The sequence below is a fragment of the Triticum urartu genome, chromosome 6A, assembly GCF_056163025.1.
Source record: "Triticum urartu cultivar PI428250 chromosome 6A, HENAU_Tu73, whole genome shotgun sequence".
Classification (NCBI taxonomy): Eukaryota; Viridiplantae; Streptophyta; class Magnoliopsida; order Poales; family Poaceae; genus Triticum; species Triticum urartu.
In genome coordinates this window covers 82,519,318-82,590,462 of record NC_141878.1, presented here as the reverse complement: position 1 = coordinate 82,590,462, position 71,145 = coordinate 82,519,318, and the positions used below count along the sequence as shown (strand labels likewise).

Here is a 71,145-nt window from a genome sequence, read left to right as displayed (position 1 = left end):
CCTGGAAACAGACGGGCCTGTCGTGGGGCAACGAGGAAGAAGTGACTGGGTTGCAAACGTGCATCCAGTCCCTGGTGAACAAGCCAATCCGGCTGATCAATGTGATCCAGGTCATGCTCGTCCGCCGGATCCTCCCGTGCCAACAACGGGATTTTTACTTTGTGGGAATTCGACCCGGCGCAGCACCAAACCCTCAGTAGGCTCTTCGACATGACGTATGAAGACGTCTGGAAGGTGCTGACCCAAGGCGCCGAGTCCCCCACATCCGCTTCTGAGGACCGCGGATACAGCTCGCAGCGTCACGCCAACGAGGTAAGCTATCTATACCTTTGACAGGTTCGTTGAGCTCTTCTTCATAGATTAACTCTATGCGGGATCTAAACTCCCTTTACCTTTGACAGGCTTGGCGGGCTATATCCGGACCAGTTAACTGTCCGGCTCCCCTGCCCGAAGACCCGGCCCCAGCTCTCCTAGCGAAGCTGTTGACTCCGGCACCTTATGTGGTGCCGGAGAAGAAGGCCAAGAAGAAGAAAACCACCGGGACTCGAAAGAGTTCCCGAAATATGGTGGTGTCGGACTCGTCATCTGACGAATCCGCAACGCTCTCCTCTCGTGAAAACGAGGAGGAGGAACAAGAAAGTTCTCCCCCCCAGCAGGGGGAGAAAAGAAGAAGAAGGCTACCCCAACGGGGGAGGCCGAGGGTCGAGGAAAAGGAAGACCCCTCCGCCGGACTACTCCCACGACGCCGAAGAGGGCGAAGAGGAGTGGCTGGACAGAGCCAAGCGTCCGGCGAAATCATAAGTACTTATATACCAGAGTGACTCATGATATTCTTTATTGCACTGCTTTTCCTAATGTCGAATATAATTATGCAGCCCGCCCCGGGACGAACTCGATAACTCGTCGAGTGGCTCCCTGGATTCGTCGGACGTGAACTCAGTTCCGCCCGCTGTTTCCCCTGCAGGGCAGACGACGCTGAAGTGGCGTCGCAGCAAGCTCCGGGGCAAGAGGATGTGGTCCTGGAGGAGCCGCAAGGCAATCCTCCGGACCCCAGGAGTGAAGGGGATAAGACCCCCCAGGGCTCCAAGTCCGGCCTTGAGCCGGACGGCGCGCCGGACTCAACAGTCCCGGTTCGCGGCGGGCGAACTCCTTCCAAGAGGAGCAAGCCCTCTGAGCCGGCGGCCTCCGTCCAACCAGAGGCGCCAGACAATCTGCTGGAGCTGCTTGACGGCGCCTCCATAGACGAGGAACACCGTACTGTTATCAGTGCGGTGATCCAAAGGGTTCAGTCCGCCAAGAGCGGACTGACTGAAGCTTGCGCTAGCCTTCTAACCGGCTTCGAGGTTAGTAAAAATATGTCAAAATATTACCGCATAGACAGTAGCCCCTGATGCTCTGTTCGGTGTTCGGAAAGAAAAGCCGAATAGAGGATCTAGTAATTTTCGCAGGAGTCTAACAACCAAAAGTCAAATATGCGTATGCAGGCTTCGCTGCTATCCACCGCCGCACTGACTGCGTAGGTGGATGTCCTTAAAAAGGACCTCGGGCGGACCGAGCAAGAGCTCGGCCTTGCCAAACGGTAGCTCGAGGAAAAAGAAGGTAAGAAATACCCTAAAAAAAGAAAAAAAGGTGCCTATAGAGAGGCTTGATTGCGGAAAGAATTAACAGGATTGTACTGCTTATTGTAGGGGCCACAACCGAGGTGGCAACCCTGAAGCAGGCGCTAGCTGAGGCCGGAAAGAAAACGGCCGAGGAGCGCACCGAGCGAGAAAGGCTTGGGGTTCAGGTCGGCGAGGTGCAGCAAGAGCTGCAAGCTCTCATGAAAAAGCATGAGAGTTTGGAGCTTCAGTCAAAAGCGCAAGCATCCGAGCTCGCGTCGGCCCTTGAGACCGCCAAGAGTGCCAAGGCCGAAACCCAAAAGGCCCTCCTAGAGTTGGAGGAGGTGAAAAAGGTAGCAGCGGGTAAGGCATTCTTAATGCAAAGTAGGAATATAAAAGTAAACTACCTGTTACTTACCCAAATCTGGAGTTCTCCAGGAGCGTTCGCCGATCTTCCCCGCAGCGTATCCGACGCCGCCGCGTTCCACCGAGCTAAAGAGGGCAGCTCGACGGAGAGTGTGTTCTGGTCTCAGTATTCTGAGGCCGGACACCCTGTGCCTTTGAGCGATCAGCTGAAACAGCTGGTCGAGCTCCACAAGGCGGCCGAACAGGCCATGAAGGGCTTACTAGTTCGGCTGTGGCCTGGAGAGGCCCTGCCTGGGAGCTATTTCAGGCTAGTGCGGCCGCTGGTGGAGGCCTGTCCACGAATTGAGGTCATCATGCGCTCCGCCTGCATTGAAGGTGCCCGGAGGGCCCTTGCCCGTGTAAGGGTACACTGGGGTAAGCTGGACGGAGAGAAGCTGGTGAAGGACGGGCCGCCGCCGGGGAAGGAGCATCGCAAGCCCGAGAACTACTACAAGGAAGTTCTTGCCGGAGCCCGCCTTGTCGCGGATGAATGTACTAAAGATGTAGTATTTGAATGAACTCGCTCGTTTGTATCTTGTGCGCTGAAAACTTGTTCATATGCGCTAAGCAATGCTTATTGAATTTAAAATATATTTTTCTGTGCGGCCGTTTATCAAAAATTGAGAGATGGCCAGTCGTCGGCTTCTGCCCCCATGCCACTAGTGCTGGGGTGTTCGGGATAAACCTAAGCGCTCTTTTTCCCATAGTTGGGTCCTTCGAGGGAGGCGCTCAGCACAACGAACCAGGCAATCGGACTATAATTCTTGAACACTCTCACTTAGCCATAGAACGTTATAATTTTAAATTTCGAAAAGCCCCTAGTTCGGAAGGCCGAATTCGGGGCGCTATCCACGCCTTTGGCCGGACATAGCCAGCTCCTTGCTCGAAGCGGCATAAGTCTTTAAGGACTCGAAAAACCTCTCGAACAGCGACCGGTCTCGCGCCTTATCATGACAGTCTGTTTTAGCTTTCTCCACTGAGGTGCTTAACCCGGCCGAACCGGGGCACAATCGCAGTGGTTCTCCTAGTGCTACCTTAGCCAATATAGCATAACGTAAGGCACCAAAACATAGGAGCCGAGCAAACCCAACATGTGACCAAAATCATGATTCGGAGCCGATGCATATAGTGCTATAAGTTCGGGGTGCCGCACTTGTGAAAGTGTACGAACTTCTCACACCAGATAGAATGGTAATGAAGCCCCTGGCGTGTTTTGCCATACCATGGTGTACGGGTGCGATCATGTTATTTAATAAACATATATATTAAAAGAGGACAACGCAAAAAATAGGCGAAAAGCTATGCATTGTTTATAAAGAGTCTATTTATCAAAGCAGAACGATACAAGTAATGCGATAAGCAAAAAGATATTAGACTATTTAACATGTCCTGACCAGGGGCAGGCCGCGGAATTTAGAAACAGATATACCGCTCGAAATAGAGACCACCTGTGAGTTCCATAATGCGGCGTAGCTTTGTCTGCTTCCCTGGGTCTTGCATCGTCTGTGCGGCAGCAAAGCCGAACAGGTTATCCAGAGTGTGGAGTCCTGAAAGTAATAAGAAGAATCCGGCAGCCCCTAGTACGTTTGACGCCGTATTGTAAGCATGTGATTAATGTGCCCCTCCCCCTGTGCCCATGGAATTTCAAGGGCATAATTGTGTACTCGAGGTACTAGTTCCGCTATGTTGCGATGGCTGGGGTTGGGGCCGTATTGCTACGCTTGCTCCGAACGTGCCAGGCGGTCTTGTTGCAGGTTACTCCGGGCGCACTTTGCATTGTCCGGCTTTTTAACGGCCGGACTGGAGAGTTGCCTTGAAAGGCTGCTTTGTACTTCTGCTGCGAGGGCCGCCGTGTGCTCCTCCGTACGGAGGGAGCGTTCAGTGTTTCCGTTGACCGTAATTACTCCTCGAGGACCTGGCATCTTGAGCTTGAGATATGCGTAATGCGGCACCACATTGAATTTAGCGAATGCGGTTCATCCGAGCAGGGCGTGATAGCCACTGCGGAACGGGACTATATCGAAGATTAACTCTTCGCTTCGGAAGTTATCCGGAGATCCGAAGACCACATCAAGTGTTACAGAGCCTGTGCAATTGGCCTCTACACCTGGTATGACGCCTTTAAAGGTCGTCCTTGTGGGCTTGATCCTTGATGGATCTATGCCCATTTTCCACACTCTATCCTGATAAAGCGGGTTCAGGCTACTGCCGCCGTCCATGAGGACTCTTGTGAGATGAAATCCGTCAATGATTGGGTCAAGAACCAATGTGGCAAAACCGCCGTGACGGATGCTAGTGGGGTGGTCCCTTCGATCAAAAGTGATCGGGCAGGAGGACCATGGGTTGAACTTTGGGGCGACTGGCTCCATCGCGTATACGTCCCGTAGCGCACGCTTCCGCTCCTTCTTGGGAATGTGGGTCGCGTATATCATGTTCACCGTCCGCACTTGCAGGGGAAACCCCTTCTGTCCATTGTCGTTCGGCGGCCTGGGCTCCTCCTCGTCGTCGCTATGCAGCCCCTTGTCTTTGTGTTCGGCTCTTAACTTGCCTGCCTGCTTGAACACCCAACAATCCCTGTTGGTGTGATTGGCTGGCCTTTCGGGGGTGCCATGAATCTAGCACGAGCGGTCGAGTATCCGGTCCAAACTGGACGGGCCCTGGGTATTCTATTTAAATGGCTTTTTCCGCTGACCGGATTTCTAGCCTCTGAATCCGGCATTTACTGCCGTATCCTCATTGTTGTCGCTGCTAACACGGCGCTTTTGCTTAGTTCGACGTGTCCTGCCACTTTTGTCCTTGGTATCCGAATTACCAGGGTTCTTTGATAAGTTGTTGCTGCGAGCTAGCCAGCTATCTTCGCCCGCGCAAAAGCGGGTCATGAGTGTCATGAGGGCTGCCATAGATTTCGGCTTTTCCTGTCCCAGGTGCCGGGCAAGCCACTCGTTGCGGATGTTATGTTTGAAGGCTGCTAGGGCCTCTGCGTCCGGACAATCGACTATCTGATTTTTCTTTGTTAGGAACCGTGTCTATAATTGCCTGGCCGATTCTTCTGGCTGCTGAATTATGTGGCTTAGGTCGTCGGCGTCCGGTGGCCGCACATAGGTCCCCTGGAAGTTGTCGAGGAATGCGGCTTCCAGGTCTTCCCAAGAACCGATTGAGTCCGCTGGTAGGCTGTTAAGCCAGTGCCAGGCTGGCCCTTTGAGCTTGAGGGGGAGATATTTGATGGCGTGTAGATCATCGCCACGTGCCATGTGGATATGAAGGAGACAATCTTCAATCCATACTGCCGGATCTGTCGTACCATCGTACGACTTGATGTTTACGGGTTTGAAACCCTCTGGGATTTTATGATCCATTACTTCATCCGTGAAGCATAGTGGGTGTGCGGCGCCCCTGTACTGGGCTATGTCACGACGCAACTCGGAAGAGCTATGCCTGTTGTGTTCGGCCCGGCCGGATTTATTGTGTCCAGAGTGAAGATCATCATCACGTGTCGTTGGGCGTCTGTGCGATCCATAGATCGATCTTGTTTGCCTTGCTTTATCCTCCAGTACATCTCGCAGGTCTGGCGCATTTTCCCGTGCCTTAGTTGAGTGGCGCCGGGGCATGGCTTGTTTAGAGGTTCGACAGGCCTCTCTGTCGCGGCCGCGAGGTGGCCGGTCTGCCATGTCATGCGTTGGTAATGTAGGTGCTTCCTCCTCTGATTGGGGTAGCGGCCTGCGGTTAGGATAATTTTTGGAGGGGCGCTCGAGTTCAAACTCTTCGGCCGCAAGGACTTCAGTCCATCTGTCAGCTAGCAAATCTTGATCATCTCTAAGCTGTTGCTGCTTTTTCTTTAGGCTATTCGCCGTGGCTAGAAGCCTGCGTTTGAAACGCTCTTGTTCGGCGGGGTCTGATGGTATGACGAATTCGTCGTCGTCGAGGCTTGCCTCGTCTTCGGAGGGAGGCATGTAGTTATCATCCTCAACCTCGCGCTCTGCCGCTCTCTCATGAGGGCTGGCTTCTCCATCTTCCTGCGCCGAATCTTGCTGGATTTGGTGTTCTTCGGCGCTATCTGGGGTAGTATTATCTCCCGTGCCGGAATCACCGTTTCTGCTATGGCGGGATTTAGAGCGGCGCCGTTGACGCCGGCGCTTTGGCTGTTTTTTCAAGGTGTCATCCTCCGCTGTTCCATCGCTATCTCCATCCTTTGGAGTGTCCACCATATATATGTCATATGACGAGGTGGCTGTCCAGCGCCCTACGGGTGCTGGTTCTTGTTCGTCTCCTCCTTCGTCGTCCATACCATCGAAGTCTTCGGAGCAGAAGTCAAGTATGTCGGTTAAATCATCGACAGTGGCTATTAAGCTGGTGGTGGGTGGGCTTTGAATTTCTTCGTCGTCCGAATCCCAACCTCGCAGACCATAGTCCGGCCTGGGCTCTCCTGACAAAGAGAGAGACTTGAGAGAATTCAGGATATCACCGAAAGGTGAGTGCTGAAAGATGTCCGTGGCGGTGAACTCCATTATAGGCGCCCAATCGGATTCAATCGGTAGGGGCACGGGAGGCTCGGAGTTCGGAGAAGAATCCGGCTCCTCGGAGTCATGGGCCATGCGGAGTGTGGGGCTGGCGTTCGGCTCGGTCGCCTTCAAGATCGCAGCCCCCGAGGTGACGTCCAGCCGTTCATCCTCAAAGAACGCAGCGGGCTCCGAGTCGAGGATCGGGGCCGGTGCGTGTGCAGCCTCCAGGGCACTGTTCGGAGGCAGAGCTATATCATGCCCCTCGAGGTAGTGCGGCGCGCTTGGCTGTGGCTCGAACCCGTCGAAGATCAGGTCTCCGCGGATATCTGCCGTGTAGTTTAAGCTTCCAAACCTGACTTGATGGCCAGGGGCGTAGCTTTCGATCTGCTCCAGACGACCAAGCGAATTGGCCCACAGAGCGAAGCTGCCGAAGACGAAGATTTGTCCGGGGAGGAAAGTCTCACCCTGGACCTCATCGTTGTTGATGATCAAAGGAGCCATCGGGCCTAAAAGCGACGACACAAAGGAACTCTCAATGAAAGCACCAATGTCGGTGTCAAAACCGGCGGATCTCGGGTAGGGGGTCCCGAACTGTGCGTCAAGGTCGGATGGTAACAGGAGACAAGGGACACTTTATTTTACCCAGGTTCGGGCCTTCTCGATGGAGGTAAAACCCTACTCCTGCTAGATTAATATTGATGATATGGTAGTACAAGAGTAGATCTACCACGAGATCAAGGAGGCTAAACCCTAGAAGCTAGCCTATGGTATGATTGTGTATGATGATGGTTGTCCTACGGACTACAACCCTCCGGTTTATATAGACACCGGATAGGGTTAGGGTTATACAGAGTCGGTTACAATGGTAGGAGATCTTGAATATCCGCACGCCTAGCTTGCCTTCCACGCCAAGGAAAGATCCTTCCGGACACGGGACGAAGTCTTCAATCTTGTATCTTCATAGTCCTGGAGTCCGGCTGAAGGTATAGTCCGGCTATCCGAACACCCCCTAATCCAGGACTCCGTCAGGGGTCCTGTTGATCGGGAGGGGTGTGGCGTACCGCAAAACGGAGGAAACGGACTTGTGTTGGAGCACTACGGTCGAAACAGGGGTCCTGTTGATCGGGAGGGGTGTGGCGTACCGCAAAACGGAGGAAACGGACTTGTGTTGGAGCGCTACGGCCGAAACGGGGGTCTTGTTCATCGGGAGGGATGTGGCGTACCGCAAAACAGGACTCCACGGGATACTGTTCATCTCCACCGTCGACCCCCTCCAGCCTCCACGAGCTACTGTTCATCCACCATCGACCTCCTCCAGCCTCCACGGGCTCCTGTTCATCCAGCCTCCACCGTGCGCTACTCCACCGGCTACTATTCAACCACCCCTCCACCGTCTACTGTTCATCCAGCCCTCCACACCACGGGGTCCTGTTCAACCACCCCTCCACGGGCAGCCCTCCACCATCTACTGTTCATCCTGCCCTCCACACCACGGGGTCCTGTTCATCCACCCCTCCACGAGCACCCCTCCACTGTCTACTGTTCATCCAGCCCTCCACCACACCACGGGGTCCTGTTCATCCAGAGGCAACGCCACCGCTCACTGTTCATCCACCCCCCCCCCCCCCCGCAACGCTCACTGTTCATCCAGAGGCAGCATCGATCGGCTTCAGTTAGCAGCAGTAGCCAAGGAATCGCTCGATCGGGTTCAGTTAACAGCCATCGATCGATCGCTTGGGTTCAGTAATGCGTAGCCTGCAGTGCAATCGCTCGGGTTCAGTTAGAGCCTAACGCCTCGCTCGGGTTCAGTTAGAGCCAACGCCTCGCACACACACGCGTACGTGTATGAGAGAAACGCGCATCGCTCGGCCCCCGACCTCCCACCATAACCGGGAACTCCCCGAAATTTTCCTCCCCCTTGCTTCTACCACGGTTTTTTCCGTCATGGACGACCCAAAGAATTTCATGCAGCTGCGTCTCCGGCCCGCCCAGAACGAAAAGCCCATTTTCTGTCATGATTTTTTGTCATAGAAGTAGGAGCCCACCACATCTAGGATGATACCGGGTTTTGTCACAATTATCATCATAGAAGTGTCATATGTATGACAGAAAAAAATTCGTTCGGCCCAAAATGTCACGGATGTGTCTTTTTTTTGTAGTGTTTGAGGAAGGTATATGGTGGATGTATGATACCGATGAAAGGTGCACGGTATTAGAGAGGCTAGCAATGGTGGAAGGAAGAAAAGTGCGTATAATACATGGACTCAACATTAGTCATAAAGAACTCATATACTTATTTCAAAAATCTACAAGTTATCAAAGCAAAGTATTACGCGCATGCTCCTAGGGGGATAGATTGGTAGGAAAAGACCATCGCTCGTCCCCGACCGCCACTCATAAGGAAGACAATCAATAAATAAATCATGCTCCGACTTCATCACATAACGGTTCACCATACGTGCATGCTATGGGAATCACAAACTTTAACACAAGTATTTCTCAAATTCACAACTACTCACCTAGCATGACTCTAATGTCACCATCTTCATATCTCAAAACAATTATCAAGCATCAAAATTTTCTTAGTATTCAATGCACTCAAAAGAAAGTTTTACAAATCTTGAATACCAAGCATATTAAAATTTATCAAGCAAATTACCATGCTATTTAATACTCTCAAAATAATATAAGTGAAGCATGAGAGATTAATAGTTTCTATAAAACAAATCCACCACCGTGCTCTAAAAGATATAAGTGAAGCACTAGAGCAAAACTATATAGCTCAAAAGATATAAGTGAAGCACATAGAGTATTCTATCAAATTCCAATTCATGTATGTGTCGGCGTTCTGGGAACGGTGGTCCCCAGACTTGCCTGCCTGTGGCATTGCTTAAAGGGGGGCCCAGCACGGCCCGTCTTCATCAACACAGACCCAAGACCCTCGCGAGGGGCCAAGCCTCGCGGGGCGGACGACACAGAGCTTCCTCAGGCACGGCCTCGTCAGGCTGGCTCGCGAGGAGGCGGAGAGATCAAGGCGGAGTACCTCACGAGGTGCCCATGACGCAAGCCATGACGACCAAGGGCGCCAGGCAGGCGCCAGCCCGCGCAGTGTCCTCCTTTCCTCTTTGGTGCAAAGGGAGCAAGCGTAGGCGAGAGCATCAAGCAAAGGCACCCGTTTCGGTGCAACGAGACCAAGACCAGCCCAATGGCAGGGAGGAAGTCATTGTGGAGCCCAAGACAGCGTCACCACCAGAGCCTTTGGCAGGCGAGGACCAACTTTAGTCAGGATAAGTGTACAAGATGTTCCCCTTCAAAATGGCCAATTGTTGGCGCCCTTCCCGCTCAATATTTGGGAAGAGGCCCAGGGCCTTTGCCTATAAATAGGACTAGCCACCCCCAGGGTAGAGGCAATCCAAATGAGGATAGAAGCAATTAGGATCAGAATCGGATCAAGTAGCATCACACAGAGAGAGATAGAGGCGACTGAACTCCCCCTAGCAGTTCATGGCCCCTGCCAAGAACAGACCCTCGCGAGGCTGTTCTTCCTTGTATTGCTCACTATCATCAGCCCAAGAGGCAATCCACCACACCACAAACTGGAGTAGGGTATTACACCACAACGGTGGCCCGAACCAGTATAAACCATGTGTCTCTTGTGCTGTTCTTTTCATAGCTTAGATCTTAGTGTGGCGGTGGGGTGCAGGTAGGTAGAGGGCGAAATCTCCGCGCGCACCCCAGTGTTCGAACCTCAAGGGTCTATCGGAACCCGAAATCCGACATTTGGCGCGCCAGGTAGGGGTGCGCCGGAATTCGTCTTCCACCGCCCCGTTCTCCTCCGACCATCGCGTCCATGTCCGACGCTCGTCAGGCCCGCGCCGAGCGCCGAGCCGCTCTCGCTTCCCGCGTTGCCCAGACGGCTCCTGTCGGCGGGCGTCCTCGCCATTCCCCGTCACCTGCCATCAACGCCGCCAACGGCCCGGCGGGAAACGAGCAGCAAGCGTCGTCTCAACATCCGTCCGTGCGGCAAGACGGCCGCACCGCTACTCCCTCGCTCACCCCAGCTGGTTCTTCGTCCCGCGCGCTCCACGCACCCATGGAGGCTCGAGCTGCGCTCATCGCGGCAAACGAGCTCCTGTGCTACCGTCCCGTCGATGACGTCTACGAGGAATGGCTCGACCGCGTCGCTGAGCTCGTCCGCGCCGCAGGGGGCTCTCCTACGCCGTCCTTTCCGCTGCACCGCACCCCGCCCTGCGCAGGCTACAAAGCTCTGGGGGCGCCCCAGCCGCCTCCTCCTCAAGAAGGCGCCCTGGCCCCAAGGCGCGTGGCCCTTGGGCGGAACCCGCTCTGTCAGGTGCCAGCGCGGCAAAAGCAGAGCTGCCAAGAAGTCCCTCGCCCGCGAGAAGCTGCCCGGGCGCTCCCTGCTCTAGCACGTCGCGACCATGCTCCTGCTCCCGCACGTCAAAACCCCGCGCTGCTCCCAGCTGCAGCGCGTGGGGACCTGCAAGACCAAGCTCTCCATCACCCAAGGCCTCCCGTGGCCACAGCAGGCTGCCGTGCCTTCACCACCGAGCTACGCAGCGTCACGTGGCCTGGCAAGTTCAAGCCAGACCTGCCTCCTCGTTACGATGGCATGGCCGACCCTGCGGAGTTCCTCCAGCTCTATGAGCTGGGCACCGAAGCTGCCAACGGAGACGAGAAGGTCATGGCGAACTGGTTTCCCATGGCGCTCAAGGACGGGGCCCGCACCTGGCTCCTGAACCTGGCTCCAGGCACGATCTCCTTCTGGGACGAGATGCGCACCCGCTTCATCGCCAACTTCCAAGGTACTCGCGACCGGCCACCCGCCGTGAGCGACATGCGCCGCATCAAGCAACAACCCGGAGAGACCCTGCAGAAGTACATCCAGCGCTTCAACAACGCACGCCTCAAGATTCCCAAGGTGACCGAGGAGGCCATCATCTCAGCCTTCTCCGACGGCGTGCGCGACGTCAAGATGAAGGAGGAGTTGGCGATGCACGAGGACCTGTGCACTTCCTTGGAGCTGTTCAACTTGGCGAACAAGTGCGCCAGGGCGGAGGATGGGCGTCTCTCCCTCCTCGAGCTGCCTGCCACGGACCCAGAAGAGAAGAAGGTCAAGGCCAAGGATGTGAAGCGCAAGGGGGCTGCCGTGCTCGTGGCGGAACCAGACACCAAGCGGGGCAGAGATCAGCCCGAGTCTTCCAAGGGCAGTCCGTACTGTGTGTACCACGACCTCCACACCCACAACACCAACGAATGTCAAGAGCTCCGAGCCATGCGAGAAGGAAGGATCAGCCGCCGTCCCGACTGCGGTGACCGGGGCTACGGTTGAGGAGGAGGAAGGAATGCAGGACGTTGGGAAGACCACGGCCCGCGCCAACGGTGGCGTGATCGACCTCGCGAGGACCGCTGGCAAGACCCGCCTCGCGAGGGAGACTAGAGGGATCAGCCTCGCGAGGATCACCCAGGCAACGCAGGCCTCCCTCCGCTGCCGCCGCAGCCAAGGAGAAACGAGGACCGCCATCAGGACGAGGGGGCTGGGGGCTTCTAGGAGCCGCGCGCGATCGCCTGCATCCTGGGCGGGGCTCAAGCCCCAGCCTCTCAGCGCATCTTCAAGCAGTTCGCCCGCGAAGTAAATGCAGTCCTCCCCAAGCTCGAAGCCACGCGCCCTCTCAGGTGGTCGGCGTGCGCCATCATGTTCAGCTCAGCGGATCAGCTCAAGTGTGCGGCCATAGCCGGAGTCCTCCCGATGCTTTGTTCCCCAATCATCAGCAACGTGCTGGTCACCAGGACCCTCATCGATGGTGGGGCAGGGCTCAACGTCCTATCCGTGGAAACATTCAACAATCTCCAAGTGCCCTACAACCAGCTTCAGCCAACCAAGCCTTTCTCCGGAGTCACCGACGGCTCCACGGTCCCGATTGGGCAGGTCCACCTCCCTGTCACCTTCGGGGCACGCGACAACTACCGCACCGAGCTCATCGACTTCGACGTCGCTCACATTCGCCTACCGTACAATGCCATCCTTGCGTACCCAGCACTGGCCAAGTTCATGGTCGTAACTCACCACGGCTACAACGTCCTCAAGATGCCAGGAAGTGGCGGAGTCATCACGGTGCCCTGTGAAGAGAAGGACGCGGTGTGTTCCCTGGAACGAGCCTTTCAGGCCGCATCACTGGAAGACCCGGATCGCGGAAGCAGGAGGCTTCCCGAGACCATCCCCAAGAAGAAGAAGACATTGTCCGACCAGGCCCCTCAGGAGGCAGGCCCCTCAGGGGCCACGCCTGCCCAGGGGGAACCTCCTTCCATCGCATAGGAAAGCGCGCCCGGCGCCCTCCTCAGGCAGGGCTCGGGGGCTCTCCCCTGGAGGGCCACCAACCTGGCTAAGGTCACGAGGGAGGCGCTTGGGCACCACATGGAGGCGTGTTTCGAAGCAGGTTTCCCTCAAGAAGGAGTAAGGCAAGGAGGGCCAGACCCTCAGGAGTTCGTTAGCAAGGCCATTCAGGAGCTACAAGAGTCAAGAGTCATGAGAGGCGGCCGCCGCCTACCAGCTGTGACTCCCCATCCAGGCGAGGATGGTGGGCTGCGTGTCTGCATCGACATACCAGGGCTCAATCAAGTCGCCTCTCTGGAGCACCTCTGGCCCTCGCGAGTGGGGCGCTGCGAAGGTCCACCCCACAGCTGCATTTGCATGCCTTACGGCTTGCCGAACGCGGCTGCCACGTACCAGCGCCTCATGAGGGGCATCACGGAGGCTCAAGAGGCCAGGCGTTCCGCAGCCTTGGCGGAGATGGAGATGGTCCGCGAGGAGCCACCAGCGCCTCCGGAGCCTCCCGAGGGCCCTGGGCCTGGGGGCTCGTGAGGATCGGCTTCCGCAGCCCACCGAGTCTGCTGCACCAACACTCATTCATCCTCAACATCATCAGGTGACATCTTTCAAGTTTCATTTCCAGCTGGGAGCGCCCCCCAGGGCTGCATTATTCCCAGGCCGCGTGGGTCCGTCCCTGCGGCATGTACCCCTTTTATTTCATGTTGTTAGCTTACTTTGTTGGGGGCGCCCCTCGGGCTGCATCATCCCCAAGTCGCTCGGGCCTGACCCAGTGATGTCCGCCTTCCCAGCATCCATTTGAATGAATCCACTCCTTTGCGGCTAATGTGTTTGACCCAGTTGCCCGCTCAACTGACGCCAACTGACGGAGCTGCTCCCAAAACGGCACGACGCTTGCGCATGGGTCCGTCCCTGCAACGCTGACAAACTTGAATGGCTGAGCTCTGGTCGCGGCAGCCCCGCATGGCGCCACCTCATCAAGCCTTCAGTGCCTCATCACCCCTCGGAAGCAACCAACGGCTGACTGTCAATTGTCATGGCAACCCCTCATTCTTTCTATGATAGGTCTACAGGATGTCCTAAAGGAGCTGCGTCAGGCGAGGCCCTTGCGGTGCCTCCTCCACTCTCGTCCGCCTGAACCGCTTGCACGTTAAAGGGGGGGTGCCTGAGCATCGCGACTCAGGGCTCCTACTGGCTCTCCAGCACTCACCCTCTGGCCTTGTCCACGGCATCGCGACCTGGCATACCAGCGACGGCTGAGACTCGCTCGAGGGCCGGGACCCGAGGACGTAGAGCAGAAAGGGGAGCAAAGGCGAGAGGAGAGGGACACGCGAGGACATCGCCGAGCAACCTCACGCCTGCCGATGCACGGACCCGACGACACACCAGGGAGCGGTCCCTGATTCTCGAGATAAGTCACCACCCGGAAGCACCACCTACCATGGCACCGTCCCCGCACCTAATGCAATCCCGTGTTAGCGACGCCGCTCTCCTTTCTCACCGAACGACGGCTGCTTGGGCGCTAAAGGGGACCTCCTGAGCATCGCGAATCAGGGGCTCTTACCGGACCCCGGGTCGCTCACCTCCTGGCCTTGACCACGGCATCGCGACCTGGCATACCAGCGACGGCTAAGGCCGCCTTGGGACTGGGACTTGTCAGCGCAGAGCGCCAAGCCCTCGTGAGGTTTGAAAGGGAGAACTGAGCTAAGACGGAATGAGCAACTCGCACAATTCTACAACAAGGGTTATATTAACAAACAGGATCACAGGAACCTTACAAGCCCCCACAGGGCGCGTCTTTGATTCCTCGCAGGGAACAGATCCTAAAAGGACGCTAACTACACGCGCCCCTGCAAAAGACGCCATCATCAACAGTGGGCCGTCAAGCACCGGCGCCAACCCCATCCAGATCAGAGTCGGCGACGGCCTGACGAGCCCGCCCTGCTCCAAGAGCGGCGCCGGCTCGGGGCTCGTAGCTGTCGTTGCTCATCTCCGGAGTCACGAAGAGCTCGCCGGAGTCGCTGGATCCTCCGCCGCCTCCGCTGCCTGAGGAGCCGCCAAGGGAGCGGTCGGCGGGCCCAGTCCTCGCCGTAGCAGGGTCGCGACCACCTCTCCCGGGGCAGCACTCCAGCCGGCGCCCGTTCGCATCGAAGACCTTGAAGAACATCACCGAAGCACCGTCGTACTCCAAGTGGATCGCGAAAGCGCCTCTTGTCCTGCAAACCCGGGCGATTTTTCCCCAGCCTCGAGTCATGAAGACCTCGCTCGGGGCGACGACCGCGACCTCTGCCTCGGTCGCGAGTTTGCGGCAGCCGGCGTGCTGCAGCCAAAGCTCCAGGGGTTCTCCCTGCAGGATGATGGAGGCGAAGAAGGGAGGAAGGCGAATCCAAGACTGAGGAGGCATGGTGGCGTGGAGCACGAACTCTCGGGAGGAACCCTCGGTGTGGACCCCAGGGGGGACGACCCACACCTTCGTGACCCGTCGGCGCCGACGGCGGCGCCGCCCGTGGCGATCGGCATCGACTCCTTGAGAGCCCTCGATGTGGGCGTACAAGGGAAGCGAGAACCCCGGCGGTGGCCGCTCGCACCAGGGCCCCGACACCACCTGATGGGCCCCTCGTCCCGGTGGCGGAGGGTGAGCCGTTTCTTCGGCAGGAGCGGGTCTGGTTCCTCTCGGGGAGCCTTTCCCTTCTCTGCCGCCGAGAATCGGCAGAACGAAGCCATCGCAGCAAGACGGAGCAAGGACCGGGAAAGAGGAGAAGCAAGAAGAGATGGACTGGAGGGGCGCGTGCCGTTCCGTACTTACGGCCGGCGAAGGCCAACCGCCGACCTCCACGATCGCAGGTAATCATGGCCCGCTTTGCATGCAGGGACTTGTCCAATCCGTGCAGTTACCGAGGCGTCGTGGGGAAGTGGAGACGCTCACGTCCAATCAACCGCCACGCGACGCCCAAGGCCGCAGGCTGTTAGGGCCCGCGGCGCTTCGCCCTTGCCCTTTCGCCTCCCTGCACGGCCAAGTCTGGGCGCGCCTTGGGCCCGGGGGCTACTGTCGGTGTTCTAGGAACGGGGGTCCCCAGACTTGCCTGCCTGCGGCCTGCGGCGTGGCTCAAAGGGAGGCCCAGCACGGCCCATCTTCATCAACGCAGACCCAAGACCCTCGCGAGGGGCCAAGCCTCGCGGGGCGGACGACACGGAGCTTCCTCAGGCACGGCCTCGTCAGGCTGGCTCGCAAGGAGGCGGAGAGATCAAGGCGGAGTACCTCACGAGGTGCCCATGACGCAAGTCATGACGACCAAGGGCGCCAGGCGGGCGCCAGCCCGCGCAGTGTCCTCCTTTCCTCTTTGGTGCAAAGGGAGCAAGCGTAGGCGAGAGCATCAAGCAAAGGCACCCGTTTCGGTGCAACGAGACCAAGACCAGCCCAACGGCAGGGAGGAAGTCATTGTGGAGCCCAAGCCAGCGTCACCACCAGAGCCTTTGGCAGGCGAGGACCAACTTTTGTCAGGATAAGTGTACCAGATGTTCCCCTTCAAAATGGCCAATTGTTGGCACCCTTCCCGCTCAATATTTGGGAAGAGGCCCAGGGCCTTTGCCTATAAATAGGACTAGCCACCCCCAGGGTAGAGGCAATCCGAATGAGGATAGAAGCAATTAGGATCAGAATCAGAATAAGTAGCATCACACAGAGAGAGAGGCAACTGAACTCCCCCTAGCAGTTCATCGCCCTGCCAAGAACAGACCCTCGCGAGGCTGTTCTTCCTTGTATTGCTCACTATCATCAGCCCAAGAGGCAATCCACCACACCACAAACTGGAGTAGGGTATTACACCACAACGGTGGCCCAAACCATTATAAACCCTGTGTCTCTTGTGTTGTTCTTTTCATAGCTTAGATCTTAGCGTGGCGGTGGGGTGCAGGTAGGTAGAAGGCGAAATCTCCGCACGCACCCCAGTGTTCGAACCTCAAGGGTCTGCCGGAACCCGAAATCTGACAGTATGGCTCTCACAAAATGTGTGTACAGCAAGGATGATTGTGGTAACCTAAGAAACAAAGACTCAAATAATACAAGACGCTCCAAGCAAAACACATATCATGTGGTGAATAAAAATATAGCTCCAAGTAAAGTTACCGATGGAAGTAGACGAAAGAGGGGATGCCTTCCGGGGCATACCCAAGCTTTGACTTTTTGGTGTCCTTAGATTATCTTGGGGGTGCCATGGGCATCCCGAAGCTTAGTCTCTTGCCACTCCTTGTTCCATAATCTGTCAAAAGATTTCACCCAAAACTTGAAAACTTAACAACACAAAACTCAGTAGAAATCTCGTGAGCTCCGTTAGCGAAAGAAAAAAAAGACCACTTCAAGGTACTATAATGAGCTAATTCTTTATTTATATTGGTGTTAAACCTACTGTATTCCAACTTCTCTATGGTTTATAAACTATTTTACTAGCCATAGATTCATCAAAATAAGCAAACAACACACGAAAAACAGAATCTGTCAAAAACAGAACAGTCTGTAGTAATCTGTAACTAACGCAAACTTCTGGAACTCCAAAACATATACCAAAATAGGAAGGCCTAGATAATTTGTTTATTGATCAGCAGCAATTGGAATCAGTATTTTATCACGTTCTGGTGATTTTTAACAATTGTTTTCGTGAACAGAAAGTTTCTGGAAATTACAGCAAGATCAAATAACTATCATCCAAGAGGATCCTATAGGTCTAACTTGGCACAAACACTAATTAAAACATAAAAACACATCTAACCAGAGGCTAGAACAAAGATTTATTCCTAAATAGAAGCAAAAGCAAAAAAACTAAAAAATAAAATTGGGTTGCCTCCCAACAAGCGCTATCGTTTAACGCCCCTAGCTAGGCATAAAAGCAAGGATAGATCTAGGTATTGCCATCTTTGGTAGGCAATTCCTCAATGATGCATCTACCTTCCTTAGAGATTTCTTTATTTTTAGTAATTATCAAACTTTTAGGCACAAAATCGAAAAATTCATTTGTAGCAAATGGTTCCTTAATGATAGCAAAAAGATTGGGATGAATACTTATAGATTTAAGATCCGCAGTTTCCTTACTAGAGGATTCACCCTTATTCTCAGGAACATACATAAGCTTAGCAACTTTATTAGAAGGACTTGGAGTAATCTTAACAAAAGTAAAAGCGGTTCCCAAGTTGGTAATGATACCCTCAAGTTTATCGATTCTAGTGGAATCTTGATTTATTCTCTCATTAACGATGGGTTCCTTCTCCTTAATATTTTTCAAAGTTACTCCCACCTTAGATCCATATTGGGTAATTTTATTGTGGATCTTTTTATCTAGATTTTCAATTAATTTGATGGTAGCAACTTTATTTTCAATAATTTCAGGTCTTTGCATTACATGCTCCAAAGTTAACATAGTTCCATTAACCAAAAGAGGTGGTGAGCCAAATAAATCTATCATAGCATTGTAAGAATCAAAAGTGTGGCTACCCAAGAAATTCCCTCCGGTAATGGTATCAAGGATATATCTATACCAAGGATTAGCACCTACATAAAAATTGCGAAGAAGAACTGAAGTAGATTGCTTCCTGGTAGATCTATTTTGAGCATTGCAAATTCTATACCAAGCGTCTTTTAAATTTTCTCCTTCCCTTTGCTTAAATTTTAGAACTTCGTTCTCGGGAGACAATGGAGAAGATATAAGACTAGCCATAAGCAAGCGAGAAAAAGGCAAACGGAAAAGAGAGGGCGAATAAAACGGCAGGGGTGAAGTGGGGGAGAGGAAAATGAGAGGCAAATGGCAAATAATGTAATGCGGGAGATAAGGGATTGTGATGGGTACTTGGTATGTTGACTTTTGCGTAGACTCCCCGGCAACGGTGCCAGAAATTCTTCTTGCTACCTCTCGAGCACTGCGTTGGATTTCCCCGAAGAGGAAAGGATGATGCAGCAAAGTAGCCTAAGTATTTCCCTTAGTTTTTGAGAACCAAGGTATCAATCCAGTAGGAGGCTACGCGTGAGTCCCTCGTACCTACACAAAGCAAATAACTCCTCGCAACCAACGCGAATAGGGGTTGTCAATCCCTTCACGGTCACTTACGAGAGTGAGATCTGATAGAGATGATAGATAATATTTTTGGTATTTTTGGTATAGAGATGCAAAGTAAAATAAAGGGCAAAGTAAAAAAGCAAAGCAATAATAAAGTGATGGAAGGTTAATATGATAAAGATAGACCCGGGGGCCACAGATTTCACTAGTGGCTTCTCTCAAGAGCATAAGTATTCTACGGTGGGTGAACAAATTATTGTTGAGCAATTGACAGAATTGCGCATAGTTATGAGAATATCTAGGTATGATCATGTATATAGGCATCATGTCCGAGACAAGTAGACCGACTCCTGCCTGCATCTACTACTATTACTCCACTCATCAACCGCTATCTTGCATGCATCTAGAGTATTAAGTTAAAAACAGAGTAACGCCTTAAGCAAGATGACATGATGTAGAGGGATAGTTTCATGCAATATGATAAAAACCCCATCTTGTTATCCTCGATGGCAACAATACAATATGTGTCTTGCTGCCCCTACTGTCACTGGGAAAGGACATCGCAAGATTGAACCCAAAGCTAAGCACTTCTCCCATTGCAAGAAAAACCAATCTAGTAGGCCAAACCAAACTGATAATTCGAAGAGACTTGCAAAGATAACCAATCATATATAAAAGAATTCAGAGAAGATTCAAATATTGTTCATAGATAGACTTGATCATAAACCCACTTCATCGGTCTCAACAAACACACCGCAAAAAGAAGATTACATCAAATAGATCTCCACGAGAGAGGGGGAGAACATTGTATTGAGATCCAAAAAGAGAGAAGAAGCCATCTAGCTACTAACTATGGACCCGAAGGTCTGAGGTATACTCACACTTTATCGGAGGGGCTAGGATGATGTAGATGCCCTCCGTGGCGGATGCCCTCTCCGGCGGAGCTCCGGAATAGGCCCCAAGATGGGATCTCGTGGGTATAGAAGGTTGCGGCGGTGGAATTAGGTTTTTGGCTCCGTATCTGATCTTTTGGGGTACGTAGGTATATAAAGGAGGAAGCAGTACGTCGGTGGAGCAACGGGGGGCCCACGAGGCAGGGGGCGCGCCCTAGGGGCGCCCCCACCCTTGTGGCCACCTCCCTTCTTTCTTGACATGGGGTCCAAGTCTCCTGGATCATGTTCGATGAGAAAATCATGTTCCCGAAGGTTTCATTCTGTTTGGACTCCGTTTGATATTCCGTTTCTTCGAAACACTGAAATAGGCAAAAAAACAGCAATTCTAGGCTGGGCCTCCGGCTAATAGGTTAGTCCCAAAATAAAAGTGGAAAATAAAGCCCAATATAGTCCAAAACAGTAGATAATATAGCATGGAGCAATAGAAAATTATAGATACGTTGGAGACGTATCATCATGTTTTGAGTCTTACTCAACTTTACACCTTGCAATATAGGCAAGAACTCCTTCTTTGACTGTTCCATTTTGAACTACTTCAAAATTCTTGTCATGGTATGTATTCATTGAAAAATCTTATCAAGCGTCTTGATCTATCTTTATAGATCTTGATGCCTGTCGGTGTCAAAACTGGCAGATCTCGGGTAGGGGGTCCCGAACTATACGTCTAAGGTCGATGGTAACAGGAGACAGGGGACACGATATTTACCCAGGTTCGGGCCCTCTCTATGGAGGTAATACCCTACTTCCTGCTTGATTGATCTTGATGAATATGAGTATTACAAGAGTTGATCTACCACGAGATCGAGATGGCTAAACCCTAAAAGCCTAGCCTGTATGACTATGGTAATGAGTATGTCCCCCTCTAGACTTAGTCCTCTAGTTTATATAGACACTGGGAGGATCTAAGGTTACACAAGGTCGGTTACAAAGAAAGGAATCTACATATTCAGTCCCCAAGCTTGCCTTCCACGCCAAGGAGAGTCCCATCCGGACACGGGTGCAGTCTTCGGTCTTCGTATCTTCACAGCCCATCAGTCCGACCCATGGCTAACAGGCCGGACGCCCTAGGACCCCTTAATCTAGGACTCCCTCAGTAGCCCAATATGTAAGCAGCTTCACCGAGGTCTTTGTTTGAAAACTCCTTTCAAACACTCCTTTATGCTTTCCAGAAAATTCTACATCATTTCTGATCAACAATATGTCATTCACATACACTTATCAGAAAGGCTGTAGTGCTCCCACTCACTTTCTTGTAAATACAGGCTTCACCGCAAGTCTGTATAAAACTATATGCTTTGATCAACTTATCAAAGCGTATATTCCAACTCCGAGATGCTTGCACCAGTCCATAGATGGATCGCTGGAGCTTGCACATTTTGTTAGCACCTTTAGGATTGACAAAACCTTCTGGTTGTATCATATACAACCCTTCTTTAATAAATCCATTAAGGAATGCATTTTTGATATCCCTTTATCAGATTTCATAAAATGTGGCAATTGCTAACATGATTCGGACATACTTTAAGCATCGATACGAGTGAGAAAATCTCATCGTAGTCAACATCTTGAACTTGTCAAAAACCCTTTTCGACAAGTCGAGCTTTGTAGATAGTAACACTACTATCAGCGTCCTTCTTCCTCTCGAAGATCCATTTATTCTCAATGGCTTGCCAATCATCGGGCAAGTCCACCAAAGTCCACACTTTGTTCTCATACATGGATTCTATCTCAGATTTCATGGCCTCAAGCCATCTGTCGAAATCTGGGCTCATCATCGCTTCCTCATAATTCGTAGGTTCATCATGGTCTAGTAACATGACTTCCAGAACAGTATTACCGTACCACTCTAGTGCGCATCGTACTCTGGTTGACGAGGTTCGGTAGTAACTTGATCTAAAGTTTCATGATCATCATCATTAACTTCCTCACTAATTGGTGTAGGCATCACTGGAACTGATTTCAGTGATGAGCTACTTTCCAATTCGAGAGAAGGTACAATTACCTCATCAAGTTCTACTTTCCTCCCACTCACTTCTTTCGAGAGAAACTCCTTCTCTAGAAAGGATCCACTCTTAGCAACAAAGATCTTGCCTTAGGATCTATGATAGAAGGTGTACCCAACAGTTTCTTTTGGGTATCCTATGAAGACGCACTTCTCCGATTTGGGTTTGAGCTTATCAGGCTGAAACTTTTTCACATAAGCATTGCAACCCGAAACTTTAAGAAACGACGGCTTAGGTTTCCTGCTAAACCAGAGTTCATACGGTGTCGTCTCAACGGATTTTTAGACGGTGCCCTATTTAACGTGAATGCAGCTATCTGTAATGCATAACCCCAAAACGATAGTGGTAAATCAGTAAGAGACATCATAGATCGTTGCACCATATCTAATAAAGTATGGTTACGATGTTCGGACACACCATTACTCGGTGGTGTTCCAGGTGGCGTGACTTGCAAAACTATTCCACATTTTTTCAAATGAAGGCCAAACTCGTAACTCAAATATTCGCCTCCGCGATCAGATAGCACACAAGGTGTTCCTCCTCCATGATCGATGCCCCCTCCGTCGGAGCTCCGAAACAGTCCCCAAGATGGGATCTCACGGGTACAGAAGGTTGCGGCGGTGGAATTAGGTTTTTGGCTCTGTATCTGGTAGTTTGGGGGTACGTAGGTATATATAGGAGGAAGGAGTACGTCGGTGGAGCAACATGGGGCCCACGAGGGTGGAGGGCGCGCCTGGGGGGGGGGGGGGGTAGGCGCGCCCCCCTACCTCGTGCCCTCCTGGTTGATGTCTTGACGTAGGGTCCAAGTCCTCTGGATCACGTTCGTTCCGAAAATCACGTTCCCGAAGGTTTCATTCTGTTTGGACTCCATTTGATATTCTTTTTCTGCGAAACTCTGAAATAGGCAAAAAAACAACAATTCTGGGTTGGGCCTCCGGTTAATAGGTTAGTCCCAAAAAATAATATAAAAGTGTATAATAAAGTGCAATAATGTCCAAAACAGAATATAATATAGCATGGAACAATAAAAAATTATAGATACGTTGGAGACGTATCACCACCTTCTGTGCCTCCTCTAGAAACACCAATAATTTCTCGTTGAGTGCCTTATCGAGTCATTCATACAAAAACATTGCATTGCCTCCATTCAAGTAAAAAAAGCAAGTTTGGGCACTTGGATTGCTTAATTTTGGAGCCAACACAACTTCCCCTTAATCCCCCGAATGCCAATTTTGGACTTATAGTAGATCAAGGCGGAGCGACCTCCTACCAATTGGGATGGTCTCAGGAGTGTGAGCGCATAGCAAGTCAAATTTACCTCTAGATACCAATTTGTGATGTCTTGAGAAGATATCATGGACGAAAAGAAGACATAAACAAATCACAAAACACAAGACATATGGCCAAAGAGACGAGTCTCTCGAGAGTTTACCCATTTCCTTTTTTTTGAAAATTTGACTGGATGACTACAGAGAGTTTTAACAACACTTACACATAGGCCTAGCCAATAACTCACGCATGCCACACATGGTCACACATTCCAACCATGGTGCCTCCCTGTCAACACCTCCTTGTCTATATGTGGGGTGTGACGGATATATCTAACACTAAATATACTTCTTGGCCATATTTCGCAAGGAGACTACAATTTCTTCTTGCCACTACTAGTCTTGTTAAAGCCTCATCTCCTTTGGAAGTTGATATACTTGATAGAAAAGCCAAACAAGAGGGCGAAAGCCACAGTGCATCCCATAGTCACTGTGGCAATCACTCCCAAGAATTCATGCCTGAAACCATAGTAGCTCCTCAGGAACTCTGCTACAGTCTCACCAGTCTCAAGTTTCTCCTCGACATCCCCAAATTGTGAAGCGACTAGACCATACAATGTCCATGCAACCGGGCATATCCAGTAATACCAACTCCACCAGATAGGAATTCTCTGCATCAAACCAAAAATGTATTGTGAATCAAGATATATTCATATAGTTAGCTGGAGGACTAGAACCAATTGAGCATAACTATGTTGTGTGGGTGGAGAAACTCACATAAACTGGGATGAGAAACCCAGAGAACAAGTTCCATAGGCCATAGGATGCAGATGATATAATTGCTGCAATACCACCACTGGGTGAAAGTCCCGCAGCCATCATCCCAAAGAATGTGAAGTACAAGAATGTGAAGTACATGAAGAACAAGTACCAAAAGAATTTGGTTGCAGTCCACTCAAATCCTATCATTGCATATACCAAAACTCCATAAATAAGAGTTTGAACGAATATGTATGGGAGCTCAATTACAACCTGCGATCATAATGACAATTTCATCAAGTCATTCGAGATATAAAATATAAGTACCACGCAGTATGCACGAGTGAGGTGAATTAGTCACCTGTGCAAATGTATACGGTAGGGATGAGTACATTCGAGATGCTCTTTCCTTGTAGAACACTATTCTTTCCATTGCAATCACCGGTTGGACACCCGATGCATTCGAAATACCGATCATTAGAATGGCAGCGTACATGGACCCCATGGAATTGAACAAATCTTGTCGTCTCGCTCTGTAAGGTGTAGAGAAACATTTTACAATGTGGAGACCACAATACAAGAATAAATAACAATCAGGTGATAATTGAAAAACCCACCTTTTCATTCCAAGGTCCCAGAATACCGTGCCAAAAAGCAATGCTATGATTATGGTGATACAATATCTACTCCCGGTGTAATGAATATTCCTCCAATATGATAAGTTTTGCTTCCATAAGCATATTAAGCATTGCTTCACTAAAGATTGTGAATACTTATTAGAAAAATGGAGATCGGTTGAGCTAGGAGGAGGCATACTTAGTTCCTTTATCAAGGCCTTGTTCTTCCTGAAATTATAAATAGTAGTGTTGGAACATGTCATGTGCATCCCGAAAAATAGAGCACAATAAAATTAATTTGATTTCTAGAAATATCGCTCAAGTAGAGGAAACATGTGTAGTGACAAAGGGCAATGGAGTCAAACCATACGATATGACGTTATGAGTTACTAGACCTAGAAAAAATATATGAATATGATGCAAAACTAAACTAAGCAGATATATGAACTAAAGGTGTAAAAAACACTTAGGTTCATGATCCATCTTAAGCCAAACAACAACTAACAAACCCACAAACAATAATTAACTATTGATTGGTCGTTGTTTTTCTCTATAATTTCCAGTTACATAAGACATGGCAAAGCTAATTAATGACTACAATATTCCCATATTGTAAAAAGAATTTTCTTTCTCACAAAAATAAGTAGTAGACATTTTCCATTATGATTCTAGAATGTAGCTAAAAGACGCTTCAAAGTAGTTCATGTATCTAAATCATAAAATAAAACTGTGAACTGAAGCTACCATAATATGCACACCAAACTGAGTCTAACTTGTTATATCTATGATCTTGTGTTTTCTTGAATAAGAACTTGTGCACCCAACCAAATTCGAATTCCATACACATTAGATGCCTTTAGAAAAAATATTTTGTTGAAAATTAAATCATTTTGATTACACCTCAAATTTATAGTCACATGAAACTACCACTAATAATAGGACATCTGTATACTAGAATATGTACATGCTTCAACCCCAAACTATTAGGAAGTTACCATACAAACTATTTGGATGAGAAAACAAAACTTGAAAGCAACCAACAATTTCAGTAATAACTGGTAGCAGGCCAACTAGCAGCATATGCCCCAAGACCCTAGAACAAAGTAGTTGGTATCGATCCTCACACAAGCGAAATCTTCAGACACCTTATGTAGAAAGAATTACCTCCTTTGGGTCTTACATACATGAATTCTAGGCAACACAGTCAAGCTAGTTCACAACATAATTCTGCATTGACTGGCCATAAGATTCTATTCACTAAACAATTCTTAGGACAAGTTGGCATAAGGCGGTAGATCATTCTTCTATAGCTACTAGATTTAAGAGATCCAATGTGTTTTGGTACCTTGGATAGCTTGGGTAGGTAAATGTTTCTAGATTATAATTCTACTCCAAAGATAGTAATAAGTTACATTCTGTAACTGGGACTTTCTTAGTTCCTAAAATTAACGGATTATTAAGATGCATTGCACTTACTGATATAGCTCTGATTGTTTGAATATTACAGAAAGATTAATCCCCAACATTTGCTCTTGTACTGTTGAGGTCACCTCCAACATCCAAGTTGCGGGGTTATACCCCTCTTGTATCCTATTGATGCCTATTCCCTGAATAAACCAAATGCAACAATAATTTCACTCCTGGCAAGTTCCATGAATCTATAGAGTAGTAAAAAGGTAATTTTCATGCTTCTATTTGACTAACCTCAAAGTATGTGATCATATTCAAAGATTTCTCGCCTAGTGGACCAACATAGATCTCCTCCCCTCCTTGATTCAGTAGAAAAAGCTACAATTCATCAAGAATAATGAAACAAACTTACAATTCAAGACACTACAGGTTGCAACTAGAAGCAATAACTTCATTACCTCGTCGAAAGTTTCAAATATGTCTATGCTTGGCTGGTGAATGGTGCAGGCAACAGTTTTACCAGTGTCCACTAGGTTCCTGACAGTCCTCATTACAATTGCTGCAGCCCTAGCATCAAGCCCTGATGTTGGCTCATCCATGAAAATAATAGAAGGATTAGCTACAAGCTCTACTGCAATGGTCAGCCTCTTCCGTTGCTCACTTGAGAGACCATATCCTCCAGGATGTCCAACTTGTGCACCTCCCAATGATGTGAGATCCAAGAGCTCCAGCATGTCCTCAACAAATATCTGCATCCAGAAGTTGACAAAGAAATTAACAAAAATATTAAATAAAAACTCGAAAGCAAATAAATAATCTTTGTTGTTATTTTTTTCATCAAACTGACCCTTCTTGTTAATGAGTCAATTTCTGATGGTAATCGAAGCCACGCGGAGAATAGAAGTGACTCAAGAACAGTCAAGTGTGGAGACTGGATATCTGACTGCTCACAGTATCCAAATATACGACAAAAGGTTTCTTGCTTCTTTTGGTAGCCCGAGATAGTTATAGTCCCCTCTCTGTAGCCTCCGGTTATCCTTCCTGCTAACACATCCATCAACGTTGTTTTTCCGGCACCACTAATGCCCATTAATGCAGTCAGCACACCTGGTCTAAAGCAACCACTCACACCCTTTAGTATTTCCAAACGATCTTTTGTCTCACCCCGTGCTTTATTTTCCTGAAAAATGAACGCCGAAGTAAATAAGAATGGGGGAAGTATGTTTCGCATGCTAGTTCTTAAAATAATCTTGAGATAATAGGAGACATGTTGTTTTACCTTTGGTATGTCTACTGAATACCTTATGTTGTCAAAGGTAAGTGAAAGTGGCACAAATGGAAGCGATACCCTTCCGTTGTTTCTAGGACTCTCCAATTCATTCATTACTCTTTTCTGGTGAGATCTTTTTGAGGGAGCATCCCTACTCAGTTTTGCAAATTTTTTCTCTAGTGCCTTGTTTGTCAATGATGAAAAGCCTCTACCATGTGCTACAAACAAGAACAAACCATCTTCCTTTAGAATTTGTGTATCTGGAAACAAGTCGATGCAATAGTCATGCAATTAAACGTACTTTTGAAGTATGTAAAAGCTGCGGTGTAGAGGCCATTAAATATAAGTGTGTATCCAATCAGTACACCTAAGCCAATCCAGTACCATTTTGCCTCCACAAATATCCCTCGAGATTTCAAGACACTTGTCCCTAATGGATCTGTTGACCCAGGAAGTGCCTGAAAAGCCAAATGTTAAGTTTGTTAGACTGTCAGCCATATTTTTTTCTATAAGTTTCAAAGTTCTGGTCTTGAGGTGTACTTTACTCCAGCGGTGAGATGTAAATTCATTTGTCGAAATTGCAGTTTGTGCATACATCAATGGTGAGATCCAGTAGCCAAGCATCCAAAACTTGTTGAAGTTTTCTGAACGGGAAAGGGGGCAAATAAGAACCACAAATTTAAGAAAAACACAAATTATGGAATGACTACTAGTGGCGAACTTACCGCTAGAAAGTAAAAATCCACCTAAGAGCAAAAGCAAAAGCATTGTAAATGTTCCAAAGATGTTTGCTGCAAACATGTTTCTCGTTACTCCGGCAATCAACCGGAACAAGGAAGATGACATCTGACTTAGTGCTAGAAGCAAAAAATATTGCTTGAAGAACCTGAAATGTGCAAGTCATTTTTGTTTGCCCATTTATTATTTATTGTGGGTTAACATAAAACAAATAATTTCATTGAATGGGAAATGCAACAAATACATCTAGAGTGTGCACCTGACAGACTTAACATGTAATGAAAGCGTAAATCACCTCTACAAATAAACTCATGAACCACCATAATAATAAACAATAACACTTTTTATTTTTGTTTAATCAACTTGTTGTATTCACTTTCTTCATAGTTGCTTCCATTTTATTTTTCTTCCTTGAATAAAAATGGGGTTTCCGAGTCTTGAAATCCCAACAACATACATAGCCAAAGTGCATCAATGTTCAAACAAGAATACACAAGCAATACTACAATTTATAATTATATATTCTATTGCCAAAAATACTTAATCTACTGAGTGCAACACTTTTTTTAGCTAGTTTGCAATGTTTATAAAATTTAAAATACTAAAATTTTGCATATGAGAAGTACGCAAAAATGGAAAAAACAACTGAGTAGATTATGCAATAAACTGAGTAGAAATCAAGCAAAGTGAAGCAAACTAGATTGATAGATCAAGATGAGTTTACTTGGACCATGAAAAACTGCACATAATAGAATTTTTTTGCCATTCATTTGTGATGCTCACCTCCCAATATTTGGGTCAAACCCAACTGCATAATATGTCATGGAAACCAATATTGTGATTTCAACAAGGGTGATGGGAATCTTAAGAATCCATTGAGGCAAAGTGTACGCCCATGCCGGATAGAAAACATCCCTTTCCTTAAAGAAAAGTGGCAGTTTCATGATAGTTCCGCCAAGGTCACCTAAATTGCTGAACATGGTTTCACCCACAAGGAAAAACAACACCCCAAGATATAACCCTCCATCAGTCAATGAATCACGATGCATGTTGCTTTTCCAGAAGATTGTTAACGCGATGAATGCTATCATAGCCATCTGTCACAAGAGTATTCATTATAATCGGTAGTTGTTTGCATATAGTTTAACTATGAAAACTGTGCGCTATTATTCTACAACAATTATTGATTCTAGAGCAAAGATCAGGCATGATCCCATATCTTTGAGACACTATTAATAACTTGTAGTATTCCTTGAATTTTGTAGAACTTCACATTGTCGAGATATTTTATACTAGATACTACTCCCTCCATTCCATACTATTTGAAAATCTAGGATTGTCCTAACTTTTTAAAGTTTAACCAAGCCTTATTTTTGCTAAGCTATACAATATCAATTATATAACATGAAAAATATATTTAATAATGAATCTAATGAAGCAAATTTGGTGTTGTAGATGTTAAAGTATCTTTATATAGACTTGGTAAAACTTAATGAAATTTGACTTAGGAGAAATCTAGAGCTTCAATTATTTTGGAACAATTGGAGTACACCTTTTATCAGTACATGTAAGCCCATGTAGCATCTGTCCGGTGACTCTCTTCCATCGCCTAATTTGACCTCATGTATTCAGTACCTGGGGTTAAATTTCCATCTCACATAATACCAGACGCGTTGAATGGCCTTTTAAAGTACATCTTGACATGCTAGGACTACTAGATTAGAACTCATATGGCATGTTTATGTTATGTTCATGGCTAGCTTGGTCTATTCATGTGTCAATCATGTTAAATAACTAGTGTGATGTTCAACTTAGTTGAATTGTGTCATGTTAGAACCATAGAAAGCCATGTCCGTATTTTTGGTGTGACTAGGAGCAAATTGGTTGGTGAAAAGCGTAATGTATTACTATAAACATATTTAAAAGGCATGTGAGAACTAATATATTCTTGTCAAAAACCATGGGCAAAGTCTTGAACAAATGAATGTGAAAAGTGAAAGAATGATTTATATTGGGTGAAGTGGGGGGAGGGGGTATGAACTCACATGTGCAAAATTAACCATGTATAGGGACGAGTTCCTTCTCATAAGTAGGATTTCTCTAGCAGATATGGCATTGACCAACCGTCGTTTGCTCACACCATATTTTGAATTGGTTAGAGCTGGTGATAGACTCTGGTTCTTCTCAAATGGGATCTCAAGGGCCTTTAGAATTATCTGACCAACATGAAATGCATGAAAAGCTTCTGCAAATTTCTCCACAGTGATGTACTGATAAGTTTCACCATCCCTTGTCCAGTAATGCTTTTGATCTTTAATTGAAGTCACCTTTCAATCAAATAAATAAATAATGTGAGCAATATGCTATGATTTAATATATTTTTTTTGACATTTGCGAAGCTAAGACGTGTGTACTTCTAACAAGAAGTCGGCAATAGCTTTTCTCTGGGGACATCTGAAGCCTAGGGACTCAAAAAACTCAATCACGTTCTCTTTGGGCCCTTGATAGACAACATGCCCCTCTGATAGGAGCATGACATCATCAAAAAGATCATATGTTTCAGGTGATGGTTGAAGTAAAGAGATGACAGCCGTTCCCCCAAGTATGTGGACCAATTGCCCTAGGAAATTCACTATCTGAAATGCAGTTGAGCTGTCAAGCCCATTCGAGATCTCATCCATGAATAGGGATCTTGCCGGACCAATGAGCATTTCTCCTGCAACCAATCAGATATGTCAAGCAAGCATAAGTGTTTTGATCCATTACTACGAAATATCACAACTACCAATTTGGCATGTCAATTCTCTTGTAGATGACCTTCTTTTGAGGAACTGGATAAAAATCCTCTAATTTAAAAGCCAAAGTCATACAAGTAGTTCAAAAAATTAACATTCTTTGTTACGGAAATTTCAATATGTAACATGGGAGCTTCTTGTACAACATACCTATCGTGACACGTTTCCTTTGTCCGCCGGATATACCTCTTGCCATGTCATTTCCAACCAATGTATCCGAACAGGTATGAAGTCCTAAGATCTGAAGTGAAAGTAAAGTGCTATCGAATGAAGTAACTCTAATACTAATATGTGAACTGAAAGTGTACTCATAAAAGTTGAAGAGCCATAGAGAACCAAAATCCCATAAATCAAACCTGCATTATATAGTTTGTAACTATGTTGCTCTTGCCTCCGATTGCAGATTCCTACAAGAATGAAACTATGCATCAAGAAACATTGAAACAGTGGAAGTTTTGTAAGATAGTACTCAATGAGTCAGAAACTATGTTGATGTGAGCATGTGACTCTAAGGAAGAAATTAGGGTTGCTTTACAACTTGATATAAATGATATATTGTTAGATCAAATTGTTGGAGCAAAATACTACACTGTTGTTTATGTGACTAAGCGAGAGAAGGTGAAATCAAAACATGCATGTGGGCCAACACATCCTAAAGCTTGCTTTGGTGCACCCTCGGGCAAAGTTTAGAACTTTGGATGCAGATGCATGGTTGAGATTAAAACATACCTCTTCAACCATAAAGGTAGTATTGTCTATTTAACTAACTCATGTTGTTGAGAAATTAACTCGTCAAATTGATCTCCATATCGATCTGTCTCTGGCCATCAGTGTTCGCACGAGTTGGATCTAATTCAGTTATAGATGGATTCATTGTTCAAACTGCAATGGATGTCTTTAACTGCATCCCCTAAATCCAGTTTAGTTCTCTTCGGCTACGTCTTTGATCTAAGGGCGTGGCCGGTGGGTGGGCGGGCGGGAGCGGACACCTCAATCAGGATCAGAAAGCTTTGACAAGGTCATTGATTCCTCAGACAATACTTGCGCACGAGATCGACCAAGGAAGAGGAAGATAGATGGAGATACGAAAAACGGGCGTTCCTATGGATTTGGATCTAATTACCATCCACTCCTTCGGTTCTGTTACTCTTAGATTTGTCTAGGTACGGACGTGTTTAGACATGTTTCAGTGTTAGATACATTTATAGCTAGGCAAATTTAAGACAACTAATTTGAGTACGAAAATACCCTTTAAGTTATTTTTAGGAGGCATGTATTGAAGCGCTCCTCCTAAAAAGATTGTTTCAATTTTAAAAAGAATTGCATCGACAAAAAATACATTGACTTTAGTTTTTCACCTTCATGAACACGTCGATGTCATGCTCCGGTGTCAGGCCCGCTTCCCCCTCCCTTCTCGCCAGCTCGGCTAACAAATCTGAATAGAGCACGCACGTTTAAGACACGATAGAAAAAGCTAAGAACACACAAAATTTACCTTGCATATAGTACACACTCCTTCTGAACATGTGCATAGAGCGTACACTTGTTTCTAAATCATCGATTTGGCTAATTAAATATATGTTATATATACCAACAAAAGTGTATCATCGGATTCATATATGGATGAAGTTTCTAAATATATAATTTTTGTTCACATATACTCTCTTGGTCTGAAATTACTGGGACAGGTAATTGGGGATGGAGGAAGTTGTACATATTTGGCTAGTCAGATCAAATTGTTGACCTAGAAGCACGTGCACATCCTATGCACCTGTCGGGACGGAGTGCTATTTTTTTTTCATCTGAATTTTTGTAAAGTGGTGACTGTTAAAACAACCGCTGGTCCATGGTTGGTTATTCTTTATTTTTCAGTTACCCTGACGGTCACCGGTGCCTTGACACTCGGCGGAGAAGGCGAGCGTCTCCCTAACGGTCATCTCCCCGGTGTGGAGATCCTCCTGGCTAACGTATGCTGCTGCCTTCTCGGCGACAAATTCCTCCATGCCGTGTCCGTTGTAGGTCACCCTCCCTGACACCTGCATCGCTTTATTTAATTATTAACATAAATTACTTACAAACAAGTTTTGTGTGATTAGAAAATGAGCACCGACTTTTTCAACAAATAATATATTTTATTGACTTAAAATGGAGCATCAAGATGATACAAACATAATAAGCTGACGCTCGGTCCTTATATAATTAGGATGCACACAACCAACACAACACACACACATAGAAAACACGCTAGCAAATAGTAAAGTTATACTGTACAAGACAAGTTATGGATAGGCGAGGAAAAAAGATATGATAGAAAAATGAGCACCAACTTAAGAAAGAAGAAGAGACCTTGAGTCCTGAGTCTAGCATCCGTCCGGCCAAAGCCTTGAGCAACGTGGTCTTCCCGGACCCAGGAGACCCCAACAGCAAAGTCATCCTTGAAACAAACAAAATCAAAATGGAGAAGAGAAAAATTAGCCCATGCATGGAACAAACATGAAAAACCGAAGCTAGCTACCCATGATATGCAGTACCTGCGTGGCCTGATGATGGCATTGGTTTCATGGAGCAGCGCATGCTTCGTCTTCCAGGTGTTTGGTACCATACGCAACGTGTTCGCCACGTCCTAACACACCACGGTTGGGAACGGAATTGATTATTAACTACACCCTCTGTAAACTAATATTCCTGCTTCTGGTTATCAAATGGATATATATAAATACCATAAGAGCGTTGGTGGCGGCGTTGAGGATGGTCGGCGTCGCGCGGCCGCCGGCGGCGTAGGCCTCCGCCTCCACCGCCAGCCCCACCGCACGCACCTCGATCGTCGGAAGCTCCATTCCGACGCTGCAAACAAGTTGATGGACACAAATTAACACATGTACGATCGATGATTATGCGTGTCCAGTTCGCATGCATGCACGTACCGGTCGAAGCGGTTCTTGATCTTGAGCAGGAACCTTTCGTGGTCGTCGCCGGTGAAGCCGACTAGCTGCTCGACGAAGGACTTCGCCTCTGCCTCCGTCATGACCGCCGCCTCTCCCTGCTCCGCCGCCATTGTCTCGTGCCACAAGAGTACGTACACAACTAGCTCCGCGTCTCGCTTCGCGTATATATAAGCTAGACGAGTACTTCCTCCGTAAAACTAATGTAATAGCGTTTAGATCACTACTTTAGTGATCTAAACACTTTTATATTAGTTTATAGAGGGAGTAATGATTAGCTGTCAACAAAAAAGGAGTGCTGGTTAGTTGGTTCACTCTGTTGGCCGTCCATGTACACAAACAACTCTAGTTGATCGTTTCTCCTGAGGATTACATTTAGGTAAACTTGGAGCGGAGGGAAGTACGGTCCAGTTCTTCTAGTGGTTGACTGATTGTTGGGGAAATAAGTCGCAAGAAAAGTCGCAATCACTGCCGCCTCGACGAAAACAATTCTGTCCGGCCGTGAAAATTAAGCCGTTGAAATGCATCAGTTTGACATTATTCCGCAAATATATTTGTATTAACAAAAATACGTACGCAAAGGACAAACGGAAGACAGTGCTACCAACCGGCATCTCCGTGGTCAGAGATCCAGCCAAATTTTTTGATGGATGAATGCGATTATTTCCTTACGTGGATCTCTGTGTTGTGAGGTCAGAAGCTAAGTACATTGGACGATGCTCCAAATAGTGTCCTCTGTTTTTTCATTTGTTTAAGAAAAGAAGAAGAGGCCACCGTTGGAAATTAATCAGAGCAAAGCCATGTCGTGCTAGACATGTTTCCTGTCCTAAGCAGGCTACGATTATTTCGCAAAAAAAAACAAAAACAAAAAAACAACAGGCTACGATTGATAGGTTTGGTAGTACGGAAGAGGGGTTTGTGGCTCTTGGGTGCCACACAACCCTATATGAATATAGTATTAAAAATATATTAGAAAAATTCAAAAAATTCTGAAATTTTGGAGTATGAAACTTAGGTCCCGTTGTACACCCGTGTTCATTTTCATGGGGAATGGGTGCCCGTGATAATGTCAGTAAAAAAGAAAAAAAAAATTGTATCTATAGAAAAAAAAGGATGTAACATCAACTCCAACGCATTGACCCATTTCGTCCGCGCGTGTCCGTTTGAGTCGCCACGGACAGAAAAGTCGGCCTAAGACGCCGACCCAAACAGACGCGCGTTCGCTTTTCATCCACCAGATAACCCATTCCTGACCCAAATTTGGGCCTCGTTTGTATCGGCGCGAACACGAAGCGGACGCGCGTCTACTCCCAGCTGGCCCGCTAGTCGTTGGCACAACGACAACCCTTACCCTTCACTTTTCCAAAACTCTCCCGGCCGCTCGCCATGGATGATGGGAGTACGTGTCCGGCCGTTCGCCATGTACGTACGTGTACGTTAGCACAGGCTTATAATACCATGTTCATGATTATTTCTATGTTGAGGTAAATTATTAATTTTCTGATTAATCAAATTCAGAAATAATCATGAACATGGTATTAACAGTGTTAATCTCGTGCTGATATTTTATCACGTAGGCATGTACTACGCAAACTAAATGATACCTCGCGTGTTGCTGCGGGTATACTTGTCTATATCTGTAAGCAATTGTAAAAATAAATGTATGAGCATATATTGAGTAACAGAGGATAAGGGTTGAAAAGATAATCTCTTGTTAAGTACCTACACTAGTACTACAAAAAGGTTATAGCTAATATGGACATTAATGGCGCACCATGTATGTCGTAGCAGTGGCGCACCAGATATAGGTGCGCCATTAGTGTCCTCATTACTAATGGCGCACCAGACACACCGTGCGCCATTACTAGCAATTTTTTTATTTTTTCAAAACTATTAATGGCGCACCACACGCTCCGTGCGCCACTACTAACAATTTTTTTTAACTTTTTTTTTCAAAACTAGTAATGGCGCACAGGGGTACAGTGCGCCATTACTAGTTCAAACTAGTAATAGCGCATCCCAGACACGGTGCGCCACAACTAACATTTTTTTTGCAAAACTAGTAACACTAGTAGAAAAAGGGTCATTTGTCCCGGTTGGTAAGGGCCTTTTGTCCCAGTTGTTGAACCGGGACGAAAGGGTCATTACTAATGCCCTAGGCCTTCAGTCCCGGTTCTTACACGAACCGAGACAGATGGGCCTCCACGTGGCCGGTGCGGCGAGCCCAGGCAGGAGGGCCTTTGGTCCCAGTTGGTGGCACCAACTGGGACCAATAGGCATCAACGCGTCAGCATTTCAGGGGCTGGAGTTTTTGTTTTTTTAAGGGGGCGGGGGTTGGGGGTTTTGGGGGGTTAATTTAGGTGTTTCATATATTGTGTTAGCTAGCTAATTAATAGAGAGAAGTGTCCTCTCTTATCTCCGTGCTTGGTCGACGCTACGTACTATATACGTATAGAGAGGACTAGACACGCTAGCTAGTAAGCAAATGAAGGAAACAGAAGATCGTCATGAACATATGCATACAGAGAGAAGTGATATCGACCACCTCTCCTTCTCCGAGTGATTGGTCGAACAACAAGTTCTCGTATATCTATCCGACACTACCAGCTACATATATACAATAATTATCTCTTACAATATAATCTCCTAATTATATATGAACACATGGTCCACATAGTATTCTCCGTCTTCAGCGATCACATGGTCAAGGAAGAATGCCGCCAATTCCTCTTGAATTGCTCGCATACGATCTGGTGGTAGGAGTTCATCCCGCATCCGAAAGATCTAATTTGAAGAACGGGGTCAATACATATATATATGAATAAATGAAACTCAACACAAATGATGGTAATAAAATAAAATTGTGAATATTATTTCTTACGCACTTCATATTGTTCGTCAGAGTAGCCCCGCTCACATGTCGTGTGGCGGATGGACTCGCAAAAGTAGTATCCACAGAAATCATTCCCTTGTTCCTGCCACAACCACTTTATAAGAAATAGAGGTCAATCAAACTGATAAGCAAGCATGCTAAATGGTATTGATGAAACTAGCGCTTGAATCACTAGGAGATGCGCGGAACATGCTACTATAGTACTTACTTTCGGGTGTCTAAATTGCAGCTTTTTCGGCAGTCCTGGAGCTTTTTTGGTGAATTTTCTCCAAACCCTGCCAGACAAAGAAAACAATTATTTGATATCAGGAAATGAACAAAGTTGCTGATATGGTGGATAATGATCGATTTAACTTACTTCTCGAGCATTTGAGTCATGTCCGCATACTCCTGGGGATCTTTTCGTCTCGAGTCTAAGACGGTTACTAGTCCCTGCTCAAGCTTAATCTCTAGGAGAATATAGTGGAACCTGCGCACGCATGCATAACTCATCAATTACATTACTATAACCTGGACTAATAAGGGAAACCGAATATGCACAAGACAGTAACACTCACTTGAAGTTGTAAGGAAAGAGTATTATATCTTTGTTTTCATTTATTACCAATGATCATAGCAAGTTGGCCTCGGTATTTTCGGCATGATATTTAACCTCGGTTGCATCTATGAGATTTGTGTTAATGAACCCAATATCACCGACTTGTCTTTTCTTCAATTCGGCGATCTTCAATCTGCATAATATAGTGAGGATAATTATAAATACATGCAATGAAAGAGCTGACCTATATAGAGAGACTTAATAACAGAAGTAGTACTACTTACAGACAGTAGCAAGTGACCGTTGATTTATCGAGGGCCTTTTGATTGAAAAACTGGAAGAACTCCTCAAATGGAACATTCAACAGTTCAATTCTAACGAGGTCATGCTCCTCTTTAACTCTCAGCGTCAAAGTATTCCTTCCCCAGACTCTCTGCAGGTTTTCATGTACCAATCATGCAATCTTCGCATAATCGTTGTTAGAGATCTTTCATCTTTGACGAGAGGCTTCCCGTACTCGTATCTGTGTACCTCCACCTCCAAGAAATCATAATGTACATCGTCGGGCAGTTAATCTCCAAGATTGCTATAACCGGGCACCATCCTCGGATCATTAGCGACGATGTCGCTAGACACCTTGAGCGGGGGGCACGATTAGTTCGCTTGTTCACCGAGCTAGGCAATTTTTTTCCCAGCTCATCGTTCTTTTATCCTTTGATCACTGACAATACTTCCCGACCGCTCCGCTTCGACAAATGTCTTTGCAATAATGCGCTCATAGTTGCCTCTCGGCGGAGACTTTGGTGGTTTTGTCAGGGCAGCCAGAGTGCGCTTCGCTTTCACTGGATCTACCTTCTCCTCCGGAGGTGGATGTTTCTTTGCTTTCACCCCTTGAAAGAAGTTCGTCACTTCGGCTCGCGCGATCTTCGCATTCTCCTCCGGGGTCCTCTCGTATGGTAACTTCTATGGAGTCTTCAGAGAAAGACCGAATCTGGATTGCCTCCCGCCTCTGGCTGTACTGCTAGACGCCGGCAGAGCAGACGGAGCGGCTGTGGCTATCTTCTTTCCTTGCTTACGAGGCGGAGGAGAAGGACTACGACGCTCTGGAGCAGCCGGAGCAGCGGCGGATCTCTTCCGCCCTTGCTGACGAGGCGGAGAAGGAGGAGGCTGGCTGCTCGGGCGCGCTGGCGCAGGCGGAGATGGAGGTGGAGTGCCTCCACGCGCCGGAGAAGGAGGCTGAGTGCCCTGATCACTCGCCGGAGGAGGAGGCGAAGTGCCCTTACTCGCCGGAGAAGGAGGAGGAGGAGGCGGAGGCGTCCAGTTCAGAAGGTTGATGAGCTCCTTCCACCATAGGCATGGAGTCTTCAGAGCAGAACCCAGCCGAGTCTCCCCTTCACTGGTAGGGTGGTCAAGATGGAGGTCCTCAAATCCCTCCGTTATTTCTTCCATCGTCACCCTAGCATATCCTTCTGGAATCGGACGACAGTGAAAAGTTGCATCGGGTTCAGGAGGTCGAACAGAGCCGACAGCCGCCTTGACTTTGAAGTTCTGCCAATGCGTCATAAGGTGGCAATGTTGAGACTCCGTGATAGCATCCACGGGGCAGCTAGCAGGGGCCGTCAAGACATGCTCCGGTTGAAGCAGCTCGGTGGAAGCCATGCTGCTTCTCCGCTGAGACGGAGGGGTAGTTTCGGCAGGTCGCTTGCTGCGAGCTACTTCTCGTTCCTCTAGCGCTTGAACCCTTTCATGCAGTGTCTGAATTTGGGTCTGCTCAACTTTTTTCCTCCTCTCCTCGCATTTGTAACCGCCTGCGTCCGGAAAACCAGCCTTCCATGGAACGGAGCCTGGCGTGCCTCGTGTCCATCCAGGGTGCTCAGTATTCCCAAGGGCCATTGTGAGCTCGTCGTTCTCTCTGTCTAGAACGAATGTCCCTTGCTGCGCTGCATCGATATAGTGCTGAAGCCTCTTGACTGGTATTCTCATTTGCTCGTCCATCCAAATGCACTTCCCTGATACAGGGTCCAAGGTTCCGCCAGCCCCGAAGAACCAAGTTCGGCAACGGTCTGGCCAGTTCATTGTCTCTGGTTCGATCCCTTTATCAAGCAGATCATTCTCAGCCTTGGCCCACTTAGGCCGGGCTTTGAGGTAGCCACCTGACCCCGTGCGATGGTGAAGCTTCTTCTTCGCAGCATTTTGCTTGTTTGTCGCCAACATCTTCTTACTCTTTTCCGATTTCTTGTGGGCCACAAATGCGTGCGAGTGATCTCTGATCTTCTCATATTTGCCGATGAATTCTGGTGTCTCTTCTTTGTCGACAAACCTTTTCAGCTCATTCTTCCACCTCCTGAATAGGTCTGCCATCTTCTTAAGAGCATGACACTTGATTAATTGATCTTTAACTGGCTTCTCCGGATCCTCCTCTGGCGGTAGGGTGAAATTTGCCTTCAGCTCAGTCCAAAGATCATCTTTCTGCATATCATTGACATAAGACACCTCAGGGTCTTCGTTCTTAGGCTTATACCATTGGTGGATGCTGATCGGGATCTTGTCCCTAATAAGAACCCCACACTGAGCAGCAAATGCTTCCTTTGTCCAAATGGGTTCAATCGGTTGGCCGTCGCACGCGATTGCTGTGATCTCAAACCTTTCATCCGAGCGCAACTTTTTCTTCGGGCCTCGTCTCTTTACTGAAGTTGTGCTCGATCCGGAGGGCTAGAAAAAAGAAGAAAGACGAGAGTTAATTAATATGTGTACATACCAAAACAATGAATGCATCAATTAGCTAGTTAGCACAGGCTTAACTAATATATTTACCTGGCCGGATTCTGTTCGGTCACCGAAGCCGTCACCACGGGCTCCTTCTTGCACCAGCATTGGGTCACCGGAGTCATCATAATCATGTCTTTCCTCCTCCATTCTTCGATCACCATAGCCTGCTTCTTCACCCTGTTCTTCCAGACCATCACTGTCATTAAGATACGACAAGACATCACCTCCGGCTAAGATTATGTCCCCCAACACCTCTTCTTGTTCCTTGTCTCGTCCGTGCTCCATTGTTTCTGCAAATATTACAACATGGCAATTATTACACAAACATGACAGCATGTGGATATATTAGTGGCAAACGTAGACCTAGCTTATTCCGGGTTTGGGGTGGCCTCGGCAACGCTTCAAGGGTAGGGGCGCGGCGGGAGGGGGTAGGAGACCGACATCGTTTTTTCTAGGGTTTGGGTGTTCTCGAGAGTTCTCGTCGAGCGAGAGGGCCGGGGGGTGCTCCCGTGGTATAAGTTATCATTGTGGAAGTTATCCGGGAGGGGTTATATCGACAACAACGACATACATACATGGGAAAATAATGTTATCGGGGAGGGGGTAGGTCGAACCCCCCTCGTGTTGAAGTTATCGGGACACAGGGTATATCGACAACGACATACCCGATAAAAAATAAGAAGAAAAAAAGAAAAAAAAGAGGAGAAGAAGAAAGGAATAGAGGAGAAGAAGAAAAAATAGAATATTTTCTATTTTTTCTTCTTCTCCTCTATTCCTTTCTTCTTCTCCTCTATTCCTTTCTTCTTCTCCTCTTCTTTTTCTTCTTTTTTCCTCTTCTTATTTATTTCTCCTCTTTTTCCTCTCCTCTTCTTCTTTCTTCCTCTTCTTATTTTCTTATTTCCTGTCCTTCTTTTTCTTCTTCTTCCCTTCATATATATAAAACTTTTCTAAAAATGTAACTTTTGCATATATAAAACTTTTCCATGGATCATCATTTCTCATATATATCCAATATATATCCATAGTCATATATAAAAACTTTCTACATATGAACAAAAGACTTTCTATGAACAAAAAAACATTTTTGACATATATATTTAGCATATTCTAAATTTTCCTAACTCTTTTACAACCAGAAAAATTACATATATGGAAAAAACATTAATACACATATGAACAAAAAAATACATATATGAACAAAAACATGCTCTGAACAATTTTTTATACATTTTGAACATCTACATACACATAGCCACATACATACACATATACATTATATATATATGAACAAAAAATTAAACTAATAAAAATGAAAAAAACAGAGCCGGGGCGGCGCGGCGGCTCACGGCGGGGGCGGCTAGCGATGATGATGGTGACGGCGGGGGCGGCGAGGGCGCCGGCGCGCGGGGGCGGGACGGGGTAGGGGCTCAGGGCGCCAGGGCGGCGCGCGGGGGCGGGGCGACGGCGACGAGGAGCGGGCGGCGACCCGTCGGGGCAAGGGCACGGGGCGACGGCGACGAGGAGCGGGTGGCGACGGCGAGCACGGGGCAGGGGCTCGGGGCGCCGGGGCGGCACGCGCGTCAGAGCAGGGGAGCTTAAGGCGGGTCGGCGCGTGGGGGCAGGGTGACGACGACGAGGACCGGGCGGCGACCCGTCGGGGCAAGGGCGCGGGGCGACGGCGACGAGGAACGGGCGGCGACGGAGAGCACGGGCAACCTGGTGGCGTCGATGAGCTCCGCGTCGTCGGGGCAAAATGGTCGATGAAACTAAAAAATTCCTAAGTCCTGCTTATATACACAGAGTATTGGTCCCGGTTCGTGGCACCAACCGGGACCAATGACAATCTCGTCGACTGGATGAACTAGGACGTGCGTCATGATATTGAAGAAGGATGGTGGGAACACCAGCTCGAAACTGACAAGACATTGCGCCACATCACTCCTTAGCCTTGGTACGATTTCTGGATCGATCACCTTCTGAGAGATTGCATTGAGGAATGCACATAGCTTCACAATGGCTAATCGGACGTTTTCCGGTAGAAGCCCCCTCAATGCAACCGGAAGCAGTTGTGTCATAATCACGTGGCAGTCATGAGACTTTAGGTTCTGGAACTTTTTCTCTGACATATTTATTATTCCCTTTATATTCGACGAGAAGCCAGTCGGGACCTTCATACTGAGCAGGCATTCAAAGAAGATTTCTTTCTCTTCTTTCGTAAGAGCGTAGCTGGCAGGACCTTCATACTGCTTCGGAGGCATGCCGTCTTTTTCGTGCAAACGTTGCAGGTCCTCCCGTGCCTCAGGTGTATCTTTTGTCTTCCCATACACGCCCAAGAAGCCTAGCAGGTTCACGCAAAGGTTCTTCGTCACGTGCATCACGTCGATTGAAGAGCGGACCTCTAGGTCTTTCCAGTAGGGTAGGTCCCAAAATATAGATTTCTTCTTCCACATGGGTGCGTGTCCCTCAGCGTCATTTGGAACAGCTAGTCCGCCGGGACCCTTTCCAAAGATTACGTGTAAATCATTGACCATAGCAAGTACGTGATCACCGGTACGCATGGCGGGCTTCTTCCGGTGATCTGCCTTGCCTTTGAAATGCTTGCCTTTCTTTCGACATTGATGGTTGGTCGGAAGAAATCGACGATGGCCCAGGTACACATTCTTCCTGCATTTGTCCAGGTATATACTTTCAGTTTCATCTAAACAGTGCGTGCATGCATGGTATCCCTTGTTTGTCTGTCCTGAAAGGTTACTGAGAGCGGGCCAATCGTTGATGGTTACAAACAGCAGCGCGTGCAGGTTAAATTCCTCCTGTTTGTGCTCATCCCACGTACGTACACCGTTTCCATTCCACAGCTGTAAAAGTTCTTCAACTAATGGCCTTAGGTACACATCAATGTCGTTGCCGGGTTGCTTAGGGCCTTAGATGAGAACTGGCATCATAATGAACTTCCGCTTCATGCACATCCAAGGAGGAAGGCTATACATACATTGAGTCACGGGCCAGGTGCTGTGATTTCTGCTCTGCTCCCTGAAAGGATTAATGCCATCCGCGCTTAAACCAAACCATACATTCCTTGGGTCACTTGCAAACTCAGCCCAGTACTTTCTCTCGATTTTTCTCCACTGCGACCCGTCAGCGGGTGCTCTCAACCTCCCGTCTTTCTTACGGTCCTCACTGTGCCATCGCATCAACTTGGCATGCTCTTCGTTTCTGAGCAGACGTTTCAACCATGGTATTATAGGAGCATACCACATCACCTTTGCAGGAACCCTCTTCCTGGGGGGGCTCGCTGTCAACATCACCAGGGTCATCTCGTCTGATCTTATACCGCAATGCACCGCATACAGGGAATGCATTCAGATCCTTGTACGCACCGCGGTAGAGGATGCAGTCATTAGGGTATGCATGTATCTTCTGCACCTCCAATCCTAGAGGGCATACGACCTTCTTTGCTGCGTATGTACTACCGAGCAATTCGTTATCCTTTGGAAGCTTCTTCTTCAATATTTTCAGTAGCTTCTCAAATCCTTTATCAGGCACAACATTCTCTGCCTTCCACTGCAGCAATTCCAGTACGGTACCGAGCTTTGTGTTGCCATCTTCGCAATTGGGGTACAACCCATTTTTGTGATCCTCTAACATGCGATCGAACTTCAGCTTCTCCTTTTGACTTTCGCATTGCGTCCTTGCATCGACAATGACCCGGCGGAGATCATCATCATCGGGCACATCATCTGGTTCCTCTTGATCTTCAGCAGCTTCCCCCATTGCAGCATCATTGGGCACATCGTCTGGTTCCTCTTGATCTTCAGCAGCTTCCCCCGTTGCAGCATCACCGTATTCAGGGGGCACATAGTTGTCATCGTCCTCTTCTTCTTTGCCATCTTCCATCATAACCCCTATTTCTCCGTGCCTCGTCCAAACATTATAGTGTGGCATGAAACCCTTGTAAAGCAGGTGGGTGTGAAGGATTTTCTGGTCAGAGTAAGACTTCGTATTCCCACAGTTAGGGCATGGACAACACATAAAACCATTCTGCTTGTTTGCCTCAGCCACTTCGAGAAAATCATGCACGCCCTTAATGTACTCGGAGGTGTGTCTGTCACCGTACATCCATTGCCGGTTCATCTGCGTGCATTATATATAATTAAGTGTGTCAAAAACCATTATAGAACATCATGAATAGATAATTAAGTGACCAAATTAATAGAAGTTCATCATCACATTAAAACCAAAGTACACACATATTTCTCATCTAACAACATATAGCTCTCTAGAGCATCTAATTAATTAACCCATACACTGAAACTATGTAAAACATTTCAATGTGAAAACAAATGCGATCATAATCGCAACCAAGGTAACAATTGATCCAATGGCATAATGATACCAAGCCTTAGTATGAATGGTATATTTTCTAATCTTTCTAATCTTCAAGCGCATTGCATCCATCTTGATCTTGTGATCATCGACGACATCCGCAACATGCAACTCCAATATCATCTTCTCCTCCTCAATTCTTTTTATTTTTTCCTTCAAGAAATTGTTTTCTTCTCCAACTAAATTTAACCTCTCGACAATAGGGTCGGTTGGAATTTCTGGTTCACACACCTCCTAGATAAATAAAATCTATGTCACGTTGGTCGGCATAATTTTCATAAACAATAAATGAACCAATAGTTATAAAGATAATATATACCACATCCGAATCATAGACAGGACGAGGGCCGACGGGGGCGGATACCAAAACCATCGCACTATATAATAACAAGCAATTCTAGGCTGGGCCTCCGGTTAATAGGTTAGTCCCAAAATAAAAGTGGAAAATAAAGCCCAATATAGTCCAAAACAGTAGATAATATAGCATGGAGCAATAAAAAATTATAGATACATTGGAGACGTATCATCATGTTTTGAGTCTTACTCAACTTTACACCTTGCAATATAGGCAAGAACTCCTTCTTTGACTGTTCCATTTTGAACTACTTCAAAAAATTTGTCATGGTATGTATTCATTGAAAAATCTTATCAAGCGTCTTGATCTATCTTTATAGATCTTGATGCCTGTCGGTGTCAAAACTGGCAGATCTCGGGTAGGGGGTCCCGAACTATACGTCTAAGGTCGATGGTAACAGGAGACAGGGGACACGATATTTACCCAGGTTCGGGCCCTCTCTATGGAGGTAATACCCTACTTCCTGCTTGATTGATCTTGATGAATATGAGTATTACAAGAGTTGATCTACCACGAGATCGAGATGGCTAAACCCTAAAAGCCTAGCCTGTATGACTATGGTAATGAGTATGTCCCCCTCTGGGCTTAGTCCTCTGGTTTATATAGACACTGGGAGGATCTAAGGTTACACAAGGTCGGTTACAAAGAAAGGAATCTACATATTCGGTCCCCAAGCTTGCCTTACACGCCAAGGAGAGTCCCATCCGGACACGGGTGCAGTCTTCGGTCTTCGTATCTTCACAGCCCATCAGTCCGACCAATGGCTAACAGGCCGGACGCCCTAGGACCCCTTAATCCAGGACTCCCTCAGTAGCCCAATATGTAAGCAGCTTCACCGAGGTCTTTGTTTGAAAACTCCTTTCAAACACTCCTTTATGCTTTCCAGAAAATTCTACATCATTTCTGATCAACAATATGTCATTCACATACACTTATCAGAAAGGCTGTAGTGCTCCCACTCACTTTCTTGTAAATACAGGCTTCACCGCAAGTCTGTATAAAACTATATGCTTTGATCAACTTATCAAAGCGTATATTCCAACTCCGAGATGCTTGCACCAGTCCATAGATGGATCGTTGGAGCTTGCACATTTTGTTAGCACCTTTAGGATTGACAAAACCTTCTGGTTGTATCATATACAACCCTTCTTTAATAAATCCATTAAGGAATACATTTTTGATATCCCTTTATCAGATTTCATAAAATGTGGCAATTGCTAACATGATTCGGACATACTTTAAGCATCGATACGAGTGAGAAAATCTCATCGTAGTCAACATCTTGAACTTGTCAAAAACCCTTTTCGACAAGTCGAGCTTTGTAGATAGTAACACTACTATCAGCGTCCGTCTTCCTCTCGAAGATCCATTTATTCTCAATGGCTTGCCAATCATCAGGCAAGTCCACCAAAGTCCACACTTTGTTCTCATACATGGATTCTATCTCAGATTTCATGGCCTCAAGCCATCTGTCGAAATCTGGGCTCATCATCGCTTCCTCATAATTCGTAGGTTCATCATGGTCTAGTAACATGACTTCCAGAACAGGATTACCGTACCACTCTGGTGCACATCGTACTCTGGTTGACGAGGTTCGGTAGTAACTTGATCTGAAGTTCCATGATCATCATCATTAACTTCCTCACTAATTGGTGTAGGCATCACTGGAACTGATTTCAGTGATGAGCTACTTTCCAATTCGAGAGAAGGTACAATTACCTCATCAAGTTCTACTTTCCTCCCACTCACTTCTTTCAAGAGAAACTCCTTCTCTAGAAAGGATCCACTCTTAGCAACAAAGATCTTGCCTTAGGATCTATGATAGAAGGTGTACCCAACAGTTTCTTTTGGGTATCCTATGAAGACGCACTTCTCCGATTTGGGTTTGAGCTTATCAGGCTGAAACTTTTTCACATAAGCATTGCAACCCGAAACTTTAAGAAACGACGGCTTAGGTTTCCTGCTAAACCAGAGTTCATACGGTGTCGTCTCAACGGATTTTTAGACGGTGCCCTATTTAACGTGAATGCAGCTATCTGTAATGCATAACCCCAAAACGAAGTCCAAACTAATAAAGTATGGTTACGATGTTCGGACACACCATTACTCTGTGGTGTTCCAGGTGGCGTGACTTGCAAAACTATTCCACATTGTTTCAAATGAAAGCCAAACTCGTAACTCAAATATTCGCCTCCGCGATCAGATAGCACACAAGGTGTTCCTCCGGTATTTAGGAGTTGCATAATCTCATAGTCAGAGGAACATGTATAAGTCATGATGAAAGCAACAGCAATAAAACTAAACGATTATTATGCTAAGCTAACAGATGGGTCTTGTCCATCACATCATTCTCTAATGATGTGATCCCGTTCATCAAATGGCAACACATGTCTATGGTCAGGAAACATAACCATCTTTGATTAACGAGCTAGTCAAGTAGAGGCATACTAGGGACACTCTGTTTTGTCTATGTATTCACACATGTACTAAGTTTCCGGTTAATACAATTCTAGCATGAATAACAAACATTTATCTTGATACAAGGAAATATAAATAACAACTTTATTATTGCCTCTAGGGCATATTTCCTTCAAGAAGATGGGCCATGGGGGCCTGCTATGGGACCCACAAGCTCAAGAGTCGCGGCTAAGGGGGGCACATGAGCTTGTGGCTCCCTGGTGTGTCCTTTCGGTAGATTTTGCTTTCGGTATTTTTATATATTCTAAAATAAATCTTCGTAAATTTTCAGGTCATTTGGAGCTCCGAAGAATACCTATCTCTGCTATAGCTCTTTTTCAGGTCAAGAATTCCAGTTGTCAGCAATCTCCTGTTGTGATAGAAGTTGCAAATTAAAAGAAAAAGGCATAGAATTGCATCAAAAGGTGAAATATAACTTTAAAATAACAGAAATAGTAGTAGGAAAACATGATGCAATATGCCTGGATCTTTCCTTACCACATGATGCTTGACAAGTGGAGAATAATTGAGATTGGAACAGGAATATATATGTTTGACTGCGAATATCATAGAAAAACTTGGAACGTGATCAGTCTTTCTTTCCCTCTTGGAAGGTGATTAGGGTAAAACCTCCCTCGCCTCTATATCTGTCGTCGAGTGTGTGGATTCGACTCCACTCTACTTGCTGCTCTAGAGGCCGATGGCAGAGAGGGGAATCCTGGTGCCTCGTCTTTGGCTAGAATATAGGTTAGGATATTGGTCCCTGTAGGAAGATGCTCAGAAGGATGGTGGCGCTTCTTGAGTTTTTTTCCATGCTTTGTTCCTCCTCAAGTTCGTTCGTCGGGATGGATTGGACGAAGTTTCGGCGTAGATTCTTGCTAGCTCCTTGGGTGGATTGGATGTCAAGTTCTTCAAGTCAATTCAAGGGGTCAAATAGTGACGACTGCAGCTCCAGGCTACTAGTCCTTACAGGCACGTGCACAAAGACTTCTCGACTATCATCGACAAGGTCAAGCCAGCTCTGATATGGGGGACACAACAGCGGCATGTCGGTGGCTCATTCCAGCGACATCAATGGTCGTTTGGTGGTCCAAGGACCTCGATGCAATTTTTATTATATATAAGGTGCTTTGTACTTTTGGTGAATCTTTATAAGATCTAAGTTTTTTCGCCAAAAAAACATCATAGCAACATCAAAGAAATTATGACAAGAGGCTAGAGTGAATATAAATTTTCCTTCAAATCATAATGCTATGCAATTCATAGGAAAAGAATACTAAAGATTCCAATCCTATAATGTGGCTTATAGGTCAAACAATGTGCACAGGAGCATTTCCTATGGATTCAAGTCCTCCAAAAATCCAATAATTTTCCTTTGAATCAAAGGAGGCCTCAATTGTTAATTGGGAGAGATTCATAAAAGAAGAAAGGCAGTGAATTTGAAAGGATTGCATTGGAGGATCAACAAATGATGCCTACAAATAACCATTTTCGCTTCAATAAAGACATGAGTAGCTGAAGCTAAAAGGCCATGCCAATCATACATGCTCCATGTTTTGAGGCAAAGCTTCGACCTAAAATGTGGTAAATAAACGTGTATTTTCTATGTAGGAATGCTTCTTGTAGTTATGGAATAGCCGAGGCTAGGTGTGGTTGTGATCGTTCCATATAGTAGATGTGCCTTGACTGCATCTAGGTTCTTAGCTAAGTCAACGACCTGACCCCGCAACTAACACGCGTCGGGGGACCAACGGCCACCTGCTACCTCTTGAGCACTGCGTTGGTTTTCCCTTAAAGAGGAAAGGGTGATGCAGTAAAGCAGCGTAAGTATTTCCCTCAGTTTTTGAGAACCAAGGTATCAATCCAGTAGGAGGCCACGCACAAGTCCCTCGCACCTACACAAACAAATAAATCCTCGCAACCAACGCGATAAGGGGTTGTCAATCCCTACACGGTCACTTACGAGAGTGAGATATCATAGATATGATAAGATAATATTTTTGGTATTTTTATGAGAAAGATGCAAAGTAAAATAAAAGGTAATAAAAATAACTAAGTGTTGGAAGATTAATATGATGGAAAATAGACCCGGGGGCCATAGGTTTCACTAGTGGCTTCTCTCGAGAGCATAAGTATTATGATGGGTGAACAAATTACTGTTGAGCAATTGATAGAATAGAGCATAGTTATGAGAATATCTAGGTATGATCATGTATATAGGCATCACGTCCGAGACAAGTAGACCGACTCCTGCCTGCATCTACTACTATTACTCCACGCATAGACCGCTGTCCAGCATGCATCTAGAGTATTAAGTTCATAAGAACAGAGTAACGCCTTAAGTAAGATGACATGATGTAGAGGGATAAACTCATGCAATATGATATAAACCCCATCTTGTTATCCTCGATGGCAACAATATAATACGTGCCTTGCTGCCCCTACTGTCACTGGGAAAGGACACCGCAAGATTGAACCCAAAGCTAAGAACTTCTCCCATTGCAAGAAAGATCAATCTAGTAGGCCAAACCAAACTGATAATTCGAAGAGACTTGCAAAGATAACCAATCATACATAAAAGAATTCAGAGGAGATTCAAATATTGTTCATAGATAAACTTGATCATAAATCCACAATTCATCGGTCTCAACAAACACACCGCAAAAGAAGATTACATCGAATTCATCTCCACAAGAGAGGGGAGAACATTGTATTGAGATCCAAAAAGATAGAAGAAGCCATCTAGCTAATAACTATGGACCCGAAGGTCTGAGGTAAACTACTCACACATTATCGGAGAGGCTATGGTGTTGACGTAGAAGCCCTCCATGATCGATGCCCCCTTCGTCGGAGCTCCGAAACAGTCCCCAAGATGGGATCTCACGGGTACAGAAGGTTGCGGCGGTGGAATTAGGTTTTTGGCTCTGTATCTGGTAGTTTGGGGGTACGTAGGTATATATAGGAGGAAGGAGTATGTCGGTGGAGCAACATGGGGCCCACGAGGGTGGAGGGCGCGCCTGGAGGGGTAGGCGCGCCCCCCTACCTCGTGCCCTCCTGGTTGATGTCTTGACGTAGGGTCCAAGTCCTCTGGATCACGTTCGTTCCGAAAATCACGTTCCCGAAGGTTTCATTCTGTTTGGACTCCATTTGATATTCTTTTTCTGCGAAACTCTGAAATAGGCAAAAAAACAACAATTCTGGGTTGGGCCTCCGGTTAATAGGTTAGTCCCAAAAAATAATATAAAAGTGTATAATAAAGCGCAATAATGTCCAAAACAGAATATAATATAGCATGGAACAATAAAAAATTATAGATACGTTGGAGACGTATCACCACCTTCTGTGCCTCCTCTAGAAACACCAATAATTTCTCGTTGAGTGCCTTATCGAGTCATTCATACAAAAACATTGCATTGCCTCCATTCAAGTAAAAAAAGCAAGTTTGGGCACTTGGATTGCTTAATTTTGGAGCCAACACAACTTCCCCTTAATCCCCCGAATGCCAATTTTGGACTTATAGTAGATCAAGGCGGAGCGACCTCCTACCAATTGGGATGGTCTCAGGAGTGTGAGCGCATAGCAAGTCAAATTTACCTCTAGATACCAATTTGTGATGTCTTGAGAAGATATCATGGACGAAAAGAAGACATAAACAAATCACAAAACACAAGACATATGGCCAAAGAGACGAGTCTCTCGAGAGTTTACCCATTTCCTTTTTTTTGAAAATTTGACTGGATGACTACAGAGAGTTTTAACAACACTTACACATAGGCCTAGCCAATAACTCACGCATGCCACACATGGTCACACATTCCAACCATGGTGCCTCCCTGTCAACACCTCCTTGTCTATATGTGGGGTGTGACGGATATATCTAACACTAAATATACTTCTTGGCCATATTTCGCAAGGAGACTACAATTTCTTCTTGCCACTACTAGTCTTGTTAAAGCCTCATCTCCTTTGGAAGTTGATATACTTGATAGAAAAGCCAAACAAGAGGGCGAAAGCCACAGTGCATCCCATAGTCACTGTGGCAATCACTCCCAAGAATTCATGCATGAAACCATAGTAGCTCCTCAGGAACTCTGCTACAGTCTCACCAGTCTCAAGTTTCTCCTCGACATCCCCAAATTGTGAAGCGACTAGACCATACAATGTCCATGCAACCGGGCATATCCAGTAATACCAACTCCACCAGATAGGAATTCTCTGCATCAAACCAAAAATGTATTGTGAATCAAGATATATTCATATAGTTAGCTGGAGGACTAGAACCAATTGAGCATAACTATGTTGTGTGGGTGGAGAAACTCACATAAACTGGGATGAGAAACCCAGAGAACAAGTTCCATAGGCCATAGGATGCAGATGATATAATTGCTGCAATACCACCACTGGGTGAAAGTCCCGCAGCCATCATCCCAAAGAATGTGAAGTACAAGAATGTGAAGTACATGAAGAACAAGTACCAAAAGAATTTGGTTGCAGTCCACTCAAATCCTATCATTGCATATACCAAAACTCCATAAATAAGAGTTTGAACGAATATGTATGGGAGCTCAATTACAACCTGCGATCATAATGACAATTTCATCAAGTCATTCGAGATATAAAATATAAGTACCACGCAGTATGCACGAGTGAGGTGAATTAGTCACCTGTGCAAATGTATACGGTAGGGATGAGTACATTCGAGATGCTCTTTCCTTGTAGAACACTATTCTTTCCATTGCAATCACCGGTTGGACACCCGATGCATTCGAAATACCGATCATTAGAATGGCAGCGTACATGGACCCCATGGAATTGAACAAATCTTGTCGTCTCGCTCTGTAAGGTGTAGAGAAACATTTTACAATGTGGAGACCACAATACAAGAATAAATAACAATCAGGTGATAATTGAAAAACCCACCTTTTCATTCCAAGGTCCCAGAATACCGTGCCAAAAAGCAATGCTATGATTATGGTGATACAATATCTACTCCCGGTGTAATGAATATTCCTCCAATATGATAAGTTTTGCTTCCATAAGCATATTAAGCATTGCTTCACTAAAGATTGTGAATACTTATTAGAAAAATGGAGATCGGTTGAGCTAGGAGGAGGCATACTTAGTTCCTTTATCAAGGCCTTGTTCTTCCTGAAATTATAAATAGTAGTGTTGGAACATGTCATGTGCATCCCGAAAAAATAGAGCACAATAAAATTAATTTGATTTCTAGAAATATCGCTCAAGTAGAGGAAACATGTGTAGTGACAAAGGGCAATGGAGTCAAACCATACGATATGACGTTATGAGTTACTAGACCTAGAAAAAATATATGAATATGATGCAAAACTAAACTAAGCAGATATATGAACTAAAGGTGTAAAAAACACTTAGGTTCATGATCCATCTTAAGCCAAACAACAACTAACAAACCCACAAACAATAATTAACTATTGATTGGTCGTTGTTTTTCTCTATAATTTCCAGTTACATAAGACATGGCAAAGCTAATTAATGACTACAATATTCCCATATTGTAAAAAGAATTTTCTTTCTCACAAAAATAAGTAGTAGACATTTTCCATTATGATTCTAGAATGTAGCTAAAAGACGCTTCAAAGTAGTTCATGTATCTAAATCATAAAATAAAACTGTGAACTGAAGCTACCATAATATGCACACCAAACTGAGTCTAACTTGTTATATCTATGATCTTGTGTTTTCTTGAATAAGAACTTGTGCACCCAACCAAATTCGAATTCCATACACATTAGATGCCTTTAGAAAAAATATTTTGTTGAAAATTAAATCATTTTGATTACACCTCAAATTTATAGTCACATGAAACTACCACTAATAATAGGACATCTGTATACTAGAATATGTACATGCTTCAACCCCAAACTATTAGGAAGTTACCATACAAACTATTTGGATGAGAAAACAAAACTTGAAAGCAACCAACAATTTCAGTAATAACTGGTAGCAGGCCAACTAGCAGCATATGCCCCAAGACCCTAGAACAAAGTAGTTGGTATCGATCCTCACACAAGCGAAATCTTCAGACACCTTATGTAGAAAGAATTACCTCCTTTGGGTCTTACATACATGAATTCTAGGCAACACAGTCAAGCTAGTTCACAACATAATTCTGCATTGACTGGCCATAAGATTCTATTCACTAAACAATTCTTAGGACAAGTTGGCATAAGGCGGTAGATCATTCTTCTATAGCTACTAGATTTAAGAGATCCAATGTGTTTTGGTACCTTGGATAGCTTGGGTAGGTAAATGTTTCTAGATTATAATTCTACTCCAAAGATAGTAATAAGTTACATTCTGTAACTGGGACTTTCTTAGTTCCTAAAATTAACGGATTATTAAGATGCATTGCACTTACTGATATAGCTCTGATTGTTTGAATATTACAGAAAGATTAATCCCCAACATTTGCTCTTGTACTGTTGAGGTCACCTCCAACATCCAAGTTGCGGGGTTATACCCCTCTTGTATCCTATTGATGCCTATTCCCTGAATAAACCAAATGCAACAATAATTTCACTCCTGGCAAGTTCCATGAATCTATAGAGTAGTAAAAAGGTAATTTTCATGCTTCTATTTGACTAACCTCAAAGTATGTGATCATATTCAAAGATTTCTCGCCTAGTGGACCAACATAGATCTCCTCCCCTCCTTGATTCAGTAGAAAAAGCTACAATTCATCAAGAATAATGAAACAAACTTACAATTCAAGACACTACAGGTTGCAACTAGAAGCAATAACTTCATTACCTCGTCGAAAGTTTCAAATATGTCTATGCTTGGCTGGTGAATGGTGCAGGCAACAGTTTTACCAGTGTCCACTAGGTTCCTGACAGTCCTCATTACAATTGCTGCAGCCCTAGCATCAAGCCCTGATGTTGGCTCATCCATGAAAATAATAGAAGGATTAGCTACAAGCTCTACTGCAATGGTCAGCCTCTTCCGTTGCTCACTTGAGAGACCATATCCTCCAGGATGTCCAACTTGTGCACCTCCCAATGATGTGAGATCCAAGAGCTCCAGCATGTCCTCAACAAATATCTGCATCCAGAAGTTGACAAAGAAATTAACAAAAATATTAAATAAAAACTCGAAAGCAAATAAATAATCTTTGTTGTTATTTTTTTCATCAAACTGACCCTTCTTGTTAATGAGTCAATTTCTGATGGTAATCGAAGCCACGCGGAGAATAGAAGTGACTCAAGAACAGTCAAGTGTGGAGACTGGATATCTGACTGCTCACAGTATCCAAATATACGACAAAAGGTTTCTTGCTTCTTTTGGTAGCCCGAGATAGTTATAGTCCCCTCTCTGTAGCCTCCGGTTATCCTTCCTGCTAACACATCCATCAACGTTGTTTTTCCGGCACCACTAATGCCCATTAATGCAGTCAGCACACCTGGTCTAAAGCAACCACTCACACCCTTTAGTATTTCCAAACGATCTTTTGTCTCACCCCGTGCTTTATTTTCCTGAAAAATGAACGCCGAAGTAAATAAGAATGGGGGAAGTATGTTTCGCATGCTAGTTCTTAAAATAATCTTGAGATAATAGGAGACATGTTGTTTTACCTTTGGTATGTCTACTGAATACCTTATGTTGTCAAAGGTAAGTGAAAGTGGCACAAATGGAAGCGATACCCTTCCGTTGTTTCTAGGACTCTCCAATTCATTCATTACTCTTTTCTGGTGAGATCTTTTTGAGGGAGCATCCCTACTCAGTTTTGCAAATTTTTTCTCTAGTGCCTTGTTTGTCAATGATGAAAAGCCTCTACCATGTGCTACAAACAAGAACAAACCATCTTCCTTTAGAATTTGTGTATCTGGAAACAAGTCGATGCAATAGTCATGCAATTAAACGTACTTTTGAAGTATGTAAAAGCTGCGGTGTAGAGGCCATTAAATATAAGTGTGTATCCAATCAGTACACCTAAGCCAATCCAGTACCATTTTGCCTCCACAAATATCCCTCGAGATTTCAAGACACTTGTCCCTAATGGATCTGTTGACCCAGGAAGTGCCTGAAAAGCCAAATGTTAAGTTTGTTAGACTATCAGCCATATTTTTTTCTATAAGTTTCAAAGTTCTGGTCTTGAGGTGTACTTTACTCCAGCGGTGAGATGTAAATTCATTTGTCGAAATTGCAGTTTGTGCATACATCAATGGTGAGATCCAGTAGCCAAGCATCCAAAACTTGTTGAAGTTTTCTGAACGGGAAAGGGGGCAAATAAGAACCACAAATTTAAGAAAAACACAAATTATGGAATGACTACTAGTGGCGAACTTACCGCTAGAAAGTAAAAATCCACCTAAGAGCAAAAGCAAAAGCATTGTAAATGTTCCAAAGATGTTTGCTGCAAACATGTTTCTCGTTACTCCGGCAATCAACCGGAACAAGGAAGATGACATCTGACTTAGTGCTAGAAGCAAAAAATATTGCTTGAAGAACCTGAAATGTGCAAGTCATTTTTGTTTGCCCATTTATTATTTATTGTGGGTTAACATAAAACAAATAATTTCATTGAATGGGAAATGCAACAAATACAGCTAGAGTGTGCACCTGACAGACTTAACATGTAATGAAAGCGTAAATCACCTCTACAAATAAACTCATGAACCACCATAATAATAAACAATAACACTTTTTATTTTTGTTTAATCAACTTGTTGTATTCACTTTCTTCATAGTTGCTTCCATTTTATTTTTCTTCCTTGAATAAAAATGGGGTTTCCGAGTCTTGAAATCCCAACAACATACATAGCCAAAGTGCATCAATGTTCAAACAAGAATACACAAGCAATACTACAATTTATAATTATATATTCTATTGCCAAAAATACTTAATCTACTGAGTGCAACACTTTTTTTAGCTAGTTTGCAATGTTTCTAAAATTTAAAATACTAAAATTTTGCATATGAGAAGTACGCAAAAATGGAAAAAGCAACTGAGTAGATTATGCAATAAACTGAGTAGAAATCAAGCAAAGTGAAGCAAACTAGATTGATAGATCAAGATGAGTTTACTTGGACCAGGAAAAACTGCACATAATAGAATTTTTTTTCCATTCATTTGTGATGCTCACCTCCCAATATTTGGGTCAAACCCAACTGCATAATATGTCATGGAAACCAATATTGTGATTTCAACAAGGGTGATGGGAATCTTAAGAATCCATTGAGGCAAAGTGTACGCCCATGCCGGATAGAAAACATCCCTTTCCTTAAAGAAAAGTGGCAGTTTCATGATAGTTCCGCCAAGGTCACCTAAATTGCTGAACATGGTTTCACCCACAAGGAAAAACAACACCCCAAGATATAACCCTCCATCAGTCAATGAATCATGATGCATGTTGCTTTTCCAGAAGATTGTTAACGCGATGAATGCTATCATAGCCATCTGTCACAAGAGTATTCATTATAATCGGTAGTTGTTTGCATACATTTTAACTATGAAAACTGTGCGCTATTATTCTACAACAAGTATTGATTCTAGAGAAAAGATCAGGCATGATCCCATATCTTTGAGACACTATTAATAACTTGTAGTATTCCTTGAATTTTGTAGAACTTCACATTGTCGAGATATTTTATACTAGATACTACTCCCTCCATTCCATACTATTTGAAAATCTAGGATTGTCCTAACTTTTTAAAGTTTAACCAAGCCTTATTTTTGCTAAGCTATACAATATCAATTATATAAAACATGAAAAATATATTTAATAATGAATCTAATGAAGCAAATTTGGTGTTGTAGATGTTGAAGTATCTTTATATAGACTTGGTAAAACTTAATGAAATTTGACTTAGGAGAAATCTAGAGCTTCAATTATTTTGGAACAATTGGAGTACACCTTTTATCAGTACATGTAAGCCCATGTAGCATCTGTCCGGTGACTCTCTTCCATCGCCTAATTTGACCTCATGTATTCAGTACCTGGGGTTAAATTTCCATCTCACATAATACCAGACGAGTTGAATGGCCTTTTAAAGTACATCTTGACATGCTAGGACTACTAGATTAGAACTCATATGGCATGTTTATGTTATGTTCATGGCTAGCTTGGTCTATTCATGTGTCAATCATGTTAAATAACTAGTGTGATGTTCAACTTAGTTGAATTGTGTCATGTTAGAACCATAGAAAGCCATGTCCGTATTTTTGGTGTGACTAGGAGCAAATTGGTTGGTGAAAAGCGTAATGTATTACTATAAACATATTTAAAAGGCATGTGAGAACTAATATATTCTTGTCAAAAACCATGGGCAAAGTCTTGAACAAATGAATGTGAAAAGTGAAAGAATGATTTATATTGGGTGAAGTGGGGGGAGGAGGTATGAACTCACATGTGCAAAATTAACCATGTATAGGGACGAGTTCCTTCTCATAAGTAGGATTTCTCTAGCAGATATGGCATTGACCAACCGTCGTTTGCTCACACCATATTTTGAATTGGTTAGAGCTGGCGATAGACTCTGGTTCTTCTCAAATGGGATCTCAAGGGCCTTTAGAATTATCTGACCAACATGAAATGCATGAAAAGCTTCTGCAAATTTCTCCACAGTGATGTACTGATAAGTTTCACCATCCCTTGTCCAGTAATGCTTTTGATCTTTAATTGAAGTCACCTTTCAATCAAATAAATAAATAATGTGAGCAATATGCTATGATTTAATATATATTTTTTGACATTTGCGAAGCTAAGACGTGTGTACTTCTAACAAGAAGTCGGCAATAGCTTTTCTCTGGGGACATCTGAAGCCTAGGGACTCAAAAAACTCAATCACGTTCTCTTTGGGCCCTTGATAGACAACATGCCCCTCTGATAGGAGCATGACATCATCAAAAAGATCATATGTTTCAGGTGATGGTTGAAGTAAAGAGATGACAGCCGTTCCCCCAAGTATGTGGACCAATTGCCCTAGGAAATTCACTATCTGAAATGCAGTTGAGCTGTCAAGCCCATTCGAGATCTCATCCATGAATAGGGATCTTGCCGGACCAATGAGCATTTCTCCTGCAACCAATCAGATATGTCAAGCAAGCATAAGTGTTTTGATCCATTACTACGAAATATCACAACTACCAATTTGGCATGTCAATTCTCTTGTAGATGACCTTCTTTTGAGGAACTGGATAAAAATCCTCTAATTTAAAAGCCAAAGTCATACAAGTAGTTCAAAAAATTAACATTCTTTGTTACGGAAATTTCAATATGTAACATGGGAGCTTCTTGTACAACATACCTATCGTGACACGTTTCCTTTGTCCGCCGGATATACCTCTTGCCATGTCATTTCCAACCAATGTATCCGAACAGGTATGAAGTCCTAAGATCTGAAGTGAAAGTAAAGTGCTATCGAATGAAGTAACTCTAATACTAATATGTGAACTGAAAGTGTACTCATAAAAGTTGAAGAGCCATAGAGAACCAAAATCCCATAAATCAAACCTGCATTATATAGTTTGTAACTATGTTGCTCTTGCCTCCGATTGCAGATTCCTACAAGAATGAAACTATGCATCAAGAAACATTGAAACAGTGGAAGTTTTGTAAGATAGTACTCAATGAGTCAGAAACTATGTTGATGTGAGCATGTGACTCTAAGGAAGAAATTAGGGTTGCTTTACAACTTGATATAAATGATATATTGTTAGATCAAATTGTTGGAGCAAAATACTACACTGTTGTTTATGTGACTAAGCGAGAGAAGGTGAAATCAAAACATGCATGTGGGCCAACACATCCTAAAGCTTGCTTTGGTGCACCCTCGGGCAAAGTTTAGAACTTTGGATGCAGATGCATGGTTGAGATTAAAACATACCTCTTCAACCATAAAGGTAGTATTGTCTATTTAACTAACTCGTGTTGTTGAGAAATTAACTCGTCAAATTGATCTCCATATCGATCTGTCTCTGGCCGTCAGTGTTCGCACGTGTTGGATCTAATTCAGTTATAGATGGATTCATTGTTCAAACTGCAATGGATATCTTTAACTGCATCCCCTAAATCCAGTTTAGTTCTCTTCGGCTACGTCTTTGATCTAAGGGCGTGGCCGGTGGGTGGGCGGGCGGGAGCGGACACCTCAATCAGGATCAGAAAGCTTTGACAAGGTCATTGATTCCTTAGACAATACTTGCGCACGAGATCGACCAAGGAAGAGGAAGATAGATGGAGATACGAAAAACGGGTGTTCCTATGGATTTGGATCTAATTACCATCTACTCCTTCGGTTCTGCTACTCTTAGATTTGTCTAGGTACGGACGTGTTTAGACATGTTTCAGTGTTAGATACAGTTATAGCTAGGCAAATTTAAGACAACTAATTTGAGTACGAAAATACCCTTTAAGTTATTTTTAGGAGGCATGTATTGAAGCGCTCCTCCTAAAAAAGATTGTTTCAATTTTAAAAAGAATTGCATCGACAAAAAATACATTGACTTTAGTTTTTCACCTTCATGAACACGTCGATGTCATGCTCCGGTGTCAGGCCCGCTTCCCCCTCCCTTCTCGCCAGCTCGGCTAACAAATCTGAATAGAGCACGCACGTTTAAGACACGATAGAAAAAGCTAAGAACACACAAAATTTACCTTGCATATAGTACACACTCCTTCTGAACATGTGCATAGAGCGTACACTTGTTTCTAAATCGTCGATTTGGCTAATTAAATATATCTTATATATACCAACAAAAGTGTATCATCGGATTCATATATGGATGAAGTTTCTAAATATATAATTTTTGTTCACATATACTCTCTTGATCTGAAATTACTGGGACAGGTAATTGGGGATGGAGGAAGTTGTACATATTTGGCTAGTCAGATCAAATTGTTGACCTAGAAGCACGTGCACATCCTATGCACCTGTCGGGACGGAGTGCTATTTTTTTTTCATCTGAATTTTTGTAAAGTGGTGACTGTTAAAACAACCGCTGGTCCATGGTTGGTTATTCTTTATTTTTCAGTTACCCTGACGGTCACCGGTGCCTTGACACTCGGCGGAGAAGGCGAGCGTCTCCCTAACGGTCATCTCCCCGGTGTGGAGATCCTCCTGGCTAACGTATGCTGCTGCCTTCTCGGCGACAAATTCCTCCATGCCGTGTCCGTTGTAGGTCACCCTCCCTGACACCTGCATCGCTTTATTTAATTATTAACATAAATTACTTACAAACAAGTTTTGTGTGATTAGAAAATGAGCACCGACTTTTTCAACAAATAATATATTTTATTGACTTAAAATGGAGCATCAAGATGATACAAACATAATAAGCTGACGCTCGGTCCTTATATAATTAGGATGCACACAACCAACACAACACACACACATAGAAAACACGCTAGCAAATAGTAAAGTTATACTGTACAAGACAAGTTATGGATAGGCGAGGAAAAAAGATATGATAGAAAAATGAGCACCAACTTAAGAAAGAAGAAGAGACCTTGAGTCCTGAGTCTAGCATCCGTCCGGCCAAAGCCTTGAGCAACGTGGTCTTCCCGGACCCAGGAGACCCCAACAGCAAAGTCATCCTTGAAACAAACAAAATCAAAATGGAGAAGAGAAAAATTAGCCCATGCATGGAACAAACATGAAAAACCGAAGCTAGCTACCCATGATATGCAGTACCTGCGTGGCCTGATGATGGCATTGGTTTCATGGAGCAGCGCATGCTTCGTCTTCCAGGTGTTTGGTACCATACGCAACGTGTTCGCCACGTCCTAACACACCACGGTTGGGAACGGAATTGATTATTAACTACACCCTCTGTAAACTAATATTCCTGCTTCTGGTTATCAAATGGATATATATAAATACCATAAGAGCGTTGGTGGCGGCGTTGAGGATGGTCGGCGTCGCGCGGCCGCCGGCGGCGTAGGCCTCCGCCTCCACCGCCAGCCCCACCGCACGCACCTCGATCGTCGGAAGCTCCATTCCGACGCTGCAAACAAGTTGATGGACACAAATTAACACATGTACGATCGATGATTATGCGTGTCCAGTTCGCATGCATGCACGTACCGGTCGAAGCGGTTCTTGATCTTGAGCAGGAACCTTTCGTGGTCGTCGCCGGTGAAGCCGACTAGCTGCTCGACGAAGGACTTCGCCTCTGCCTCCGTCATGACCGCCGCCTCTCCCTGCTCCGCCGCCATTGTCTCGTGCCACAAGAGTACGTACACAACTAGCTCCGCGTCTCGCTTCGCGTATATATAAGCTAGACGAGTACTTCCTCCGTAAAACTAATATAATAGCGTTTAGATCACTACTTTAGTGATCTAAATACTTTTATATTAGTTTATAGAGGGAGTAATGATTAGCTGTCAACAAAAAAGGAGTGCTGGTTAGTTGGTTCACTCTGTTGGCCGTCCATGTACACAAACAACTCTAGTTGATCGTTTCTCCTGAGGATTACATTTAGGTAAACTTGGAGCGGAGGGAAGTACGGTTCAGTTCTTCTAGTGGTTGACTGATTGTTGGGGAAATAAGTCGCAAGAAAAGTCGCAATCACTGCCGCCTCGACGAAAACAATTCTGTCCGGCCGTGAAAATTAAGCCGTTGAAATGCATCAGTTTGACATTATTCCGCAAGTATATTTGTATTAACAAAAATACGTACGCAAAGGACAAACGGAAGACAGTGCTACCAACCGGCATCTCCGTGGTCAGAGATCCAGCCAAATTTTTTGATGGATGAATGCGATTATTTCCTTACGTGGATCTCTGTGATGTGAGGTCAGAAGCTAAGTACATTGGACGATGCTCCAAATGGTGTCCTCTGTTTTTTCATTTGTTTAAGAAAAGAAGAAGATGCCACCGTTGGAAATTAATCAGAGCAAAGCCATGTCGTGCTAGACATGTTTCCTGTCCTAAGCAGGCTACGATTATTTCGCAAAAAAAAAAAACAGGCTACGATTGATAGGTTTGGTAGTACGGAAGAGGGGTTTGTGGCTCTTGGGTGCCACACAACCCTATATGAATATAGTATTAAAAATATATTAGAAAAATTCAAAAAATTCTGAAATTTTGGAGTATGAAACTTAGGTCCCGTTGTACACCCGTGTTCATTTTCATGGGGAATGGGTGCCCGTGATAATGTCAGTAAAAAAGACAAAAAAAATTGTATCTATAGAAAAAAAAAGGATGTAACATCAACTCCAACGCACTGACCCATTTCGTCCGCGCGTGTCCGTTTGAGTCGCCACGGACAGAAAAGTCGGCCTAAGGCGCCGACCCAAACAGACGCGCGTTCGCTTTTCGTCCACCAGATGACCCATTTCTGACCCAAATTTGGGCCTCATTTGTATCGGCGCGAACACGAAGCGGGCGCGCGTCTACTCCCCGCTGGCCCGCTAGTCGTTGGCACAACGACAACCCTTACCCTTCACTTTTCCAAAACTCTCCCGGCCGCTCGCCATGGATGATGGGAGTACGTGTCCGGCCATTCGGCATGTACGTACGTGTACGTTAGCACAGGCTTATAATACCATGTTCATGATTATTTCTATGTTGAGGTAAATTATTAATTTTCTGATTAATCAAATTCAGAAATAATCATGAACATGGTATTAACAGTGTTAATCTCGTGCTGATATTTTATCACGTAGGCATGTACTACGCAAACTAAATGATACCTCGCGTGTTGCTGCGGGTATACTTGTCTATATCGATAAGCAATTGTAAAAATAAATGTATGAGCATATATTGAGTAACAGAGGATAAGGGTTGAAAAAATAATCTCTTGTTAAGTACCTACACTAGTACTAGGAAAAGGTTATAGCTAATATGGACATTAATGGCGCACCACGTATGTGGTAGCAGTGGCGCACCAGATATAGGTGCGCCATTAGTGTCCTCATTACTAATGGCGCACCAGACACACCATACGCCATTACTAGCAATTTTTTTTTATTTTTTCAAAACTATTAATGACGCATCAGGGCACAGTGCGCCATTACTAGTTTTAACTAGTAATGACGCACCACACGCTCCGTGCGCCACTACTAAGAATTTTTTTTAACTTTTTTTTCAAAACTAGTAATGGCGCACCGGGGTACAGTGCGCCATTACTAGTTCAAACTAGTAATAGCGCATCCCAGACACGGTGCGCCACTACTAACATTTTTTTTGCAAAACTAGTAACACTAGTAGAAAAAGGGTCATTTGTCCCGGTTGGTAAGGGCCTTTTGTCCCAGTTGTTGAACCGGGACTAAAGGGTCATTACTAATGCCCTAGGCCTTTAGTCCCGGTTCTTACACGAACCGGGACAGATGGGTCTCCACGTGGCCGGTGCGGCGAGCCCAGGCAGGAGGGCCTTTGGTCCCGGTTGGTGGCACCAACTGGGACCAATAGGCATCAACGCGTCAGCATTTCAGGGGCTGGAGTTTTTGTTTTTTTTAAGGGAGGCGGGGGTTGGGGGTTTTGGGGGGTTAATTTAGGTGTTTCATATATTGTGTTAGCTAGCTAATTAATAGAGAGAAGTGTCCTCTCTTATCTCCGTGCTTGGTCGACGCTACGTACTATATACGTATAGAGAGGACTAGACACGCTAGCTAGTAAGCAAATGAAGGAAACAGAAGATCGTCAAGAACATATGCATACAGAGAGAAGTGATATCGACCACCTCTCCTTCTCCGAGAGATTGGTCGAACAACAAGTTCTCGTATATCTATCCGACACTACCAGCTACATATATACAATAATTATCTCTTACAATATAATCTCCTAATTATATATGAACACATGGTCCACATAGTATTCTCCGTCTTCAGCGATCACATGGTCAAGGAAGAATGCCGCCAATTCCTCTTGAATTGCTCGCATACGATCTGGTGGTAGGAGTTCATCCCGCATCCGAAAGATCTAATTTGAAGAAGGGGGTCAATACATATATATATGAATAAATGAAACTCAACACAAATGATGGTAATAAAATAAAATTGTGAATATTATTGCTTACGCACTTCATATTGTTCGTCAGAGTAGCCCCGCTCACATGTCGTGTGGCGGATGGACTCGCAAAAGTAGTATCCACAGAAATCATTCCCTTGTTCCTGCCACAACCACTCTACAATAAATAGAGGTCAATCAAACTGATAAGCAAGAATGCTAAATGGTATTGATGAAACTAGCGCTTGAATCACTAGGAGATGCGCGGAACATGCTACTATAGTACTTACTTTCGGGTGTCTAAATTGCAGCTTTTTCGGCAGTCCTGGAGCTTTTTTGGTGAATTTTCTCCAAACCCTGCCAGACAAAGAAAACAATTATTTGATATCAGAAAATGAACAAAGTTGCTGATATGGTGGATAATGATCGATTTAACTTACTTCTCGAGCATTTGAGTCATGTCCGCATACTCCTGGGGATCTTTTTGTCTCGAGTCTAAGACGGTTACTAGTCCCTGCTCAAGCTTAATCTCTAGGAGAATATAGTGGAACCTGCGCACGCATGCATAACTCATCAATTACATTACTATAACCTGGACTAATAAGGGAAACCGAATATGCACAAGACAGTAACACTCACTTGAAGTTGTAAGGAAAGAGTATTATATCTTTGTTTTCATTTATTACCAATGATCATAGCAAGTTGGCCTCGGTATTTTCGGCATGATATTTAACCTCAGTTGCATCTATGAGATTTGTGTTAATGAACCCAATATCACCGACTTGTCTTTTCTTCAATTCGGCGATCTTCAATCTGCATAATATAGTGAGGATAATTATAAATACATGCAATGAAAGAGCTGACCTATATAGAGAGACTTAATGACAGAAGTAGTACTACTTACAGACAGTAGCAAGTGACCGTTGATTTATCGAGGGCCTTTTGATTGAAAAACTGGAAGAACTCCTCAAATGGAACATTCAACAGTTCAATTCTAACGAGGTCATGCTCCTCTTTAACTCTCAGCGTCAAAGTATTCCTTCCCCAGACTCTCTGCAGGTTTTCATGTACCAATCATGCAATCTTCGCATAATCGTTGTTAGAGATCTTTCATCTTTGACGAGAGGCTTCCCGTACTCGTATCTGTGTACCTCCACCTCCAAGAAATCATAATGTACATCGTCGGGCAGTTAATCTACAAGATTGCTATAACTGGGCACCATCCTCGGATCATTAGCGACGATGTCGCTAGACACCTTGAGCGGGGGGCACGATTAGTTCGCTTGTTCACCGAGCTAGGCAATTTTTTTCCCAGCTCATCGTTCTTTTATCCTTTGATCACTGACAATACTTCCCGACCGCTCCGCTTCGACAAATGTCTTTGCAATAATGCGCTCATAGTTGCCTCTCGGCGGAGACTTTGGTGGTTTTGTCAGGGCAGCCAGAGTGCGCTTCGCTTTCACTGGATCTACCTTCTCCTTCGGAGGTGGATGTTTCTTTGCTTTCACCCCTTGAAAGAAGTTCGTCACTTCGGCTCGCGCGATCTTCGCATTCTCCTCCGGGGTCCTCTCGTATGGTAACTTCTATGGAGTCTTCAGAGAAGGACCGAATCTGGATTGCCTCCCGCCTCTGGCTGTACTGCTAGACGCCGGCAGAGCAGACGGAGCGGCTGTGGCTATCTTCTTTCCTTGCTTACAAGGCGGAGGAGAAGGACTACGACGCTCTGGAGCAGCCGGAGCGGCGGCGGATCTCTTCTGCCCTTGCTGACGAGGCGGAGAAGGAGGAGGCTGGCTGCTCGGGCGCGCCGGCGCAGGCGGAGATGGAGGCGGAGTGCCTCCACGCGCCGGAGAAGGAGGCTGAGTGCCCTGATCACTCGCCGGAGGAGGAGGCGAAGTGCCCTTACTCGCCAGAGGAGGAGGAGGCGGAGGCGTCCAGTTCGGAAGGTTGATGAGCTCCTTCCACCATAGGCACGGAGTCTTCAGAGCAGAACCCAGCCGAGTCTCCCCTTCACTGGTAGGGTGGTCAAGATGGAGGTCCTCAAATCCCTCCGTTATTTCTTCCACCGTCACCCTAGCATATCCTTCTGGAATCGGACGACAGTGAAAAGTTGTGTCGGGTTCAGGAGGTCGAACAGAGCCGACAGCCGCCTTGACTTTGAAGTTCTGCCAATGCGTCATAAGGTGGCAATGTTGAGACTCCGTGATAGCAGCCACGGGGCAGCTAGCAGGAGCCGTCAAGACATGCTCCGGTTGAAGCAGCTCGGTGGAAGCCATGCTGCTTCTCCGCTGAGATGGAGGGGTAGTTTCGGCAGGTCGCTTGCTGCGAGCTACTTCTCGTTCCTCTAGCGCTTGAACCCTTTCATGCAGCGTCTGAATTTGGGTCTGCTCAACTTTTTTCCTCCTCTCCTCGCATTTGTAACCGCCTGTGTCCGGAAAACCAGCCTTCCACGGAACAGAGCCTGGCGTGCCTCGTGTCCATCCAGGGTGCTCAGGATTCCCGAGGGCCATTGTGAGCTCGTCATTCTCTCTGTCTGGAACGAACGTCCCTTGCTGCGCTGCATCGATATAGTGCTGAAGCCTCTTGACTGGTATTCTCATTTGCTCGTCCGTCCAAACGCACTTCCCTGATACAGGGTCCAAGGTTCCGCCAGCCCCGAAGAACCAAGTTCGGCAACGGTCTGGCCAGTTCATTGTCTCTGGTTCGATCCCTTTATCAAGCAGATCATTCTCAGCCTTGGCCCACTTAGGCCGGGCTTTGAGGTAGCCACCTGACCCCGTGCGATGGTGAAGCTTCTTCTTCGCAGCATTTTGCTTGTTTGTCGCCGACATCTTCTTACTCTTTTCCGATTTCTTATGGGCCACAAATGCGTGCGAGTGATCTCTGATCTTCTCATATTTGCCGATGAATTCTGGTGTCTCTTCTTTGTCGACAAACCTTTTCAGCTCATTCTTCCACCTCCTGAATAGGTCTGCCATCTTCTTAAGAGCATGAGACTTGATTAATTGATCTTTAACTGGCTTCTCCGGATCCTCCTCTGGCGGTAGGGTGAAATTTGCCTTCAGCCCAGTCCAAAGATCATCTTTCTGCATATCATTGACATAAGACACCTCAGGGTCTTCGTTCTTAGGCTTATACCATTAGTGGATGCTGATCGGGATCTTGTCCCTAACAAGAACCCTGCACTGAGCAGCAAATGCTTCCTTTGTCCGAATGGGTTCAACCGGTTGGCCGTCGCACGCGATTGCTGTGATCTCAAACCTTTCATCCGAGCGAATGCATCAATGAATGCATCAATTAGCTAGTTAGCACAGGCTTAACTAATATATTTACCTGGCCGGACTCTGTTCGGTCACCGAAGCCGTCACCACGGGCTCCTTCTTGCACCAGCATTGGGTCACCGGAGTCATCATAATCATGTCTTTCCTCCTCCATTCTTCGATCACCGTAGCCTGCTTCTTCACCCTGTTCTTCCATACCATCACTGTCATTAAGATACGACAAGACATCACCTCCGGCTAAGATTATGTCCCCCAACACCTCTTCTTGTTCCTCGTCTCGTCCGTGCTCCATTGTTTCTGCAAATATTACAACATGGCAATTATTACACAAACATGACAGCATGTGGATATATTAGTGGCAAACGTAGACCTAGCTTATTCCGGGTTTGGGGTGGCCTCGGCAACGCTTCAAGGGTAGGGGCGCGGCGGGAGGGGGTAGGAGACCGACATCGTTTTTTCTAGGGTTTGGGTGTCCTCGAGAGTTTTGGTCGAGCGAGAGGGCCGGGGGGTGCTCCCGTGGTATAAGTTATCACTGTCGAAGTTATCCGGGAGGGGTTATATTGACAACGACGACATACATACATGGGAAAATAATGTTATCGGGGAGGGGGTAGGTCGAACCCCCCTCGTGTTGAAGTTATCGGGACACAGGGTATATCGACAATGACATACCCGATAAAAAATAAGAAGAAGAAAAGAAAAAAAAGAGGAGAAGAAGAAAGGAATAGAGGAGAAGAAGAAAGAAATAGAGGAGAAGAAGAAAGGAATAGAGGAGAAGAAGAAAGAAATAGAAAATATTCTATTTTTTCTTCTTCTCCTCTATTCCTTTCTTCTTCTCCTCTTCTTTTCCTTCTTTTTTCCTCTTCTTATTTATTTCTCCTCTTTTTCCTCTCCTCTTCTTCTTTCTTCCTCTTCTTATTTTCTTATTTCCTATCCTTCTTTTTCTTCTTCTTCCCTTCATATATATAAAACTTTTCTAAAAATGTAACTTTTGCATATATAAAACTTTTCCATGGATCATCATTTCTCATATATATACAATATATATCCATAGTCATATATAAAAACTTTCTATATATGAACAAAAAACTTTCTATGAACAAAAAAACATTTTTGACATATATATTTAGCATATTCTAAATTTTCCTAACTCTTTTACAACCAGAAAAATTACATATATGGAAAAAACATTAATACACATATGAACAAAAAAATACATATATGAACAAAAACATGCTCTGAACAATTTTTTTATACATTTTGAACATCTACATACACATAGCCACATACATACACATATACATTATATATATATATATATGAACAAAAAATTAAACTAATAAAAATGAAAAAAACAGAGCCGGGGCGGCGTGGCGGCTCACGGCGGGGGCGGCTAGCAATGACGATGGTGACGGCGGGGGCGGCGAGGGCGCCGGCGCGCGGGGGCGGGACGGGGTAGGGGCTCGGGGCGCCAGGGCGGAGCGCGGGGGCGGGGGCGGGGCGACGGCGACGAGGAGCGGGCGGCGACCCGTCGGGGCAAGGGCACGGGGCGACGGCGACGAGGAGCGGGTGGCGACGGCGAGCACGGGGCAGGGGCTCGGGGCGCCGGGGCGGCGCGCGCGTCAGAGCAGGAGAGCTCGAGGCGGGTCGGCGCGTGGGGGCAGGGTGACGACGACGAGGACCGGGCGGCGACCCGTCGGGGCAAGGGCGCGGGGCGACGGCGACGAGGAACGGGCAGCGACGGAGAGCACGGGCAGCCTGGCGGCGTCGATGAGCTCCGCGTCGTCGGGGCAAAATGGTCGATGAAACTAAAAAATTCCTAAGTCCTGCTTATATACACAGAGTATTGGTCCCGGTTCGTGGCACCAACTAGGACCAATGCCCCCCTTTCGTCCCGGTTGGTGCCACCAACCGGGACCAAAGGTCAGTTTGGCAGCCCAAAGGGCGGGAAACAGAGACCTTTGGTCCCGGTTGGTGGCACCAACCGGGACTAAAGGTGGGCATTGATACCGGTTGGTGCCACGAACCGGTACCAATTCCCCCCTTTAGTCCCGGTTGGTGCCATCAACCGGGACCAAAGGCCTTGCGCTGCCCGCGGCCAAAATTTTAGTCCCACCTCGCTAGTTGAGAGGGGCTCGGAGTGGTTTATAAGCCCCACTGCGGCTGCCCTCTCGAGCTCCTCTCAAATGCAGGCTTACGGGCCTAATCTCACACTATGTTATCTGTGGGCCTACTGGGCCTTCTGCGGGCCTGAATCCTGGCCCAAATTGGGTTTCTAGTCGTATTTAGGCCGTGGTGGCCCAATAGGTGGCCATTTTTATTCTTTTTCCAGTTTTTTTGTTTTGTTTTTTGCATTATTTATTTTCTTTTGTTTTTTTATTTTTTAATTCTTTTGCATTCTTTGAAATTCTTTTTGCATTAGTTTTCAAATTTGAATTCTTTGAAATTTGTGTGAATCACAAGTTTGTGATTAACTTTACTATAAAAATAGTTTTTTTTCATTTTCTTGTTTTGTTGTTTGCATTATTTTTTTTGTTTTTTGCTTTATTTTTTAATTCTTTTTGCTTTTAGGTCAGTAAAATTATAAACTTTCTGTTAGTGCCATTAGTTTTAGAAAAATTATAAACTTTCTGTTAGTGCCATTAGTTTTCAAATTTGAATAGTTAAAATTTGAATTCGTTGAAATTTGTGTGAATCACAAGTTTGTGATTAACTTTTATTATAAAAATAGTTTTTTTCCAGTTTTTTTGTTTTGTTTTTTGCATTATTTATTTTCTTTTGTTTTTTGCTTTATTTTTTAATTCTTTTTGCTTTTAGGTCAGCAAAATTATAAACTTTCTGTTAGTGCCATTAGTTTTAGAAAAATTATAAAGTTTCTGTTAGTGCCATTAGTTTTCAAATTTGAATAGTTTTGAAATTTGTGTGAATCACAAGTTTGTGATTAACTTTACTAAAAAATGAGCATAGATGCGCCTATAGAGAGAATTGAACCTAAATTCATAATAATTTTCTATGAATTTCAGAGAAATTCACTCTGAATTCAGGTCAAATTCCCTGTATAAGGGCATCTATTTTCACTTTGAGAGGAGCTCAACAAGGCAGAGAGGGACGGGCTTATAAACCGGTGTGAGCGCCCTTCGGTTGGCGAGGTGGGACTAAACTCTGACCGCAACGGGGACCAACCCTTTAGTCCCGGTTTATGGCACAAACCGGGACTAATGGTCATGGGCCAGGGGCGAGGCGCATTGGTCCCGGTTCGTGCGTGGAACCGGGACCCACGTGGCTGCCCTTTTGAGTGTTCTTGGTGAGAACATAGTTGACAAGGAGCGAACCGGGGTTAATGGTATTACGAGGGCCGAACCATAATACATTAAAGTATTTCAAATGAACTTTGAAAAAGTTGAAAGTTGGCATGGTATCATAATTTCACCCACATAGCATGTGCATGTACAAAACGGACAATGGTATCATACTCGTCTGTTACAAAGTTGGCATGGTATCATCATAATAGTTGCGGGAGAAAGTCTTCACTTTTTCTTCGCTTGTGTCATTTGCTTATTGCGTCATAACCATGGATAATCTTCATCGTTTATCAGGATGCTTGGGTCAGCCTTGACTTTGAAGGGAGGAATTTCATGAAATTTTTCATAATCTTCAGACATGACTGTCTTGCCCTCCACTCCCACGATGTCCCTTTTCCCTGAAAGAACTATGTGGCGCTTTGGCTCATCGTATGATGTATTCGCTTCCTTATCTTTTCTTTTTCTCGGTTTGGTAGACATGTCCTTCACATAGATAACCTGTGCCACATCATTGGCTAGGACGAACGGTTCGTCAGTGTGCCCAAGATTTTTCAGATCCACTATTGTCATTCCGTACTGTGGGTCTACCTGTACCCCG

The 71,145-nt window shown here is 45.4% G+C and overlaps 3 protein-coding genes across 5 annotated transcripts; all 3 read right to left on the bottom strand.

Annotated features, from left to right (window-relative positions):
- Positions 1–23,481: 23,481 nt before the first annotated feature.
- Positions 23,482–33,139, bottom strand: LOC125515917 (ABC transporter G family member 37-like). Of its 2 annotated transcripts, none has more exons than XM_087528727.1 (20): positions 33,052–33,139; positions 32,582–32,741; positions 32,064–32,140; positions 31,062–31,112; positions 30,856–30,946; positions 30,325–30,626; positions 29,956–30,237; positions 28,694–29,007; positions 27,898–28,058; positions 27,713–27,816; positions 27,474–27,630; positions 27,182–27,390; positions 26,750–27,082; positions 26,361–26,651; positions 26,197–26,280; positions 25,969–26,099; positions 24,493–24,720; positions 24,237–24,408; positions 23,900–24,148; positions 23,482–23,787 (listed from the first exon to the last, which is right to left on the bottom strand). In XM_087528727.1, exons 1-20 carry the CDS (start codon positions 33,136–33,138, stop codon positions 23,530–23,532), a joined length of 3,741 nt encoding a protein of 1,246 aa, XP_087384853.1. In that variant the 5' UTR covers position 33,139; the 3' UTR covers positions 23,482–23,529. The 2 variants fall into 2 exon arrangements, with proteins under 2 accessions (XP_087384853.1, XP_087384852.1); XM_087528726.1 differs by having other exon boundaries at positions 23,894–24,148; positions 33,052–33,138.
- A 2,000-nt stretch (positions 33,140–35,139) lies between these two features.
- On the bottom strand, positions 35,140–40,183 carry LOC147964101 (uncharacterized). Its single transcript, XM_087529834.1, has 4 exons — positions 39,893–40,183; positions 38,227–39,790; positions 35,252–35,284; positions 35,140–35,147 (listed from the first exon to the last, which is right to left on the bottom strand). Exons 1-4 carry the CDS (start codon positions 40,181–40,183, stop codon positions 35,140–35,142), a joined length of 1,896 nt encoding a protein of 631 aa, XP_087385960.1.
- Positions 40,184–50,999: 10,816 nt separating this feature from the next.
- LOC147964100 (ABC transporter G family member 37-like) lies at positions 51,000–60,613 on the bottom strand. 2 transcript variants are annotated; one of them, XM_087528725.1, is made up of 20 exons: positions 60,526–60,613; positions 60,056–60,215; positions 59,538–59,614; positions 58,535–58,585; positions 58,329–58,419; positions 57,798–58,099; positions 57,429–57,710; positions 56,165–56,478; positions 55,369–55,529; positions 55,184–55,287; positions 54,945–55,101; positions 54,653–54,861; positions 54,221–54,553; positions 53,832–54,122; positions 53,668–53,751; positions 53,440–53,570; positions 51,963–52,190; positions 51,707–51,878; positions 51,370–51,618; positions 51,000–51,257 (listed from the first exon to the last, which is right to left on the bottom strand). In XM_087528725.1, exons 1-20 carry the CDS (start codon positions 60,610–60,612, stop codon positions 51,000–51,002), a joined length of 3,741 nt encoding a protein of 1,246 aa, XP_087384851.1. In that variant the 5' UTR covers position 60,613. The 2 variants fall into 2 exon arrangements, with proteins under 2 accessions (XP_087384851.1, XP_087384850.1); XM_087528724.1 differs by having other exon boundaries at positions 51,364–51,618; positions 60,526–60,612.
- Between the last annotated feature and the right edge of the window lie 10,532 nt (positions 60,614–71,145).

Excerpts from the sequence above, each read along its gene's own strand:
- LOC125515917 (XM_087528726.1), bottom strand. The coding sequence starts at position 33,138 with ATGACTTTGCTGTTGGGGTCTCCTGGGTCCGGGAAGACCACGTTGCTC. Across the intron at positions 30,947-31,061 it reads TTACAAACTATATAATGCAG|ATCTTAGGACTTCATACCTG; the intron begins GTTTGATTTATG and ends CTTTCACTTCAG. Across the intron at positions 30,627-30,855 it reads AAGGAAACGTGTCACGATAG|GAGAAATGCTCATTGGTCCG; the intron begins GTATGTTGTACA and ends GATTGGTTGCAG.
- LOC147964101 (XM_087529834.1), bottom strand. The coding sequence starts at position 40,183 with ATGCTGTCATGTTTGTGTAATAATTGCCATGTTGTAATATTTGCAGAA. Across the intron at positions 39,791-39,892 it reads ACCGAACAGAATCCGGCCAG|CCCTCCGGATCGAGCACAAC; the intron begins GTAAATATATTA and ends TCTTTTTTCTAG. Across the intron at positions 35,285-38,226 it reads GCCTCCTCCTTCTCCGCCTC|ATATAGACAAGTATACCCGC; the intron begins GTCAGCAAGGGC and ends AATTGCTTACAG.
- LOC147964100 (XM_087528724.1), bottom strand. The coding sequence starts at position 60,612 with ATGACTTTGCTGTTGGGGTCTCCTGGGTCCGGGAAGACCACGTTGCTC. Across the intron at positions 59,615-60,055 it reads AGGCACCGGTGACCGTCAGG|ATTTGTTAGCCGAGCTGGCG; the intron begins GTAACTGAAAAA and ends TGCTCTATTCAG. Across the intron at positions 58,586-59,537 it reads ACATCGACGTGTTCATGAAG|GAATCTGCAATCGGAGGCAA; the intron begins GTGAAAAACTAA and ends TCATTCTTGTAG.